General features: G+C 36.9%; 3 protein-coding genes across 4 annotated transcripts; 1 reads left to right on the top strand and 2 right to left on the bottom strand.

Annotated features, from left to right (window-relative positions):
- Window positions 1–18,175: 18,175 nt before the first annotated feature.
- On the bottom strand, window positions 18,176–31,536 carry LOC127431318 (merlin-like). Of its 2 annotated transcripts, XM_051681713.1 has the most exons (17): window positions 31,291–31,536; window positions 30,584–30,690; window positions 29,837–29,962; window positions 29,613–29,735; window positions 29,383–29,466; window positions 29,211–29,279; window positions 29,033–29,115; window positions 28,867–28,942; window positions 26,816–26,953; window positions 26,608–26,682; window positions 26,397–26,510; window positions 25,206–25,328; window positions 24,737–24,954; window positions 24,186–24,288; window positions 23,962–24,101; window positions 21,114–21,264; window positions 18,176–20,161 (listed from the first exon to the last, which is right to left on the bottom strand). In XM_051681713.1, the coding sequence occupies exons 2-17, from the start codon at window positions 30,671–30,673 to the stop codon at window positions 20,114–20,116; spliced, it is 1,761 nt and encodes a 586-aa protein (XP_051537673.1). In that variant the 5' UTR covers window positions 30,674–30,690; window positions 31,291–31,536; the 3' UTR covers window positions 18,176–20,113. The 2 variants fall into 2 exon arrangements, with proteins under 2 accessions (XP_051537673.1, XP_051537674.1); XM_051681714.1 differs by lacking the exons at window positions 29,837–29,962; window positions 30,584–30,690; window positions 31,291–31,536 and having other exon boundaries at window positions 29,383–29,489; window positions 29,613–29,720.
- On the top strand, window positions 30,704–36,201 carry LOC127431330 (methyltransferase-like protein 27). The gene is made up of 6 exons (XM_051681730.1): window positions 30,704–30,833; window positions 32,906–33,027; window positions 33,485–33,613; window positions 33,719–33,854; window positions 34,215–34,307; window positions 35,211–36,201. The coding sequence occupies exons 2-6, from the start codon at window positions 32,908–32,910 to the stop codon at window positions 35,426–35,428; spliced, it is 696 nt and encodes a 231-aa protein (XP_051537690.1). The 5' UTR covers window positions 30,704–30,833; window positions 32,906–32,907; the 3' UTR covers window positions 35,429–36,201.
- Window positions 36,202–41,674: 5,473 nt separating this feature from the next.
- LOC127430537 (claudin-4) lies at window positions 41,675–53,730 on the bottom strand. Its single transcript, XM_051680352.1, is given in 3 exon segments — window positions 41,675–41,770; window positions 50,236–50,853; window positions 53,706–53,730. Coding segments are annotated over 2 exon segments (543 nt in total). The 3' UTR covers window positions 41,675–41,770; window positions 50,236–50,335.
- Between the last annotated feature and the right edge of the window lie 5,607 nt (window positions 53,731–59,337).

Genomic DNA, 59,337 nt, shown 5'->3' with positions numbered 1-59,337 from the left:
GATTGGGCTGGCCATGACAGGGTCTTGATCTAGTGGTCCTCCATCCACACCTTGATTGACCTGGCTGTATGGCATGGAGCATTGTCCTGCTGGAAAAACTATACTCAGAGTTGGAGAACATTATCAGAGCAGAAGGAAGCAAGTTTTCTTCCAGGATAACCTTGTATGTGGCTTGATTCATGCATCCTTCACAATCTGCCTGATTCCAGCCTTGCTGAAGCACCCCCAGATCATCACCGACCCTCCACCTGGTCATCTAATGGTTAAACAGAGACCTGGAGAGGCCTTCAAGCCACAGTGTCTCGCACCCACTGTGAAATGTGGTGGAGGATGGGAGATGATGAAAATCAGGGTTATTCCACCAAATATTGATTTCTGAGCTCTTCCTAAGTAAAAACATTAGTAATGTGTTGTATAAAAATGTATATGAACTTGTTTTCTTTGCATTATTCGAGGTCTGAAAACACTGCATCTTTTTGGTTATTTTGACCAGTTGTCATTTTCTGCAAATAAATGCTCTAAAATATTTTTATTTGTAATTTAGGAGAAATGTTGTCAGTACTTTATAGAATAAAACAAAAATGTTCATTTTACTCAAACACACCTATAAATAGTAAATCCAGAGAAACTGATAATTTTGCAGTGGTCTCTTAATTTTTCCAGAGCTGTATATATATATATATATATATATATATATATATATATATATATATATATATATATATATATATATATATATATATATAGGTATCTGTTTAACCATTAGATGACCAGGTGGAGGGTCGGTGATGATCTGGGGGTGCTTCAGCAAGGCTGGAATCAGGCAGATTGTGAAGGATGCATGAATCAAGCCACATTACAATGTGCATACATTACAAATTACATTTTACAGCATGTATTCTGTAATCTGTAGTGGAATACATTTCAAAAGTAACCCTCCCAGCCCTGTATATATATATATATATATATATATATATATATATATATATATATATATATATATATATATATATATATATTAGTGTTGTCAGGGTACCAGAATTTCAGTAGTTGGTACCGATACCAGTGAAATTTCATGGTTCTTGATACCAATTTCAGTACCACGGCATAAATATGCTATGACAATGTGCTATTGAACAAACCCGTTTAGCCTATTTAAACATTTTCAATGTAAATAATAAATGAAAAGAAATGCATGTTTCCTTCAAATGTTTCTCAATCAAGGATGCATTGCTTAAGTGTTTAAGTAGCGCACTACTGAAATCTGTTTTATTATTTATCAAATCATGCTTTCCTTTTTGTTATTATTATTAGTAGTAGTATTTTCCAGAACTCCATGTTTTAGAGTTTCATTTAATTTAATCATCAAAATGGTGTCTAATCAATTAATTTTTTTTTTTTTTACAAGTGATAATAGAACTTCTCATTGTTATTGCATTATTTTATTATTATTATTTTTATTATTTTTTGCCAAATGTTTATTCAGCAGCAGTTTTGCTTGTGATATATTAATTATTATTATTATCATTACAGTGAATATTACATTTTACTATACAGTTGTAATATATGTCTGTCACAAGTTCTTCAATTTCAGGGCTCTAGCTTTTATTATGACGTGTGTTTTTTGCCTTAATCATCACTTTCCAGATAAAAAGTTTGCGACACTTTTAAGTCACGTCTGAAATCATATCTCTTTACACTGGACTTTGAGTTTGACAAATGAAATGTAAGACACAGTTTTGAAGTGTTTGTATTTTAGACTACTGGTGTTTGTGTATGTGGTCATTTTTAAATGTTGTTTTAAATTGTATTACTGTGAAGCACTTTGGTCAGCTGTTGTTTTAAATGCTATACAAATAAATATGAGTTTAATTTAAAGCACAAATGCTGTGATTTAATTGTATAAATATATAGTTTATATGTGCTGCATGGCTCACAGTATATTAGTGCTCTGCTCTGTCATCTGATACAGCATGTCATGAATGATTCTCACTATATTTGAGTGGTCGGATTTATACATTCATTCAAAGTATGCTGCTCTTCCACGCTAAGATTGCGGCCTTTAGGGGTTTAATAAATCACAATAGGACATGTCACATTTTTTATTTGATTAATTGTCCATTTCAGTGTAAGGAGTAACAGAGTAGGGGTTCAAAATGAGCCTGTGAGCATTTTATAGCAGTCTTGTGTCAGTCATATTGCGCGCTTTTACCGGACAGAGTCGGTGGCACTCGGTGCACGGTACTACCGGTACTGCAGAAACACTGGTATCATTACATCTTATTTATTTTAGTATCGACTTGGTACCGAAGTAGCGGTACTTTTGACAACACTAATATATATACATACATACATACATACATATATACAACATAATATATATATATATATATATATATATATATATATATATATATATATATATATATATATATATATATATATATAGACACACACACACACACACACACACACACACACATACACATACATATATATAGTCCAGTATAATTTTTCAAAAAACAAAAACAAATTTAGAAGCAAGGTTAGGTGAGAGAATGAGCTTATATATTTTAAAGCCTGGTCATTAATAAATGATTCACAGGTGTTCACATTACATTATGGTACACTTTTATAGCTTACTAACATTCATAACTCATTAATAAATGGTTCACAGGTGTTCACTTTACATTAAGGTACACTTTTATAGCTTACTAACATTCATAAATCATTAATTAATGGTTCATAGGTGTTCACTTTGCATTAAGGTACAATTCTATAGCTTATTTACATTCATAAATCATTAATAAATTGTTCACAGGTGTTCACATTACATTATGGTACACTTTTATAGCTTACTAACATTCATAACTCATTAATAAATGGTTCACAGGTGTTCACTTTACATTAAGGTGTACTTTTATAGCTTACTAACATTCATAAATCATTAATTAATGGTTCATAGGTGTTCACTTTGCATTATGGTACAATTCTATAGCTTATTTACATTCATAAATCATTAATAAATGGTTCATAGGTGTTCACTTTACATTAAGGTACACTTTTATAGCTTCTAACATTCATAACTCATTAATAAATGGTTCACAGGTGTTCGATGTACCTTAAGGTGCACTTTTATAGCTTACTAACATTCATAACTCATTAATAAATGGTTCACAGGTGTTCACTTTACATTAAGGTGTACTTTTATAGCTTACTAACATTCATAAATCATTAATTAATGGTTCATAGGTGTTCACTTTGCATTATGGTACAATTCTATAGCTTATTTACATTCATAAATCATTAATAAATGGTTCACAGGTGTTCACTTTACATTAAGGTACACTTTTATAGCTTACTAACATTCATAAATCATTAATTAATGGTTCATAGGTGTTCACTTTGCATTATGGTACAATTCTATAGCTTATTTACATTCATAAATCATTAATAAATGGTTCATAGGTGTTCACTTTACATTAAGGTACACTTTTATAGCTTCTAACATTCATAACTCATTAATAAATGGTTCACAGGTGTTCGATGTACCTTAAGGTGCACTTTTATAGCTTACCTACATTCATAAATCATTAATAAATGGTTCACAGGTGTTCGCTGTACATTAAGGTGCACTTCTATAGCTTACCTACATTCATAACTCATTAATAAATGGTTCACAGGTGTTCGCTGTACATTAAGGTGCACTTTTATAGCTTCTAACATTCATAACTCATTAATAAATGGTTCACAGGTGTTCGCTGTACATTAAGGTACACTTTTATAGCTTACCTACATTCATAAATCATTAATACATGGTTCACAGGTGTTCGCTGTACATTAAGGTGCACTTTTATAGTTTCTAACATTCATAACTCATTAATAAATGCTTCACAGGTGTTCACTTTACATTAAGGTACACTTTCATAGCTTATTAATGTTGGTAACTCAATAACTGATAAACAGGAGTCCACTTTAAGGTATATTTTCATAGGTTGGTAAGCATGAAGACCTGCAGAGGACTGGATAAGACATCACTCAGAGTAGTACCATTCTTTTTACATTAAAATTACCAGGAATAACACATCTCATCAACTGCCTGGTCTTGCAGATTCACGCTTTACAACATCAGGAAAATCAGACTTTTCCTGTCTGAATATGCTACACAGCTCCTGGTACAAGCTCTGGTCATTTCAAGACTGGACTACTGCAATGCTCTGTTGGCCTGCCTTCCAGCTTACACAATTAAGCAACAGCAGATGGTCCAGAATGCAGCAGCGCGTCTGGTCTTCAATCAGCCAAAAAGGGCTCATGTCATTCCTCTCTTGAGTTCACTCCACTGGCTACCTGTAGCTGCCCGCATCAAATTCAAGGCTTTGACTCTGGATTTCAGGACAGCTAATGGAACCGCACCCTCTTACTTCAATTCAGTTCTTCAGGTCTTTGCTCCAACTCGCTCTCTGCGGTCTATGAACGAGCGACGCCTGGTGGTCCCATCACAAAGAGACTCAAAGTCTATTTCATGATCATTCACTTTCTCTGCTCCTCTGTGGTGGAATGAACTTCCAACCTTCACACAATCTGCTGTTACCTTCTCAACATTCAAGAACCAGCTGAAAACACATATGTTCTGTGAGCACTTAACCAACCCACACTAACTACACTTACTATTGCACTTAACCTGCACTTAATGTACAAATAAATAAATAAAAATTATTGTCTGTCTCTCTTCTGTGCTAGCATCTTTACTACTCCAGCCACTGGGAGAATTTGGCAGTCCTATACTACAGATGTTGTTAAACGTTGTATGCCAAATTGCTTGCTATGTGTCTAATTTGTAAGTCGTTTTGTATAAAAGTGTCTGCTAAATGACTAAATGTAAATGTAGGTTTGAGATCCATTTTAGGTGAGATCTGTGACTTTGAAACTTGTTGAGTCTTTTTCCAAGGTAGCCCTTTTGAGAGAGATCTTGATTTGCATAAGAATGACAGATGTGTTGGTGCCAAAGTGCCTCTGGTTTATAGTGTCTTACGGGAACATCAGAACATTTGTCCAAGTATTTATTATCCGATGCAAATGCTTCCCCAGTACAGACCGATCATTTACTTTGTTGCCCCCAGTGACGTGCTCAAAATACAGACTTTACCAAATAATATGGGTGTTGTAAAAAAAAAAAAAACATTAAGCAAAGTCACATTGTGTTATGCCTTCCTCTATTTAAAAGGCATGAAAGTAAAGAAATGGGACTGTCTAATTTCATTGGCAAGACTAAGCAGCCAAAGGGCCTCTCTGAGTTCAGCAGGACTTATCAGCTCACAACAGTAGGGTAATACCATTCTTTCAGCTCCGCTAGCTCGTCCAGTGGCTCTTTCCTCTCCAGTGCAACAACATTGAGATGACATTGGGAGATTTCATCATGGTGTGGGAGGGGTGATGTTAGAGTTACATGAGGCTTGGTGTCTGCTAATGGACAGTGTAGATTTTTAAGCACAATAAAAGGGATAGTTCAACCAAAAATGAAAATTCATCTTACAGTATAATCACCTCATGTTGTTCACATATGACTTTCTTTCTCCGTGGTGGAACAAAAAATGTTTGGATTGTGAGATCTGACAGTCTCAGTCACCATTCACTGTCATTGGATGGGAAAAAAGAAAGTTTAAGCTAATTTAAGGGATAGTTCACCCAATAGGAAAATCCTGTTATCATTTACTATTAAATCATTTACTGTTATCACGTAAACTATTCCTTAAATTACAAATCTGCTCTTAAACATAAGACCAAGGTCACGGCATCTTTGTAGTAAAAACACTCTATAGCACTATAACTTGTCTGGATAACGATACCTGATCTGGATATCCAGAGATCTCTCTAAAGTAAAACAGTGGATGGGATTATGCATTAATTCCCACTGTGAGAATTTGTATTGTGAATGATTCAGTGACAGGGGTAATACTGTGTGGGTGTTTGTTAGAGTGATTCAGCAGACAGCCTTATTATAACCATTCAAAGAGCCTTGGAGCATGGAACATTGGAGCATGATGGTCATTCTGTGTTATTATAGTTTCTTGGTGTGACGGTGTACCACCTGGGAGTTGTAAACGTTTCTGGATTGGAAAGTATTTTTGATGCTGCAGTTCCTCCAGCAGGCTGCCAGGTGTGAATCATGTAAATTGACAGGCTTTATGAGATCTCAGATTATTCTGAATTTCCTTGTATATCAACAATTTGTTGAAACCCTCAGTTGTGTATATTATTTCTGTTTAAGAGAGGCTTCCTTTGGGAAATATTCATTTTTAAATTGGTCGTTTTCCTCCTACATTGATTCAATACCAAGCAATGTCCTTGCCTTGCACCTTGCCCAAACAACTATTAGCCATTATTATGTAGGCCAAAATTTCCTTCTCTGATTCCTTCTATTTTATTATCTGCTAATTATACTTTTTCCAGGGTCAGGACAATGGCTTTGCCTTTGAAACCATAGGAAATGCTGTTTCTTAAAATTAGCCGTAAACATAACCATAAAAATAGATAATATGCCTTTAATGTGATGAAAAATCCTTAGAAATAACCGCTTAAACCACTCTTAGCTGGTCTCCCAGCCTGGACAGTTGGATAGTTGTAGAGAGGCTTTGGGCACTTTTCAGCTAGTCAGACTAGCTGATCTCCAAGCTAAACCAACTGAAGACCAGTTTGTCTGGGAGACCATCTCCAGCTAAGACCATCTAAAACTAGTTAACACAAACCATCTTGGGCTGGGATATTTTTTTCCAGCAGGATTCAGCCTCATCATTAGCATGCAAACTAACCTTGTGTGCACGATTAACTATTTACAGTTCTCATCCTATCAACTTGACCCTTACCAACAGTAACTGATTTTGGGAAAGCAGGCAACATCATAATTGCCTATATTCAATTATAATCAGTGCTGGGTAGTAATTACATGTAATCTGGATTACTTAATCAAATTACAAAAATCAAGTACTTATAACTAGAGTAGAAACATTTTAAAATACTCGTAATCAGATTACAGTTACCTTTGTATGGATTATGTGATTACATGTTAATCAGAAAACTACAGTAAATAGTTTATAATTTCTTGATTCCCTTCTTGTTTTTGAATATTTCATTCTAAATCAGCCTACTGCTAATTTAATTTCGGTAAGTCTTTGAGTGTTTTCGGAAGAGAGGGGGAGTGTTGATGAATTTCACACACAGACCTGATACTAGCCACTTGCCAGGTAACTATGATTACACTAAAGATGGAGTGTTTCATTCAGCATTTGACCACTGTATTACAAAAATCATTCCAATTTTAAAGAGACACAGGAAAAAAAAACATTACTGTGCAATGTAAACTCTGCCTTCCCAAAGTTAATATCTTGTCCACTTCTGTGTCAGAATTAAAGGAGCATTTGAATGTGTGCTGGCATGTTTTCTCAGCATGTTTTACATTGCATTTCTAACCAACTCCTGACAAACACATTTGAATTATTAATTTAATTATCCTGTGTGTCACTATGAATTTGGAAAGGTTTAGTCCATTAAAATCTTCAAAATGCCCAAATACATGTAATTTCGTGTTCACAATCTAATCCACACATAAATGCTGAACCGACTGCATTAGCACAGTAAAGTTAGTTTTAGTTTCGCAAATTGCTTCTGTTTCAACATTGTACATTAATGTGCTTCTGCGATTAACATTTGAGGCAGTTATTTTGTGACATTGATTAAAAAATATAACTGGTCTGATCTGTTACCTCACATGGATGGCATTCGTAAAGGCAAAATTGCTGGAGTGAGACCACATTTGTTAAACATGTTCTGGATAACCTGTCCATAATTCTAGAAACTCTCCCATAAGAAATGCATGTTAATCTTCTTCTAAATATGTATGTTGGTGAATTATTCTCATAATTTAAAATGTGTTTTTGTATTTCATGACCCTTTCAGTACCTTTTTGTTTCACTCATTAACAGACAAATAGTGAAACACAAAATATCATATCAATTCTCATATTTTGACTCATTAAGTTTTCTTAAATGTATTTAAGCAACATTATGTGAAAATGGTACAAAATTATCCTACTCAAATGTATTTGACATGAAATAAACAAAAGTTAGGTCAGATCATCTCCTAACAATGTCAAGGTCTCGTTAGATTAGATGGTAAGCGAACAATCAGTTCTTGTGTCAATGTGTTGGATGCAGGAGAAATGGGCAGGAGTAAAGATCTGAGTGACTTTAACAAGGGCCAAATTGTTATGGCTAGATGACTGGGTCAGAGCATCTCTGAAACATCAAGGATTGTGGGGTGTTCCCAGTCAGCAGTGGTGAATACCTACTGACAGTGGTCCGAGGAGGGACAAACCACAAACCGTTGACAGGGTGTTGGGTGCCCAGAGCTCATCGATGCACGAGGGCAACAAAGGCTATCCCGTCTGGTCTGAACCGACAGAAGGTCTGCTGTGGCACAAATCACCTAAAATGTTAATGATGGTTACGTGAGGAATGTGTCAAAACACACAGTGCATCGCACCCTGCTGCGTATGGGGTTGCATAGCTGAAGACTGGTCAGAGTGCCAATGAGGACCACTGTCCACCATCAAAAGTAGAGTTCTGGCATCTCTGTGGGTTCCGAGAGCTAGCCAACACAAGACAGAGCACCCAAGCACCCTGTTGTCACATACACTTCACTCTGTCTCAGAGCACATAACCAAGACAGACACCATAAATGAGCAGTAATTACCAGATTGAAATCATTTGGATGAGACAGATGTTATGCTAATTACTATGAATAAATAAGCTACGGTTAATTAGATTTTGAACCTTAATTAAACATTTTCTCATTGTGTTCTGTATACAGCATTCTATATTCTAAGCTGTTTGGCTAAACATGTAATATGTGAGCAAGCTAAGTGAGCAAGTGGCTAACAGATAACAAGTCAAAGAACCTATCAGCTTGTGCCACATAGAGTTGCATGGCTGAACTTTGGTCATTTGTGCTGATATTGGCTGTGTCTGAAACCAAAGGTAGTCATCTTTTTGCCTTGCTGCCCTATCAGTCAACAGTCAGCATTTGCTTACGAAGGTACCTCCAGAAACTGGTTTTGGACAGGCTACTGAGACAGCATAACGAAACATCGTTGCTAGGATATCAGCAACTGATTATTGCCATCTGGTGTAATAAAGGTAACGCGTCTGCTTCATTGTGGTTCTTTTGGACTGAGTGGTCTAATTAATAATCTAGAGCAAAATCAAGAGAGTTTTGTTGATAATCAAGTATATATTTCATAACAACAATTCTACTTTCTCGCTAGAAATGGAATCAAAAGTTGGAAAAAGTGAATAAAAACGTACATTTATACACAAATTGGCTATCAGCTGCCTCTTCACCGCCTTTTCTCTCTTCGGCAGTGGAACAGCACACACAGGATTGTGGGATTTCATAGGCAGCGAAGGATACATTTATGCTGCCTTCATAAATCGATCAGATGAAGGTATCTCAGTAGACAGGATGTAACACGAACATTGGATCAGAATGTTCCTTCATCTTTTCCTACCTCTGTATACAGTCCCCGAAGGCAGCATTTTCGTGGTTTTGAACTCAGCTATTCAGTACAATAGTGCTCATGTGATGTTGCTTAATCATCATCTGTCCTGACAACATTCATTAATTAAAATCAATGAATAGCTTACATATTCAACACATTCCTGATATTTATTAGATAACATGAACTGCAACAATGATTACCACACTGACTGAAGACTTTTAGAACAAGGGGGCGAGAGAGGTTCAAAACAAGGTGATGAGTGGGAACATGACCTCAAGATGGGCTGCCTTTCTGCCTTTCAGTTAAACTCCAGAGACATAAACTGTGGTTGATGGGCAATAAAACAGGCAGTCTAAAGCATACCATTTTACTAATGTCTTTCACACTGCATTTCTTTTTCATGAGTACACACATTTACACACCTTGGAGGCACCACCTACTGTAATTTTTGAATAAAGCAATGTCTCACAAATGGATTAAGCGATTAGCCATAATATACACGTTTCACTCAAGAAGAGGAACATCAGTGACACTGAACAGGTGAAAATTACAAGATGTTTATTAACATATGTGGGCGACATCTGCCACCTTGCTTCTAAATACACCATTTAAAGAAACTTTAGTACTAAACAATCACTAAGAGGTTTTGGGTTTGGAGAGCTAATAGTGGGACACAATTACAAAGTCCCTTCTAAAGTTCAAACATTCAATCATTTGATGTCCTTATTGGTTGAATACATTTGAGATGGGAGCCAATTTCTTTATTTATGGGCTCTTTTTGTTATTATGGGACACAGCAGTTGGACAATATTTTGTGAGAGAATATGATTGGGAATTAATTCAGGACAGATTTGAACCTGCCTGATATGAAAATAGTGCATTTTACAGCCTCATTAATATAATTATTAATTATTATTATTTTATTTTTTTTCACAGTGCCCTTTAAGGTCTTGTTCTAGACATTTGATCACATGTTGTTAGCAGGAAAAGGAGGAAATATTGCAAAGTAAATACAGTTTAAATGAGCTGTGGAAAAAGCCATCCTGTTATTCAGCTGATTTATATGTGTCTGTTGAGTAGCCCATACGCTCACATAAAATCACATAAAAGTTGTTTTAGAACCACAAGGAAAGAAAAAAGTGTTCGATCTGAATGATGTGTGCTATGGCATTAGTAGATATGTGTTGTGAATATAACACATGTCTTCTTATTATCCGCATCTGCCTCAAGAGGAAACGTTGTGCTACCATTCAGCTTCCCAGAGTGCCTCTTAATGTCTATCTCTGCAAACAAACAAACAAACATTAAAAAATACCTGGAATGGCAAGTCTATTTAAAAAGGTTTTTTTTGTTCAGGAGAATGCTGCCAGAATCATTAATGGATGTGAAATACATCAGTGCTGAAGATGGAAAAGTAAAGGTCTGCATTCATTTTAAATCTGGTAAGCCATGAAGATGCTGAATGGGAAACCCTGTCTCTGCATCTGTGACGTCCTAGTGACTCATCTAAGGTATCAATGATTGCAACAATAATTACCACACTGACTGAAGACTTTTAGAACAAGGGGGCGAGAGAGTTTCAAAACAAGGAGATGAGTGGGAACATGACCTCAAGATGGGCTGCCTTTCTGCCATTCAGGAAAACTCCAGAGACTAAGGTATCCTGGAATAAAAGACCAGAAAAGACAGCCCCATCCCCCTCGCAAACATTAAAAAACAGGACCTTCACTGTTTGAGCCTTGGCTTGTGTCTCAAACAAGTACTCTCTAGTGAAAGACAGGTCACTGAATGCAGCATTCTATTACATTTTAAATCTTTTTTCTTAAATGCTTTCAGAGTTTCAAGAAATATTCAATACAAAATATGTTTCAAGACATAAATAACAGCTACCACTCTACTAAAATAAATCGCACTTCAAAACATTTATCAAGCATATTTATACTCCATAAAGCAGCCATTGTCATTGATGTATTTGTTGAGTCTCTTTATATAAAATTGAGCTGGTTTAACAAACCAAAATGAATGATTCTCTGAATAATACTCTACATATAAATTCACATTCTTTCCTTTATGTCTATTTTTGCCATGCCTCACAACAAACACTGGCTGCATCGTGCAAACTAAACTAAAAAGAGCACCTGATACAATTATTAAATAATAATAATAATAAAAAAATATTTGCAATGATTACCTCATTTTTATTACATATATTTAATTTATTTGATATGTTTTGCCTGTTCTGCACACATGTAATGAATGTGTTATATGAAAATCATTTTAAATAAAATTCTCAACACCAACTTGGATCATCTGAAGTTACACAAATTTTTGGTTTTTTGTAAATATTTGCCATCTGTAATGTATAATAATGCATGATAAAATAAACAACCTCGGACACATCCATATTTTACTGTACATGAAATATTTTCAGCTGGAACTTCATTATTGTTTTATCTACCAGAAAAACAAAAATGTAATGCTAAAATATCTTATATATCTCCTCATAACTGCTGTGTCTGAGGAGGGCAATTTCCTTGATTCATGAAACATTGTAGATGCAAGAGGAAATAAAATTATGCTAAACAATAAAAAAATAAAATAAATAATGCAATAAATAAAACACTGAAACAAGCTGATTATTCTGTTATCTACAGGCTGATAATGAAAAGTAGGAAGTGTGTAGAGTGCAAAACAACTTGTCTGCATTTTAAAATGAGCAGGGCAGCAGAGGGCTTTTAACTGCATTTACATGACCATAAAAAAATAACAAATATATCATAAAAAGGAATATGTTATCATGGGTCACAAATTTTCAATTAAAACTACTATTATTTTTTTTATCTTTCACATTATATTTATTCATTTGGCAGATGCCTTTATCTTACACAGCAATAAATGTATAGATTTTAATTAAACCCATGACCTTGCACTCCAGTTGAGTTCTGCTTGTGGATGTGTAGTTTACTTGCTAATAAGTGTTAAAAAGAAAAACAACTCTGAATATATTTCAAAGATTTGACATCACCAGCTTGGCAAACTTTGGTAAATCAAGTGACTATTTCATATTTTTTTTTTTTTTTTTTTATCAACCGTGTACTTTAAACACACCTTTGTTCCCAGACAGACTGACAAAATAAATTAATTAATCAATTAAAAAAAAAAGACAAAAAATAAATAAATTCAAATAAAATAAAATATATATATATAGATAGATAGATAGATAGATAGATATAGATATATACACAGTGGTGTGAAAAAGTGTTTGCCCCCTTCCTGATTTCTTATTTTTTTGCATGTTTGTCACACTTAAATGTTTCAGATCATCAAACAAGTTTAAATATTAGTCAAAGATAACACAAGTAAACACAAAATGCAGTTTTTAAATGAAGGTTGTTATTATTAAGGGAAAACAAAATCCAAACCTACATGGCCCTGTGTGAAAAAGTGATTGCCCCCTAAACCTAATAACTGGTTGGGCCACCCTTAGCAGCAACAACTGCAATCAAGCGTTTGCGATAACTTACAATGAGTCTTTTACAGCACTGTGGAGGAATTTTGGCCCACTCATCTTTGCAGAATTGTTGTAATTCAGCCACATTGGAGGGTTTTCGAGCATGAACTGCCTTTTTAAGGTCATGCCACAGCATCTCAATAGGATTCAGGTCAGGACTTTGACTAGGCCACTCCAAAGTCTTCATTTTGTTTTTCTTCAGCCATTCAGAGGTGGACTTGCTGGTGTGTTTTGGATCATTGTCCTGCTGCAGAGCACAAGTTCGCTTCAGCTTGAGGTCACGAACAGATGGCCGGATATTCTCCTTCAGGATTTTTTGGTAGACAGCAGAATTCATGGTTCCATTTACCACAGCAAGTCTTCCAGGTCCTGAAGCAGCAAAACAGCCCCAGACCATCACACTACCACCACCATATTTTACTATTGGTATGATGTTCTTTTTCTGAAATGCGGTGTTACTTTTACGCCAGATGTAATGGGAAACACGCCTTCCAAAAAGTTCAACTTTTGTCTCGTCAGTCCACAGAGTATTTTCCCAAAAGTCTTGGGGATCATCAAGATGTTTTCTGGCAAAAATGAGACGAGCCTTAATGTTCTTTTTGCTCAGCAGTGGTTTTCGTCTTGGAACTCTGCCATGCAGGCCATTTTTGCCCAGTCTCTTTCTTATGGTGGAGTCATGAACACTGACCTTAACTGAGGCAAGTGAGGCCTGCAGTTCTTTGGATGTTGTTGTGGGGTCTTTTGTGACCTCTTGGATGAGTCATCGCTGCGCTCTTGGGGTAATTTTTGTCGGCCAGCCACTCCTAGGAAGGTTCACCACTGTTCCATGTTTTCGCCATTTGTGGATAATGGCTCTCACTGTGGTTCTCTGGAGTCCCAAAGCTTTAGAAATGCCTTTATAACCTTTTCCAGACTGATAGATCTCAATTACTTTCTTTCTCATTTGTTCCTGAATTTCTTTGGATCTCGGCATGATGTCTAGCTTTTGAAGATCTTTTGGTCTACTTCACTTTGTCAGGCAGGTCCTATTTAAGTGATTTCTTGATTGAGAACAGGTGTGGCAGTAATCAGGCCTGGGTGTGGCTAGAGAAATTGAACTCAGGTGTGATAAACCACAGTTAAGTTATGTTTTAACAGGTGGGGCAAACACTTTTTCACACAGGGCCATGTAGGTTTGGATTTTGTTTTCCCTTAATAATAACAACCTTCATTTAAAAACTGCATTTTGTGTTTACTTGTGTTATCTTTGACTAATATTTAAACTTGTTTGATGATCTGAAACATTTAAGTGTGACAAACATGCAAAAAAATAAGAAATCAGGAAGGGGGCAAACACTTTTTCACACCACTGTATATATATATATATATTATAAAAATTAAATAATAATAATAATAATAAAAATGTGTTCTCTCACTCGCGGAAGTTACGTAAAGCCAGTCAGATCATAGCTTACAAAATTGAGAAAGCACTTTTCAGTTTTGTGATCAATAAGCATTAGATGGTCAGTCCTAGAAAGTCTAGGAAAGATGAAAAATAATTAATTGTTAAAAATGCCTTCTGATCTTCATGGATGGATCCAGGCATGATTCACATTAGGCAATGCTGCTTGTGTTTTTTCTACAGGGCAGCTCTCACTAACACCTACAGTCTCATTTCATTGATTGGACTCTGATTTCAGTTAACTTTAGAAGAAGTCACAGTTAACACAGTGAGTTCAATAAAGACACTGTTTATGTGTTATTTGTTTCAAGCAGACTTTGTTTTATGGTGACTGTCACGGATCCACCGGGCTCTCTCTCTCCCTCACTGCCGACACAGCGCTCACTCTCCCCTGAGTTCTCATCACACATCATCAGTGTCTAATTAATGACTGCATTTATACACCTCTCTCACACACTTTAATTGTCTGTTTTCGTCTATGTTTTCCCTGAGACTACGGACTCCCTAGTTTTGTCTAAACTTACCTGGTTAAATACTTACTTTGTTACTGTTTTCCTCATTAGCTTTTTGTGTTGTTTCATCCTCCGTTTATTCCCCAGCGTTTGGACTCTCCTATGTTGTTTAAATTTCCTGCAAGTATCAAAAGACTGTTGTGAGTTAACCTTTCATCTGTACATCGCAATATTTCCGTCTGGATATTACTCGCCTGTTGTTTGCATCACAACTGTTTCTGGATTGCCTCACCTGTTGTTTACATCACTGCTTCATTCACCTGTTTAATAAACCCCACGATTGAGTCCATCTCTCTGCCTCTGTGAGTTTCTCCATGACAGTGCCTTTGTTGAAGATCAGATCAAATCAAATTTATGCAGAAATCCAGGTAAATCCAATTACATATTTTTCATGAAACTGTAGATGCACACTCCCCAACAGATGACAGCAAAGCAGGCTTAAAGGAATAGTTCACCCAAAAATTAGTTCTCCCATTATTTACTCACCCTCATGTCATCCCAGATGTGTATGACTTTCTTTCATCTGCTGAACTCAAATTAAGGTTTTTAGAAGAATATTTCAGCTCTTTGGTCCATACAATGCAAGTGAATGGGTGCCAAAAATTTAAGCTCCAGAAATCACATAAGTCAGCATAAAAGTAATCCATACGACTCTGGTGGTTAAACCAACATCTTCAGAAGCAATATGATAGGTGTGGGTGAGAAACAGATACATATTTAAGTCTTTTTTTTTTTTTTAACTAAAAATTCTCCTCCCAGCTCAGTCATTTTCCACTTTAACTTTTACATTCTTCTTTGTGTAAAAACACTTCATGCATATCGCCCCCTACTGGGCAGGGAATTACGTAAATATTGATCTTTTTCTCACGCACACCTATCACATCACTTCTGAAAATATGGATTAAAAGATTGGAGTCATATGGATTACTTTTATGATGCCTTTATGTGCTTTTTGGAGCATCAAAATTTTGGCACCCATTCACTTGCATTGTATGGACCCTGACCTACAGAGCTGAAATATTCTTCTAAAAATCTTAACTTGTGTTTTGCAGGAGAAAGAAATTCATACACATCTGGGATGGCACGAGGGTGAGTAAATTATGAAAGAATTTTCATTTTTGGGTGAATTATCCTAATATACTACTATACTAATGAGTGGTAGAACATTTTGCTGCACACATTCAAAAACCTAAGCATTTTTGAATCTATAGTGTTGTCTTTCTCAGACACTTTCACATTTGGCCTAGGGCTCCTTTTCCCTCCAAAAATCTGCCACCAGCTCATTTGTCTTGCTGTTGTTCAGCTGCAGGGGATTCTCCACAAAATCAAAAGAGTCTTAGCAGAGGATGTTTCCAATCCACTGAGCTCTGGAAATATGGACCCTATACTTACTCCAAACCACTCTGCTTAAAACTGCAATGGGAACACACAATACCTAGAAGCCAGTGCCCTATCCAATTGGCCTCTGTGGCTAATGAAGCACATATATTTGTAAAAAAAATATATATATATATTTGATATAGAACAGAATCTCATTCAAGAGCCTTGTTGTATTCACAGGTTTGGTGAAACAAATTATAGGTAGAATTGATTGCAAGCAATATCATGAGTACATCATAAAGTGGTTTACCATGCCATCTTTTGGCAGTAAATATAACTTCACTCTTTCTGAGCTGTCTCATGAAAATTTTAATCAGTTTTTTTAAACCCTTTCTAGTTTGTACTATATGGTTCCCACTCTTTTAAAGGAATAATTTTCCAGGATATTTCCAGGACATCAAGAGGAAAGAGGCGATTACAACTGGTAATTAGAAACTTATTTTTTCAAAATTCCATATTTGACAGTTTAATTAAATTTCATTATCAAAATGGTGTCTAATCAAATGAATTTGTTGAAACTTTAATCAACTGAAAACCTAGCATTGCATTATTTGTATCAAATTAAGTGCTTTTTATTTTTTTATTTTTTACAAAATCCTCAAAGCACAATCCGAAACAACACTGGAGACATTTTTGTCAAATGTGCTGCCCCAAAAAAAAAACATCACAGATGTGAAATATTGCTTTGATATTATCAAAGACATTGACATTATTATTATTATTTAATTGCATTAAACATGATCTTTTTTCCCATTTCACGCATCAATAAAAATCAAGCTTTTATTTTGGCATTTCTTGGTGTTTTTGACAGTAGTTTCTCACCTCCGGATAAGCAGTTTGCTACATGGCCCAGTGTGATAATTAAACCCCAAAAAGCTATGATTTCATTCAAATAAATATATAGTCTGTATGCGAGCGCTCTGCTCACTGTAATCTAGAACACACATACACAGATGCTCATGATAAGGTGTTTTCAGCATATGAGGGGTCGGCTTCATACATTCATTTTGAAGCATGCAGCACATGCAGATTATATATTTATTTCATTAAATCAAAGTCTTTTACAGTTTAATAATCACAAAGATTTTAATTGTTTTTAAAACATAAATTTTCGTCCCAAAAATGTCAAATTCTGTGACATTCCGCATTTTATAGCTAATGCAATTTTTATGACTGGATTCAGTGATTCCATCCATTTTTTCCACATCACAGAAATCATAATGCCTATATGGTAGGGTAACGGCAGTATATGCAGACTCAAATCGTTTAATTATTGAAAATGAATTTACATATCGAGCCGTAAAGGCCATATTATCACCACACTACCAACTCAGGGTGTGAATTAATTTTCATTAAAAAAAAATCTGCAGTCCTTCATCATTGTCTAAAGTCAACTCAAATGTTTTTGTAGTTAACACTACAGCAGTGTTGGATCGGGAAAGAAAATTGCACTATATCATTACTTGTATGTGAGAAAAACCTTGTCAGTGACACAATCAAACAGTTTTATAATCCTCAAATATTTACATGACTTTTCCATGACTGGAAAACGGCATTGCAAAATTCCTGGTTTACCATGATTTCAAGGACGTGTGGGAAACCAATATAAGTAGGAGATAGTAAAGTAGTGAACATTCTGGAGATAAACATTAGGAAGTGGTGGAGAAAGCATAACCAGAAGTACTTGAGATAATACTGACTACACACAGAATGTGTTAAGTTTTTTTTTTTTTTACAGTACCTGCGGCAGAAGGCAAACACATAACAAAACTCAGAAATCCATATTTGCAGTTTATTTGTAATTCGGTTTACAATTTTCTGCACACACAAGAGTATTATAAGTCTACATCCATATTGGCCAACTTTATCTGATCTCTGTATCCAGGGCACAAATACTAAAAGGCAGTGATACTGTGATCCAATAGATACTTAACTCAAATAAAGAGTGAAAGCCATCCATGCTTAGTGGAATACACACTTCCCAAAAACAAGGCACTTTATGTGGTGCAGCTAGGACAAATTAGACAAATACCAAATAAAAAACAGTGTTTTTAAGGACAAACTGGGCAGAGACTAGCAGGTGGTTGTGGCATTCATTAAAACATGAACAGTTACCTTGTGTAGTCACTCTGTCTTAGACATTTTAAGCTAGTGTGCACATAGTCATGCTGCTGATAACACAAAAATGTATTCCACTACTCATTGTAAGACTTTGTAATAAATGTAGTGTATTTACAATATATATTTCCCCACAATGCATTTTTATGCATGTGAACACATTTATGATCTAATTTAAATTACTGGCTGGTTTCTAATTGATGCAAAATATAGCAAGCTGCTAAATAGATGACAAGCTGTAACATAATGGGAGGCATTACAGTCTAAAAACTCAACCAAAGTAGAAGTCATCCCTTTATATGAGAGCACAGGCATATTTTGTCTCTCATCAACAAAAATGTTCTCCATCTACTATCTTAAAGCATAAAGACATTCACAAAAAAGAGTGCAAAAAATATAAGAATCCTATGTACTTTGCATACATTTTGGAAAAAAAGGACAATTTTTCAGAAGATAATAACACCTTCAGCTTAAAGTGTTGAGATATCAAGAAAGGTTACATCTCTGAGTTATGCCTGTCATTTCTATTTTTGAGGGGTAAAAAAAAAAGGGTTTGAAATGTTCATTACTTGTGTAAAAGTATTAAGATTTTTGCTACACCATGTACAGTAGAATGCTGAAATGTCAACAAAGCTCATACCCTTAACACTAACTCCAATGCGTCATTTGATTTGGTAAAAAAACGGTAGGAAAAAAAATAAAATAAAAAAAATAAAACTGCCTTTGTATCACTATATCAAACACAAAAAAAAAAAAAAAAAATTCTCCAGCCAAAAGAATGAATGACCCGCACATTTATAAACAGAGTCTATCACTACATCTCTGTTCCTGCATAAGGCAGAACACAAACAGATGGCATGCTCGCCAACCAGCAAAACAAGATCCATAGTGTCAGGAGAAGTGTATAGGTAGAGAATAATTTTAGAGTATACAGGAGACTAACTGTTAAAAAAGCACCACATAAAATAGAAAAAATAAAACAATTCCAAAGTCCAAAACATGCAATACTTAAAATCATTTGACATTCACTATTACCGTAGTTAAAACTACAATGCATTTTTTGCCAGCCAGTGTGGTTGCATTTGTTAAAGGCACCGATTGTTAAGTTGATCTGGCACCCCGAAGTATAATAGGAGAATCCAAGGAAAATATTTTATAAACCAAAAGTGAATTTTGCTGTGTGTTTCTAGTGGCATAGCAACCTTATCATATTCACATAAAGCAAACAAGCTTGTGTTCACCATTCAAGGCACTTCTATTTGTATGAGAAAAGTCCCTTTTCTTTTTACTATATCTGCATTATTTTGCATTTACAGACCACATATTTTTGTTAAATGAACAGACAAAGATGAATCAGTTTCATTTCATGTGCCAAACCATTTGTGGTATTAGCAAAATGACTTGAAAGTGTACACAAAAAACAATTGCATTGCTGACACATAAATTGAAAAGAGGGAAATTCATACATTAATTTTAAAAACACAGTATATGAGGTTATGTCTGCATTTTTGGTGTGCATGCATGCTTCAGTGATAGCTGCAAACTGATGTGTTTCTCCAGACCTCTCATGCTGCTTAAACAATGGATGGATTTTTCTTTCACACTTCCTCATAGAAGGCCATCTGAGCCATGTAGGCAGAATTCCTCTGCAACCGACAGAGCAGAATAAGAACATTGTTACAGTCTCCTAGGGAATGTTATCCATTTCATGATGTGAATTGGAAAAAAAAAAGGAAATGTTTTACATTCTAAGATGAGAAATTCCAATAAATATTTGTGCAGTCTGACAGCAAGCATCCACTTTGCCATTCTGCAAACCTTCCCTGAGTGGCCTTGCACGCAAATGTATCTGTTTATATAACATATACAAACAGGTATCCACAATCAGGATGGCCTGGGACTACTGCAAGAGAGATTCAGGCCAGCTGACGAAACTGTCACTTGTCCTATAGGGCCAGAGCTGCGTTGTCACTGTCTTACATTTGTTGATCATGTATATTTGTTGAAATGTTTTGCAAACTTAAACATTTGGTTTTCCGAGATGCATCAGTTAGAATGGGTTGAAAATTATAAATACATCAGTAACATTTTGCACGAAGTGTTTTTATGAATAGTTACCATGGAGTTACATTAAAGCTGCTTATTACACGGTGCTCGGGAATATTCGATTCTGATTGGTCAATGGCGCCATCTAGCGGTCTGATATTTCTGAGTAACAACCGCACATTGAGGGATTAAGATGTATCAGACTGCTCGCTCGTCCGGGTATTGTGTCATCTTTCCTGCTACTCAGATCACTGTGTGATCTCTACAATGCATATCAACTCAAATCAATTATTTCTGTCCATTTACTTATTTATTTGGTTAGTAGCCGTGTAAAAAGCATGATAATGTACAGTCAGCCGTCTGTACTGTACATTAAACACAAAAATATGTTTATAAAAAAATGATATTTTGTGTAGTAGGGCAGTGAAAATATTGGCAGGGCAAGTAAAAATCTGAACCAATGAACAGGCCAGAAGAAAAAAATCCTTACTGTTGAGCCCTGCCAAAGATCTAGTGTAAACAGAAAGGTGTTGAGTACAGAGTGTTTCTTACATTGCTATGGGGAACATAAGGAGGCTCTGTGTAACTCCTGAGGCTGTAGATTCCAGCCTGGTGCTGCTCTTCCAACTTCAGGGATTCAATCTCAGATTTTAGCTCCTTTAGCTGGTCTTGAAGATGTTTGCTCTTTTCCATGTACTCCATCCTGAGACACAAACAATAAGGTAACAGAGTATTTAGATCTGTTCAGTTGTAGTTCTAAAATGAAGATGAAAAATAGCATTTTCTATCCTCGGGTTCCTTCTCCAAATTCTAATGGGTTTTAAGAATAGTAGTTTTTGATTTAGAAGTAAAATAAGGTCTGTGGTTAAAATCACCTTAAGAGACTTTCCTGTTTTGAACAGAAATTACACACCCTGTTTCCTCCTTTGTACTAAAGGGATAGTTCACCCAAAAATGAAAATTCTCTCATGATTTACTCACTCTTTTGCCATTGCAGATGTCTATGACTTTCTTTCTTCTTCAGAACACAAATGAAGATTTTTAAACAAATATTTCAGCTCTGTAGGTCCATACAATGCAAGTGAATGGGTGCCAAAATTTTGCAGCTTCAAAATCCACATGGGAGCATAAAAGTAATCCATATGACTCCAGTGATTAAATCCATGTGTTCAGACATTATATGATAGGTGTGGGTGAGAAACCTATCAATATTTAAGTCATTTTTTGTCATAAATTCTCCTTCCTGTCGAATAGGGGGCAATATGCACAAAGAATGTGAATGACCAAAAACAGAAGGAGAACATGGAAGAAGGAAAAAGGACTTATATATTGTTCTGTTTCTCACCCACACCTACTATATTGCTTCTGAAGATATGGATTTAACCACTGGATTACTTTTATCCTCCCTTTATGTGGATTTTGGAGCTTCAAAATTTTGGCACCCATTCCCTTACATTGTATGGACCAAAAGGGCAGAGACTTTCTTCTAAAAATCTTAAATTGAGCTCAGCAAATGCAAGAAAGTCATACACATCTGGGATGGCATGAGGGTGAGTAAATGATGAGAGAATTTTCCTTTTTGGGTGAACTAACCCTTTAAGACACATTTCAGCTGATCTGATCACAAGTGGTCAGTGCTAAATACAGGTGTAAACGGGGTCTAAAACTTTTTGTGATCAGATCACAAAAACACATGGTGGTATTCAAAATTGCTTGTGACCACATCACATCTGAGGTGTAAACACGAATCCTTTCCAGACAGCAGCGATGCTAAACCCACTTAACTGTCAATCAACTGCTCCGCTAAAACAACTGTTTTAAACTCTGCCAGTTACATGCTGTTTAAAAGGATGTAACCGTCCCAATCGGAAAATTAAAAAAAAGTGAATAAATAACTTCAAAGTCCTACTTCAGTGTGTCTGATATCAACATGCATGGACACAGATGACAAAAGCACACACATCTGAAGCTAACACAGGTACTCCACTAAAACGATGAATAATTCTGTTTGAAATGTTGCATTTGTGGTTAGACTACATTTCAACTGCATCTGGGAGAAACAGTGCACCACTGTTTTCACACTTTGTTTTTTCTGAATTTTGTGGTTTATTATCATGCAGTAACACACTGACATACTGACTGATGCATGTCGCTATGAAATCAGAGTCCCTCCCCTCAAAATCCGAACACAAGTGGTCACAGGAGATGCATCTGAGCAACCAGGTGTAAACAGTGATGTGTCTTAATTGACCACTTGTGATCAGATCCCCCGAGACGCAACTTAATACCAGGTGTAAACGGGGTCAGAGTCATACCTCAAATGTGAATTTTGAAACTGATGTGTGCTTTAAAAATATCTGAAAAAGTTGATAATTTGGTACTACAATTGTTATCTGCTTAATTGCCCATTAACTGTGAAGCACTTAAACAGTTTATATGCTTGGCAAATTATGTGTACTTCATCGGTCAACCACTGAAGTCCTTATGTAACGAGCCTTTGTGTAATTTCTGTTGTGGAACAAAACAGAAAATCTCCTCAAGTAATGTTAACCACAAACCTTACTTTGCTCATAAATCAAAAACCATTATTCAGGGTTCGTACAGGCACCGCTGAATGAAAATCAAGGACTTTCAAGTACTTTTTCAAGCACCAATTCTTCATTTTCAAGGATTTCACATAAGTAACAACCCGGAGCTTTCATATAATTCTGAGTTCCCAACTGACATGAACAATGTTTACAAGTCTTGCGATTAAAGTAATTCCGACATGGCATGAATGGACCATAACAAATATATAGGAGGTAATCGGCCAGGAAAAGTAGTGCACTATGTATAGTATGGGAAAATGTGTGTGTATATAGCACATTTAGAAGCTAAAACACATTTTAGCTTTTAAATTGTTTTATAAATTCTACATTTGATTAATTAACATGTCATGAAATTTCATATATTATTAATGATGAGCTGTCACTGATTGAAATACTTGTTTAACATTTGCTAATGTTTTACTTTGAGTTTACATTCATTTGCTTGACATACGCTAAAATGGTACTGTTTCTTTAAGAAATGTTTTACTTCAGAGCAAGCGTTTAACAGCCAGGTTTTTTTGGTTGCACATTAACGAGAGAAGAGTTGCATGGTTTCTTTATTGCATCCAATCTATGTCTGAATAGAATCAATGTTTCTTTTTACATTTTGGTGAACAACTGACTGTAAACAACAGAAAAGATATTAAGAAGAGACATTCAATGAAAATGGATTGCTTGGATCTCGTTCTCATCTTTGATGGGCACGCACTGGCCGGAGCACTGTCACATTACACTAGTCTTTAGAGGCATATGCGTTAATAAAGATTTTCACAACTTCCTTCTGACAACCCATGACATCAACAAGTACATACCGTTCTCTCTCAATCTCCATTGAAAGTCTCTTCATATCCGAGTCTTTGAAGTCCATTCGGTTGGAGCTGCCCATTTCCACAGCCATATCTGAACTGTCAGGCCCAACGGGTGGAGGAGGGTTGGAGTATGCTGCAATCAGCTGAGCAACAAAATTTATAAGTTTTAAAGCCTAATAAGTACAGTACAAAGCAGAATATTTTTATATGAATTGTAGCAACGTTACAGGATATGTTGTTTTGGTGATTTCCAGAAGTTTTTGCTTGGCTCTTCTTTCTGCATCTTTAGCCTCATTAAGGTCCTGTTTCAGATGGTCTGCCTCCTTCAGTCTGGGGGCCACAAAAACAAGTAACAATTAAACTTCTCTTGTTGCATTAGCACCTCTCACATTCTGAATCCACGTAAATTGGTATCAATGGGAATGTCAATATTAACTGTACTTTAGTCGATCCTTAAGTAAAAACAAAATGCAATGATACTAGTCTTTCAAAAGTATTGGTAGTACCAAGTATTCTTTTAACTTGGTACCCGAGGGCTGACAGATACTCACTAAATGATCATCTGTATTTCTTTGTCAAGATTCCTGTCTTACTAAGCAAGGTTGGTTATATCTTGAGTGAAAGTGAACTCACACAAGCAGAATAATAAATTAAAAAAAAAAACAATATTCTGTGTAAAAAAACCCAGAATATTAGCTTTTTGCATTGCTATCGGAATCAGTATTGAGAATCATGAAAATTCACTGGTATTGGTCTCGTCACAACCCTAATGGCCCACCTCCTTTCTGACTGCTCAACAAGTTTAACCGCCAGTTGTTCTGCTTCTCTCATCTTCTGCTCCATCAGTCTCTTCTCCTCTTTTGTCTTGAGGGCTGTGACCTCCAACCTTTGCCTCTCCTGCTCTGCCTCAGCTGCTTTGTGGGCGAGTAGTTTGGCCTCCTCCTCGGCGATCTGTGCTTTCTCTGCCAGAAGGTCGGCCGTCTCCTCGGAACGCAGCTGCAGAGAGGGAGACAGATAAGAACGGCTTACAGGATCAAGCTCAGGGACTCGCAGACCATGAATAGAATTCTAATAGGAGTACGGGACAATGGTTTGGACCAAATTCAAATTTACAGCCAGATTTATGGGACAACTCCAGCCACATACTTTATACTGCTGTGGCTTGGAGGAAATATATCACACGCTGGCAGAGAAAAGGGAGTCAAATATTTGGAATCATGCAATTTAAAGCAAGTCAAAACCCTCACTAGAGCTTCATTGGCCATTCGGGCCTCATCCTGTAGCTGGAACAGACGACGCTCCATTTCTTCCTTTGCTCGCTCGGCTTCCTCCCTCATCTGCTTCTCCCGCGCAAGAATCTGACGCTCAACCTAAACACACACACACACACACACACACACACACACACACACACATACATTAAGCCAGTGGCAGAGATACAATGCAAGATAATACGATATCAGAAAAAGTTTCATTTTTTAAACATAAAAATCCAATGTAATATACATATAAAAATTTTCCAATGAAAATACCACACATTAATAAAACAAATTATCTAAGATCTGATTCCATTCAATTGCTGTTCTTTCTTCTATACTTTATACCAATTGAGGCTAAACATGTACTGCACATATCAGTACGTTTAGGTGGTTTTCATAATGAACATGTTTGCTGCGGCCCGAATCCGAATGAGATGGTTCCTGGCACCCTGTGTAGCGTTGGTCTGGTTTCAGACTCCTTCAGATACTTTACAATATGGTTTCATTTGTTAACATTAATTAACAACATTAGTTAACATGAACTAACAATGAACAATACTTTTACAGCATTTTAATGTCAGTTTCAACCTATACCAATACATTTTAAAATCATAAGTTGTATTTGTTAACATTAATGCACTATGCACTAACATGAATTAACAATGAACAATTGTATTTTTATTAACTAACATTAACAGAGATTAACAAATGCTGTGTTTTGGACCAAAGCGCAAGTGTGAAAGCCCCCTTAGCCTCAGTGTTAGATTAATGTTTCATTAGTGTAATATTCATCATCTTCAATAAATTTTAATTAAACATAATGAACATCAAAGGAATGTTTCAGGATTAATAATAGTTAAACTCTTGTACGTGTCTTATGTAATTATATTCTTTCAGTCCAAATAAAAATGACATTATACCATGAATACTGTTGATAGAGCATAGCTTGTTTTGAATATTTCTTTAAATAAATAAATGTTTTATAAGAAATATAAAATTACACAGACCCGTATTTAATGATTATAATGATTGAAGGTTAATGATAATAAATATTAAACTATTACACAGAATGTTTCATTCGAAGTAAAATCACACAGAACTATGCTTAATGAACGAGGTTAATGATAATGAAATTCAACTAGTGATGGAATTTTTAATTAGATGTAAAATCACACAGACCTTTTTCCTGGCCTTCTCCTCTTTGGCCTGGGCCTTCATCTGTTGCACCTCTATGGAATCCACCTTCCTCCTCCTCATAAACAGGTCGTGGTTCCCAATACACAGCTGTAAGATCTAATATGCACAAATTATATTAGGACTGAACAGTGAACTAATTTAAAAACGCTTTGAGTTACAACAGCAATACTATGTAATCATAAAAAAAACTCACCAGTTTGTTAACTCTCAGCTGAGAAGAGTAGAATTTAAAAACGTCCTTTTTCTTGTCCAATGGCTTGATGGTAAACTGATAATAAGAAAAAGACTTAAGATGTTTTTGCATCACTCGTTCTGAAAGGTCCCAAAATGCACATTTGAACTGTTTAACATCCAGATGTTAATTAAAATTTTTGACCAAGAACTTTTTGGTTTCTCCCAACCTCTTTCTCACTGTAAGAGATGTTTCGGATTCCGCTCCAGGGGAAGGATTTGTTGGGGGTGAGCTTATTGTTGGGGCTGTAGATGTGAAGACCCTGGGCATCAACTCCAAGCAGCAGCTCTGTGTCCCTCTTGTTTTGCTAAGAAACACGACAGTAGCAAAGATGTACTGTAACTGTACACCATTTCAAACTTAGCGGTTACAACACACAATATCCAATACTAATATCAGGAGGAGATTCATTTTGCCAAGCAAATCCAAACTCTGGTTTAGGCTACGTTTAGACCCATCAGGTTTCTGTAATCTCACCAGGACCAAAACACATAAAATCAGATTTTTACAAGCCTGATCCAAACCACCTTTGTAGGATTTTTGTTAATGCGTCTCCGTCTAAACGGTTACATCGGATTTCAAGTGGGGGAAAACAATAATAATGGCCATGCTGTAGGATCATTTCAAGAGAATTACTTAAAAAAAAGTGTGTTCAGAATGACCATTTTATTGCACCTTTTAGCCCTTCGACAATGAAAGATAAAATGGGGGATGATCACTGCTTAGTGGAACACACCCATATGTCATGTATATGTTACAGGGCAGACAAAGCAGTACAAAACTCTTTTAAAATAATTCAGACATTGGCTTTACCTAACCAAAAAGGAAAGGTGTTTAGGTGCGGTGCGAGCCACCAGCCCACCACAACACAATAAGGTAATGAATGTCTCACACGAATATGGGACGCTTGAGCATTTTGAATGCTTCAATACAGGACAGGGGTGCTCTTCAAGAGTCTCACTGTCTGCAACGTTTATGCTTCAATTCAGGACAGAAAGCCTTCATTATGGGACCTTTTGCTGCCTGCTAGAATTCAGGACATTAGGCATTCCGCATTGGACATCATAATTTCTGCCAAAACATGGGACGTCCCGGCTAAAACGGGACAGTTGTAAACCCTAGCAGTAACTGACATTGCATACGTATGCCATCTCTTCCATTTTGAAGCCGTTGTCTGTGATGAATGTGTTCATATTTGGATACTGCCCTCATGAAAAACATAATCAATGGCAAAACATCCACTGCTAAACAATTATGCATGGTGAACATACGCAAGTTTGTATAATTACTATGAAAACTAATGTGGACGTGTTAGCAAAAGCGAAATTGCATTTGAGAAAAAGATCAGATTTTTCCTCCAGTGTGAACAAAGCCTTAGTGATTTCCCCCAAGCTGTTTTACATAAAAAATTGGGACATCTTTAAACCCTTGTGTGCTGTTTGGGTCATTTTGGACCCATTTTGATTTATTTTCTTTATATGAGTGGTACAAGGCTTGGTGACTTTTCCTCCACTAGCTATCTCAACACACACAAAAAATCTGGACTTGATTCGATAAGTTTAAGGGGTCGTAAAAAAAAAAAAAAAAAGCAACACTTGTGATGTTCCGGGTCATGTTTGACCCGCCATAGGAAATGAATGGGAAATACTAAAATAAAGAGTTTTTTTTATTTTCTTTTTTTTATAAAAATCAATAAAACATCCACAATGCAGAAAACACACCCACACACATACAGGCTTGTTTGACTATAGTATCTAGTGCATAACTTGATAATATCTAGAAATTAAGTTTGTTAGAACATGAGCTTAAAGAGATCAGCCAATGCATGGAGCACTTAAGTCATCTACTGGCCACAGTTGTTTTTTCATGTAAATATATATATATTTTTATTCCAGATGATATCACTAAAGACCCCCAATGCATGACAAATTGTGAAGTTTTGACACTTTCAATTTACTGAAATTAAGTTTTTTTTATTGAAGTGAAGATAACTATTTAGTAATTTACAGCTAAATAAGGTCTAAATACCATAACATTCCCCCCAAAAATGCACAACTTTAGTGTTTTATGTTAGTAAAATGAGTATTACTACATCATTAATATTACTACAAGGAAAATATTACACATGCATGTTCGGGTCATTTTTGACCCGCGAATATCACAAGTGTGACTCGCAAACGAACAGTGCACAAGGGTTAATAAAGAAAACAGAAGACTTACTGTAATAGAAAAGTAGCTAACGCCATACATCTCCAGATCCTGTGCTATTTTTAGATATTCCATCTCAGCCTCATCCCTACAAACACAACACAAATAAGAGTGCATTGGTCATGGTGTCAGTGTGAGAGGTGGTTTAAACAGACAAATAGGACATGCACAGTCTTACCTTGTGATGTTTCTGTGTTCAGCATACCAAGCTGTTATCTTCTCTTCCCACATGTCTGGTGTCATCTGATACTGCATCAGCACCTGGAAAACATAAAACAAAAATCAATACACAATCAATGTAAAACCACGGTGATGGATACTTTAACTCGTTCTCAACAAGTACAACCATTACTCACTCTTTTGGGCAAGAGTTCATCTTGAGCTAAGAAGCCTGGCTTGTGAAAGTTCGGATCATAGTCACCGTACTGTAGAAACATTCAAAACAGAAAATAGTTAATAAACAGTACTGTATATATGCACTACTATACAATTAAATGCATACACACAAATGTTGATATGGAGACCAACCTTGGCTTGAACAGCATATGACGCCAAAAGAACAGAGGCTTCTGGAGAACAAAATATCTCTTCATCTAATATCTGTTTTTTAACCTGGGTGAGAAGACAGACAGACCCTTCATTTCAACAGTGAGAGCCACACAGAAAAGAAAATCACTGCACATTAGAGGTTTTGGCATAGCAGAAAGACCATCATGAATAGAAATCATGCCAGATTCAACAGAACATCTCCCACATACTTGTAAGAAGAATAGATGCTGAGTAATTTCCTGAACAAGCTCATCCTCAACTTTCTCAGGGAAGAATTTGGCAAGAAAATGAAAAGTTATCGGAGAATCCTTTGGAACTTCTTGATCCAAAACCTACATGAATGTGAACATAAATAGATCTCTCAGTTAATCCATGTGTACCTCCACATGATCGACAGTCTCAGAAATGTAATCTAAACTGCAGTCTCACTCACCCGTTTATCAGGCTTCAGCCATGCATAGGTGTCTTTCACTGTATATCTAAGGCCAAAGAACCATGTTTCCCTCAGCCCAATGGTCCGGCACACAAGGTCAAACAGATCTTTTCCTTTCCACTTCACCTAGAAGATAAACATGAAAGCCTGTCAATACAGGACACAGAAACAAAGATACATACAGTACTGTGCAAAAGTCTTAGGCACATAAGATGTTTCACAAAAGTATTTGTCTTAAGATGGTTATTTATATCTTCAGCTTTAGTGTTTCAATAGGAAATATAAATGTTAGAATCCCAAACATTACTTTTGCAAATAGAAGAACAGGGAGCCCTGCAACAGATGTCATGGCCCCCACTGAACATCGTGTCAGTCTGAGATTACATAAAGAGACAGAAGCAATTGAGACAGCCTAAATAGATAGAAGAACTGTGGTGAATTCTCCAAGAAGCTTGGAACATCCTATCTGCCAACAACCAAGAAAAACTGTGTCCAGGAGTACCTAGGGAATTGGTGCTGTTTTAAAGGCAAAGGTGGTCACACCGAATATTGATTTAGCCATTTTTTTTTAAAAAAAATTTATGTTTACTGGACTTTGTATGACATTAAGTGATAAATGAAAACCATTTATGTAATTATTTATTTATTTTATTTTTTTTTTTTGAAGACATCCTCACTATGCAAAATGTTTCACAAGTGCCTAAAACTTTTGCACAGTACTGTACATGCATGTGTTCATATGTTTACCTCACAACTGAACTCCATTTCAGCATCCATAGTGATGACTTTGACTTTAAAAGTCTTTGGCTGCTTCTTTTTTAGACCCAATATCGACATTTTCACTTCGTAAACACCTGAAAGCATAAAAACGATTGTAAATCGATTTTATAATGACTTGAGCTGCTGAATACATCATAAGTGCAGCATCTGTCTCTTCACTATGCTGCTTGCACACGACAGCTGCTTCCTTAAACTGCGTGGCGTCAGACGACCACAGGTAGGTCTCGTGCATGCTAAAGAGTAGTTAAAATCCAATTATTTAAATAAACCATCTCTGTTCCTGTTCACAGACAACATTATTAATCTTCTAGATCAATAACTTAGTCAGCAAACCAAGAGTTTAAACAGTCCGCCGAGTTATTCACACCGAATTAGCAGAATTCAAGTCCAAATAGATTATTTTAGCGAAAAAATCTGACAAAAGTCCAAATCAAGCTGGTGTTTTTTTGTTGTTTGTTTGTTTCGTTTTCAGCTGCATTTTGTCCTTAAGTCAAATTAAGCCTTTTACTTTTGACAAATTCATAATAGCAGCGCTACGGGTCTGTGGCACAGTGCTACATCTACTCGGAGTAGTCGATCTCTCGTCGAAATTAAGTCGTAAAGACTTAAAACAGACATTTTTAATCATTATAAAATATATAGGAATACAACCAGCAAGAATATTAGTCGGTTACCTTGTGTAGTGTTAAAACAGGCCCGATCCACGGGTAGGAGTTTACGGTCTCTCCGCAAAAACCACAACAATGGAAACTCGGCTCTTATTCGTTCCCTTCATCGAAATCACTGTTGAGTCGGCAAGTACACAGAACTCTAAATAACTATCTCATTTTCTTATTAAATCATAATCTGCACGGTTGTAGTGCATAAATCTTGATTTGCTGGATAGGGAGTTTTAGGAACACTTTGTTGTTGTTTCTCGTTGCTGCCCTCTATTGAAAGGAAGGAGAATAGTTTATGGGACGTGACTAGTGTTATTTACAGAACTCTATCAAGTGCAGTTATTGTATTATAATATTATAACATCATAATAAACATTTTAAATAAAAATATATAAACATATAAAATATATTCATTTTTTTACTGTGTTGAATGAATTGAAACGTTATTGATCCCCCTGAGGGGAAACGTTACACATTACAGCAGCACACATTTAAAGGAATAGTTCACCCAAAAATAAAAAATAAAAAAACTCTCTCAAATGAATCATTTACTCACCCTCGTGCAATCCCAGATGTGTATGACGTTCTTCCTTTTGCAGAACACAAACAAAGATTTTTTAAAACAATATTTCAGCCCAAGTGATGCAATTGAATTGTGGACAAAATTTTGAAGCTCCAAAAAGCACATCAAGGCAGCATAAAAGTAATCCATTTTACTCTACTGGTTAAATGCATATCTTTAGAAGCTATATGATAAGTGTGGGTGAGAATCAGATCAATATTTAAGTCCTGTTTTACTATAAATCTCCACTTTCACATTCTTCTTCTTTTGTTTTCGGCTATTCGCATTCTTTGTGCATATCATCACCTACTGGGTAGGGAGGAGAATTTATACTAAAAAAGTTTCTCACCCACACCTATCATATCGCTTATGAAGATATGGATTAAACCACTGGAGTCGTATGGATTGCTTTTATGCCAACTTGTGTGATTTTTGGACCTTCAATATTTTGGTACCCATTCACTTGCATTGAGAGGACCTACAGAGCTGAGATAGTCTTCTAAAAATCTTCGTTTGTGTTCAGCAGAAGAAAGATAGTCATTCACATCTGGGATGTAAATGATAAGAGAATTTTCATTTTTGGTACTATCCCTTTAAAAAATAGAGAAAAAGAGCATTTGAGAATATGAAAAACAATATAACAGATAGAAAATCTGTATAAAGAAACAAAATATGTCATGAGTAACAGCAGACAGCAATGCACCAATTTAGTATTGCACCACTTAGATATTGCACATTGTCATTATAAATAGATAAATATATATATATTGCACATTAGGAGTTAAAACAGTCCAGCAATCATGTATGATGTCTTGTGGCAGATGGGAGAAAAGACTTTCGATAACACTTTTATTAAACTGGATTGATTTTCAGCCTGTATTGGATTTATTATGTGTAGAATGTAACAAGCATTTAAAAAAAAAAAAAAAAAAACACATTTTGTGAAACATTTGCAAATGAGAAGAGGTTTAAATGGTTGATATACAGGTTATAAGGTCACAAAACAATTAGAAATTACTATGATTTTTTTTTAAATCTTTGCAAAATTGGCTTCATTTTTTCCTATAGGAATGGCAAACCCAAGTCGAACCTTTTCTAATGTGAAGAATGTGATCCTGTCAGCCCATAAAAACACAGGGGCCCAAGATAAGGTCGGCTTCTATGATACCTGGGCTGAGAACTATGAGCAGGTAAACTATAGAAAGCAGCAGCACTTTTCAAACAATGCTCTTTCCCAGGAACAATTTAATCTGTAATTTTCAAATCAAATCAAATCCCTTTATTGTCACTCAACCATATACACAAGTGCAACAGTGGGTGAAAGTCTTGGGTGCAGTTCCAAGCAACATAGCAGTATGACAATAACAATAAACATCTGATTTACACATAACACAATTTACACATCTTGTTACACAACACAATATACAATATACACCTAATAATATACAGTATACACAAAATAAGAAGACCGTATACAATAAAAATGATATACAATATACAGTATACACAAAATAAGAAGACTATTCAATAAAAATACACTGTAACACCCCCTCCCATGTAATCAGTGGAAATAAATATGAAGTGTTGTGTTGACATTCAGCTGTTAGTTGATAGTCAATTGCCAGTGTGTTATTTTTTGTTTCATAGGATGTAGAGCTACTAGATTACCAGGCCCCATTTTTAGCAGCTGAATGTGTCAACTCATTTTTTAGAGGTGACAGGGAGAAAGCCACCGTCCTGGATGTGGCCTGCGGAACAGGGCTGGTCTCTTCACATGTAAGCTTTGCTTTATTTGAATTCTGATGGACACAGAAAATGTTGTAGACCTGCTAATGCGAAGAGTGATGGTAACTTTCCTCAATCCCATTCTGTTGAGGAAAGTTGAAGAAAATGGGGTTTCATCACTTTGTGGGAGTGGATGGAAGTATGAGGATGCTGGAGCTGGCCAAAAAAACAGGACTCTATCAGCAGCTTACTCAATGCCTGCTTGGTCAGGATCCCATTCCTGTTGAAGTTGGTAATGTTGCTTACAGCTTAATTAATGTTTTGGGCTTGAAATTGTCCAAATGTAACAGAACACTATGTATATTTCTTTATCAGAAATGTCTGGATGGGCATCAAATAGTAAAACACCAGAATAAGTTTTAATGAATCAGCTCAATGTATTGCAGGTTAAATTTCCTGATGAAAGCCTTAATTTACAAGGCATTGAAATAAAGAATACATATTGCTCAAAAAAAAAAAAAAAAAAAAAAGAACAGTATTAAATGTTTAAAGAAATGGCCTGAGTCATTTAAACATGCTTATTGGTTGATTTTTAAGTCTATGTATTTATTAACACCGTTGAATTGTTGATATTGTCTCTGCTCTGTCTCAGCTTCATATGACATTGTTATAATTGTTGGAGCTCTGAGCATTGGGCAGGTGCCATTGACAGTCATCAGTGAGCTCTGGGAAACTACAAAACCAGGTGACTTGAATATTTCACATAAAGAATTATTGAAACGCATACATGAAGGTTAATCTGACAAGTTAAAGGTGCGCTGGCCATCGTCTTCGATTTGCAGCAGTGTACAAGACTTTATCATTAATCGAAAGTACTATTTATTTCTTTAGGTGTTATTTTTAAGGGAAAAAAATACTGAGATTTATGACTAAGAAATTTAATTGAAATATTTTATGTTTTTATTATTGAAACTTTTATTTAATTAGTGTAATATCATAGTTGTACTTCTTGTACATTGTAAAAAATCTGTGAGTTTACGGAAAAATACCGGCAGCTATGGTTGTTAGAAATTTACCATAAAAAATGTGGTGACCACGTTTCAGGCTTTACGGTATGTAATTCTGATGCCTGTATATTTGACATTTCACTACCGTTTATATTATTAGAAATAAACTTCTAAGAAGAAGAAGAAATGCAACTATTCTCATAAAATGTAATAAAATGTGATGGGGCAAGCAGGGACTTCTGGGAATGCCGGTTATTGTTTTTCACCATAATGTTAACTATAGATCACTGTAAAAAGTATTCTCTTTTTTAAAATAATAAAAAAATTTTTTTACAGTTAATTATATGGTAAAATCATACTTTTAACATCTAAAAACAAACACATTTTTCTTTCTCCATATTTTACCGTAAAATTACATGTATTATCTTGTTAAATAAATCATAATATTTTTACCATACATGTTGAGGTAACTACAGGTTAACCAATTCAATTTTTTTTTTACTGTAACATTTTTTTTTTTTTTTACTGTAGCAGTTTTACATCCTTTTACCGTTTAAATTACAGTTATTTTATACAGTGTATGCAAATGGAACATTTCAATTTCAGACATGCTTCTTAATCCCCATCCTCCTGTACAACAGGTGGCTATGTGTGCATGACTACAAGAGGTAACGCAGATAACCGGGAGTACAAGGCTGAACTGGAACAAATAAATAAAGCACTTGAGGAGGAGGAGAAATGGAGCCGTGTTACTGTAGTTGAGGTTGAGGAGTGGGAGAGGGCGGTTTCAGAACAGGACAGCGGGTACATTCCAGGTGCCATTTATCTGTATCAGAAAAGTTTTAAACATTCTCATTGATTTTAGCGGCACACAAGGTCAACCCGGCACTGGTTTTGCCGAAGTGCTGGAGGAGCCCAAGTCAGAGACAGACTAGCTGTGAAAGGACCAAATTAAATGTATACACCATTTTATACTAATACACTCAAATCTCAGTAGCCTAATCCATATTAGTAATTCTACTGATTGGAATCTGTGTTGTATTGCGAGGGGAGTCCACCAGCAGGTGGTGGTAGTATTTCAGAAATTACAATCACTTCTCGTGAAAATCCTTTTGTTCCCTAGAGAAGCTCTTGACAAATATGATGCAATCCACTTGTTTTGGCAATGTATGGGTACACCTGGCGCTGGCAAACAATGCAGTCATTTTAAACACCATGAAGGTGTACAAAACATGAACCCAAAGGCTTTTGAGGGAAATGTCTGTGGTGTGTGCTTACAAATCTACCATCCCCCAGTTACTGTACATCTGACCTTTTAGTTTGCCACTCCTCGATACTACAGGCCACTTGTAGAAAATGTCACTTCTGCAGGTGTTGTGTGACCCAAATAAAACACAATTTGTGGTTTCAATCTGTTGATTAGAACATTATATTTTGGACGAAATTTTCTCTTTGTTCAAAAAAGTCCAATGTCAGGATATTTTTAGTGTTAATATTATAATGTTAAATAACTTTGTATCTGTATCCATAAACAATAAATGCCCAACAGAGATAATTAAAATCTTTTGACTTGGTGTAAAGATAAATATACATTGCATGTGTATGTGCATGTAAATAAACAAATTCCAAAAGTCCACAGTTTAGATTTCTTTTTTTTTAATTAGCTTGCTTCACTTTAGACAAGTTCAAAACAGGCAGAATCACGTTTTGTGGTTTGACTAAAGAGACATTTTAAGAGCGTACTTGTATAGACTGCATTAAGGAAACGTTGAATTTACAGTGGTGTGAAAAAGTGTTTGCCCCCTTCCTGATTTCTTATTTTTTTGCATGTTTGTCACACTTAAATGTTTCAGATCATCAAACAAGTTTAAGTATTAGTCAAAGATAACACAAGTAAACACAAAATGCAGTTTTTAAATGAAGGTTGTTATTATTAAGGGAAAACAAAATCCAAACCTACATGGCCCTATGTGAAAAAGTGTTTGCCCCACCTGTTAAAATATAACTTAACTGTGGTTTATCACACCTGAGTTCAATTTCTCTAGCCACACCCAGGCCTGATTACTGCCACACCTGTTCTCAATCAAAAAATCACTTAAATAGGACCTGCCTGACAAAGTGAAGTAGACCAAAAGATCTTCAAAAGCTAGACATCATGCCGAGATCCAAAGAAATTCAGGAACAAATGAGAAAGAAAGTAATTGAGATCTATCAGTCTGGAAAAGGTTATAAAGCCATTTCTAAAGCTTTGGGACTCCAGAGAACCACAGTGAGAGCCATTATCCACAAATGGCGAAAACATGGAACAGTGGTGAACCTTCCCAGGAGTGGCTGGCCGACCAAAATTACCCCAAGAGCGCAGCGACGACTCATCCAAGAGGTCACAAAAGACCCCACAACAACATCCAAAGAACTGCAGGCCTCACTTGCCTCAGTTAAGGTCAGTGTTCATGACTCCACCATAAGAAAGAGACTGGGCAAAAATGGCCTGCATGGCAGAGTTCCAAGACGAAAACCACTGCTGAGCAAAAAGAACATTAAGGCTCGTCTCATTTTTGCCAGAAAACATCTTGATGATCCCCAAGACTTTTGGGAAAATACTCTGTGGACTGACGAGACAAAAGTTGAACTTTTTGGAAGGCGTGTGTCCCATTACATCTGGCGTAAAAGTAACACCGCATTTCAGAAAAAGAACATCATACCAACAGTAAAATATGGTGGTGGTAGTGTGATGGTCTGGGGCTGTTTTGCTGCTTCAGGACCTGGAAGACTTGCTGTGATAAATGGAACCATGAATTCTGCTGTCTACCAAAAAATCCTGAAGGAGAATGTCCGGCCATCTGTTCGTGACCTCAAGCTGAAGCGAACTTGGGTTCTGCAGCAGGACAATGATCCAAAACACACCAGCAAGTCCACCTCTGAATGGCTGAAGAAAAACAAAATGAAGACTTTGGAGTGGCCTAGTCAAAGTCCTGACCTGAATCCTATTGAGATGCTGTGGCATGACCTTAAAAAGGCAGTTCATGCTCGAAAACCCTCCAATGTGGCTGAATTACAACAATTCTGCAAAGATGAGTGGGCCAAAATTCCTCCACAGCGCTGTAAATGACTCATTGCAAGTTATCGCAAACGCTTGATTGCAGTTGTTGCTGCTAAGGGTGGCCCAACCAGTTATTAGGTTTAGGGGGCAATCACTTTTTCACACAGGGCCATGTAGGTTTGGATTTTGTTTTCCCTTAATAATAACAACCTTCATTTAAAAACTGCATTTTGTGTTTACTTGTGATATCTTTGACTAATATTTAAACTTGTTTGATGATCTGAAACATTTAAGTGTGACAAACATGCAAAAAAATAAGAAATCAGGAAGGGGGCAAACACTTTTTCACACCACTGTATACTTAATAGAAATCTTAACAACATCTAGTTCAGGTTAAGTTTTAAGACAAATGGACAGATTCTGAGAATTCAGACACAAAGAACTCATGAGTGTGTGTCTCAGTCTTTATGGTAAACTCTCCTTGCACACACTGAAACTCCATTTAGTCCTTTCAAGTGCTGTATATCCTGACAAAATGCAAAGCACTTTCATGAGATGATACTCTCTGTTAAACCGGTTTGGCCTGGCTCTATCATTCCACTCCGGGCTCACATGCAAGACAGGCTAACATTGAAGAAAGTGTTCTTTACTCTCCCTTGCAAAATCTGAACCAGACCATTGTCCATTAAATCTTTAAAGGTCCATGTATGTGGCCAAGGTCATAACAGTGCTTATAGATGGCTGTTTCAAGCAGAAATCTGTCCAGATCAGTTTCCTGGCAGAAAAAGAACACCAAATTTGAATGAAACTGACATGTGTCTATATGGTTGTTGAAGAGGCATCCTTACAAATGAGATCAAACTATGCTAATGACTGACAGCCTTAGTACTCAGTGCATCATAAAAATAAAGTGAGGTGGAAAAAAGTTTTTTTACCCCATACAATCAGGAATCTACATCATTTAGGGTACATAAACACGCATTAAAGACGAATGGGTGGAAAAAATGGGTGGAAATAAATTCATATGAAAAGTACTACTAACTAGGGATGTCATAAGGGATAGTTATCCCAAAATAAAAGTAATCTATCATTATTTATTCACACTCATGTTGTTATAAACCCATGTGACTTTCTTTCTTCCGAAAAAAAACCAAAAGGAGATGTTTGGCAGAATGTTAGCCTCAGTCACCATTCACTTCGATTGCATCTTTTTGCCCTACAATGAAACTGAATGGAGACTAAATGCTAATTTATACTTACTGGGTGAACAGGCTTTGCTTAGTTCACCTACAAATGATGACGAAATGCAGTGAAGTTTTTGTTCTGCCAAGGTGTTCATTTGATGAGACTTCTCCTGTTCGCGCACATCTCTGAAATTCTTGACTCAAGAGAACTCGGCTGGCCGAATAGCGTTGATGATTGGTTAAACTATTTGTGGTTGTGGTTTGGATGTGACACTTTTTATTTACAATCACGCATGCCAGCTGAGGAGTTGTTACCTATGTTACTGTCGATAAAATGGATAACTTTGAAGCTTGTCTCTCAGAGATTGTGTGGAAGTATACTTTTTTACATGATTTGCAACACAAACTCTACAAAGATAGCACGGCCACGACAAATGCATGGAGAGAAATTTGAGTTTTTAAAAGTGAAAGGGGCCATGACAAGTTTAATAAAGCAAAGAAACGACAGCGCTAAAAGCGGCGGTCCACGGAGAGAAAAACCTGCATTATTGGCTTTACTTGTGGCTGGAACAGAACGTTAAACACCGTGACATCACCCTAAACGAACTAATTTTAAAACGATGTTGCACAGCGGCTTCGTTCGCCTAGGGTGCTTTAGTTTGTCCAGGAGTTCGTCTTCTTCCAAAGTATAAACCAGGCTTAAGGCTGTCATTCTGCCTAAAATTTATTTTGGGGTTTGGAACAATATGAAGGGAAGTAAATAATGACAGAATTTTCATTTTGGGGTGAACTAACCCTTTAACAATATTGACTGCTGCTGTCTAAGATCAGTTTACAGTACCAATCTTCATCTACATCTCCCTTTTCTACAATTTATAGTGCCATCCTTCAATTCTCTAAAAAAAAATCTAAATGTGCTCACAATAAAAGAACCAACAGAGATTGTTATGAATTGTACATAATAATAACAACCTACAGCCATTAAAATATTCTTCATGTTCAGTAATGTGTAATTCACAGTGCTAATGCAGATACTTCATTGTTCAAATGCATGCAAGGCTTGCACTGGATTTGGCCTGTGCTCTGAGTGATGCAGCTCATCCAAATGCCCTCCCACATGGACTCTGAGATCACAATGGTGTTTCCCACAAAACCTGTGACATGCTACATAGGCATGATGCAGGACAGGAGGGCTCCAACCCAACCCAGGAGGGCCAAGGCACTGGCCAGCATGTGCATGCCCAAGGAGGCCATGTCTTATTTGATATCAAGTTAAATTATAGATGTCTACACGGGTTGGTTGGTCTTTGTGCAGGCTTTGCTTTGGTTCTCCACACCTAAAGTTCAGTATTATCCATTTTTTGTCTTTATCTTATGTTGTCTTGAGTGAGGCCTTCTCCTTCTTCTCATTTGAAGTTACATCCTTTTTGTAGGCCTTGTTGTTTTCTTCTCCACTCATACACACTCTCTCTCTCATCATTCCTGCTTTTGCTGTGGTGACAGTGTTGAGGTGATAATATGCTAAAAAGAGGGAGAGTGACAAAAGGGGCGTGTGCAGTGAAAGAGCCATGCCTCCATTAGCCTAAAGGTTACCAGCCAAACCAGATTCCTTTTTATAGTCATGGAAAATATGGGCAGGTCATGTCAAAAGAGGAAAATAGGATACTGCTTAGTTTGTTGGAATACTGAAAAGAGCTCTGGTGTTTGCACGTCACCTGTGTTCAGGTATCAAAATGCAGTTTTGATCTTAGGCTTTTGTATTTTTATTTTGCTGGTTATGTTGGAGGTGTGTGGGGTCTGTTTCATGATCAGACCACTGAGGCAGCCCCTATAACCCTTGAAATAATCACTACTTACAAAACAGAGTTGACCTTTTTATGTGCCGAAGAATGGTTCCATGTCCAATTGTGCTACTGTGCTGCCATTCTTTTCTGATGCACATAATATTGATGTTAGAGGCAAGTGCTGTATATTATATAAAGGACTAAGTTGCATTTTAAATGTTTTTTTAAATGCGAGTACAGTTGTGATCATAAGTTTACATACTTCTTGCAGAATCTGTAAGAAGTTAACCATTTAAAAAAATGAAAAATCATCAAAATTGTCTTTGATTTTAATTTAGTTCTGCCCTGAAGCTTCATAACCAATATTTAAGTATATTCCACCAAACAAAATAAGAAATGAAATTACCCATATTATCCTTTTCAAAAGTTAAAACATCCTTGGAAAATAACTGCTTGCAGTATTTGTGAATATATATATATATATATATATATAATTTTGATAGTTTATGTTGATAATTATGATAATTTGGCGATGTATTGTGATGTGTAAAAATCACTGTCAAATAGCTTTATCTGGGCAGTACTACAATAAAAAAACAAAATAAATTTTTTAGGATTTTCTTGTTTATAAAATATTTTTCACATCAAATATACACTCTAGAAAAAATTAAGAAACTACTGCAAAATTATCAGTTTCTCTGGATTTACTATTTATAGGTATGTGTTTGAGTAAAATGAACATTTCTGTTTATTCTATAAACTACTGACAACATTTCTTCCAAATTCCAAATAAAAATATTGTCATTTTGAGCATTTATTTGCAGAAAATGACAACTGTTTTTATACCTTGAATAATGCAAAGAAAACAAGTTCATATTCATTTTTAAACAACACAATACTAGGAAGACTTCCGAAATCAATATTTGGTGAAATAACCCTGATTTTCAATCACAGCTTTCATGTGTCTTGGCATGCTCTCTACCAGTCTTTCACATTGCTGTTGGTTGACTTTATGCCACTCTTGGCGCAAACATTCAAGCAGCTCGGCTTTGTTTGATGGCTTGTGGTCATCCATTCCAGAGATTTTCAATGGGGTTCATGTCTGGAGTTTGGGCTGGCCATGACAAGGTCTTGATCCGTTGGTCCTACATCCACACCTTGATTGACCTGGCTTTGTAGCATGGAGCATTGTTCTGCTGGAAAAAGCAATCCTCAGAGTTGGGGAACATTGTCAGAGCAGAAGAAGCAAGTTTTCTTCCAGGATAACCTTGAATGTGGATTGATTCATGCGTCCTTCACAAAGACGAATCTGCCCGATTCCAGCCTTGCTGAAGCACCCCCAGATCATCACAGATCCCCCACCAAATTTCGCAGTGGGTGCGAGACACTGTGGCTTGAAGGCCTCTCCAGGTCTCCGTCTAACCATTAGATGACCAGGTGGAGTACTGGTGATGATCTGGGTGTGCTTTTGGTCCTTTTGGACAATCACAATGTTTAGAGATATTTTTAGACCTCTTTTAATGACTGTACAGTTGATATTAGAAAACATTTGTCACATTAGTTACAAAGCATGATATCAATAGTTGGTTTACAGTCTTTTTTTTATGAACAAAAGACAATAACTATTTTGTATGAAAGCCAAAAAAAAAAAAAAAGGATACATTAAGTACTCGTAGTTACACACACACACACACACACACACACACACAAAAGATTTCTAGGTTAATTGCCATTTGGCAGATGCTTTTTACTGGTGCACTAACAGGCAAAATACCACTGGGGAAATGTAGGGCCTGGCGTAAGGGCACAACAGTGATAAACAATCAGAATCAGAATGAACTTTATTGCCAAGTACGCTTACGCATAGGAGGAATTTGTCTTGGTGACAGAAGCTTCCGGTGCACAAACAATACCCAAAACAAATCCCTTTATTGTCACTCAGCCATATACAGAAGTGCAACAGTGGGTGAAAGTCTTGGGTGCGGTTCCAAGCAACATAGCAGTATGACAATTACAATAAACATCTGATTTACACATAACACAATACAACAACAAGACAGAGATAATAAAAATATAGAATAAAACTAAAAGTGAGTAGAAATTAAAATAAAAATGGAAATACACTATATATATATATATATATATATATATATATATATATATATATATATATATATATATATATATATATATATATTGTCCTATTGTGTATTTCCATTTATATTTTATTTTATTTTCTATTCACTTTTATTTTTATTCTGTATTCTATATATATTTACATATGTACAATATACAAATACAAATCTGTTATATAAAGAAGCAAGGGAATGTAATTGCAAAAGAGGTGTGGTATGTTGGATAAATATAAATAGATTAAACTGTGTATTGTACATTAATTATTGCTCAATGGGGCAGTTTTAACTGTTCATGAGATGGATATCCTGAGGGAAAAAACTGTTCCTGTGCCTGACGGTTCTGGTGCTCAGTGCTTTGTAGCGCCTGCCAGAAGGCAACAGTTCAAAAAGGTAGTGGGTTGGGTGAGTGGGGTCCAGAGTGATTTTTCCAGCACTTTTCCTCACTCTGGAAGTGTACAGTTCTTGAAGGGAGGGCAGGGGGCAACCAATAATCTCTCAGCAGTCCAAACTGTCCTTTGTAGTCTTCTGATATCCGATTTTATAGCTGCACTAAACCAGACAGTTACTGAAGTGCAGAGGACAGACTCAATGACTGCTAAGTAGAACTGTATCAGCAGCGCCTGTGGCAGGTTGAACTTCCTCAACTGGTGAAGGAAGTACAACCTCTGCTTGGCCTTATTCACAATGGAGTCAATGTGGGTCTCCCACTTCAGGTCCTGTGAGACGGTAGTGCCCAGGAACCTGAATTACTCTACTGCTGCCACAGTGCTGTTTAGAATGGTGAGGAGGTTCAGTGTTGGGGTGTTCCTCCTAAAGTCCACAATCATCTCCACCGTTTTGAGCGTGTTCAGCTCCAGGTTGTTTTGACAACACCAGTGAGCCAGCCGTTCATCCTCCCTTCTGTATACAGACTCATCATCATCTTGGATGAGGCCAATGACAGTAGTTTCGTCTGCAAACATCAGGAGCTTGACAGAGGGGTCCTTGGCAGTGCAGTCATTTGTATACAGGGAGAAGAGTAGCGGGGAGAGCACACAGTACATGTGCTGGAAGTGTGTGGCATGGGGGGGGGGGCGTGGCCATGTGATTACTCTTAATGCATGACTTTCATTATAGTGATGGTGGAGGGAGACCTGATAAGGTACGCTAGAGCATCAGTGTGGAAGAGAAACAGCAGAGAGACAGAGTGTACAGCAATGGCATGTTCATCAGAGTGTTAAATCTAATGAGTGTTTCAAGCCTTTGATGTTTATGTTGAAAGTTAATTATTGCCTGAGTGAGAAATTAACAGACTGTGGCGACATTGTACACTAAAGAGTGAAAGAAAATAAAAGACTCATGCTGACTGTTCACTGCCTCCTGACTTCTCCATTGCCCACAAACTTGAACATATCACAAAGTGAATTTCCACTGTCTCACTAGCTGCTGCCTGTCCATCAGAAAGCTGGTGATCCACTGACAGATAGACATGGGAACAGAGAGTTGGTGTAATTTTGTCTGGAGAATAGCTGGGATGTTGGTGTTGAAAACTGAACTGAAGTCCACAAAAAGGATCCTTGCATAAGTCCCTGGTCTGTCCAGATGTTGCAGGATATGATGCAATCTCATGTTGACTGCATCATCCACAGTCCTGTTTGCTCAAAAAGCAAATCGAAGGGGATCTAGATAGGGTCCAGTGATGTCCTTCAGGTGGGCCAACACCAGTATCTCAAATGATTTCATGACCACAGACATCAGAGCAATGGGTCTGTAATCATTAATTCCTGTGATTTTGGGTTTCTTTGGGACAGGAATGATGATTGAGCATTTGAAGCAGCATGACACTTCACACTGCTCCAGTGATCTATTGATGATCAGTGTGAAGATGGGGGCCAGCTGGTTAGCACAGGATGTTTGTCAAGTGGGTGAGACACCGTCTGGGCCCTGTGCTTTCCTTGTCTTTTGTTTTTGGAAGACATGGCACACCTCCTCTTCACAGATCTTAAGTGCAGGTTGAGTAGCAGGAGGGGGGAGGAGGGGGGTTACAGGAGGTGTTGATGTTTGTGTGAAGTGAAAGTCAGAGCGGGTGTGGGGTGTGAGATTGGGCCTTTCAAATCTACAGTAGAACACATTCAGGTTGTCAGCCAGTTGTTGGTCCACTGGGTAGGAGTCCTGTAGTTAGTAAGTTGTTTCAGGCCACTCCACACTGATTCAGGGTCATTAGCTGAAAACATGTTTTTCAGCTTATCAGAATAGCTTCTTTTAGCCACTCTGATATCCTTATTGAGTGTGTTCCTGGTCTGATCATACAGGACTTTATCCCCACCTCTGTAAGCATCCTCTTTTGCCTGACGAAGCTACCTGAGCTCTGCTGTAAACCACGGTTTGTCATTGTTGTATGTTAAATAAGTCCTAGTAGGAATGCACATATCCTCACAGAAACTGGTATATGATGTCACAGTATCTGTGAGCTCGTCCAGATTGGTGTCTGCAGCCTCAAATACACTCCAATCAGTGCAGTCAAAGCAGGTTTATAGTTCCAGATCTGCTTCATTGGTCCATCCCTTTACAGTTTTTACTACAGGTTTAGCTGATTTTATTTTCTGTCTGTAGGTTGGAAGAATATGAACCAGACAGTAAACAGAGAGTCCCAGAGCTGCTCGAGGGAAAGAGCGATATGCATCCTTTATTGTTGTGTAGCAATGATCCAGTATATTTCTGTCCCTGGTGGGGCATGTTATGTGCTGTCTGTATTTGGGCAGTTCTCGGGTGAGGTTGGCTTTATTAAAATCTCCCAGAATAATAATAACTGAGTCTGGATATTGTTGTTCCGTGTCTGTGATATGATCAGCCAGGTGTTGCAGCGCTGCATTCACGCACACGGGTGGTGGGATATAAACACTCACCAGAATAATCGAGGAAAACTCCTGCATGAGTAGAAAGGCTAACAGTTAATAAAGAGCACTTCCAAATTAGGACAGCGCATCTTCTTTAACATTGTTACATCTGTACACCAACTTTCATTGATGTAAAAGCATGTTCCTCTGCCTCTCGTTTTCCCCGTTAAGTCCACGATGTGATCTGCTCTGAACAGCTGAAAGCCCGGCAGATGTAATGCGCTGACCGGAATGGCTTCACTCAGCCAGGTTTCTGTGAAGCACAAGGCAGCAGAGGTTGAAAAGTCCTTGTTTGTATGGGTGAGGAGATGTAGTTCATCCGTTTTGTTAGGAAGAGAGTGGAGATTCGCTAGATGAATACTTGGCAGCGCTGTTCGAAAGCCACGTTGACGAAGCCTGACCAGCACGCCAGCTCGTTTCGCTTGCATGCGTCTCTTAAACAACACAACTGCGCCTCTGACTAAAATGTCCAGCAAAGCATCCGAATAGTCAAAAACCGGAAAAAGATTATCAGCCTGCAGATCTTGTGGAAGGGCAAGCAGAGAATCATAGACCTTACACTGCATCTGCCCCATGCTTTGAACCACACAGTTCATCCATAGACCTTCCCAAATTATCTGCGAGGTCACAGTGTTGGCTCCAATGAAAGCCAACACCTTCCAATTGGGCAAGTCACAGATCACAATGCTTCCCAAAAAGCCAATGATAGCTAGGCAGATTCCCAAGATCTGACGTCCTGTGGACACCATATCTCTTAATCTCTTGCTTAGAAGGAATTAATACAGGAAGAAAAAGTTGCTGTTGTCGCCAGCGACCATTTGCAATGTCTTTGTATTGTTAAATGTATGCCTCACTTATAGGACAAGAAAAGAAAACAAAGCTGGAGGAGGGTTGGAATATGGGAAATCAGTTTTTAGATGTTTCCTCCTTGTACTGGTCATGGCAAAATGTTTAGACCAGTTTCCTTCAATTGGACGATCACCAGAAGCTTTAGGGTTTCTTAAAAAGCATTTTCTTCCTTCTGAAACATACATTGAAGTCTGCATGGTGTATGATATCAGGCCTATGGAAGAATGCATGGAAGAAATATCTTTTCAAATATGTTTTAAATATCAAACCTCTTTGATTGAAAATAGCAAACATAATCTAATTATGCAAAAATATGTTTCCATAGAGCTTATTTTGATTTAATAGAGCTTCACTGCATAACACGTAATCTCTATGAAAAATCAAAAATCAAAAATATATCCTCTCCCACTGTGTTGTGCATCCTTTTATACGGTTTATAACATTATTAAGGCGTAATTTAGAGAAAGTGCCCTGAGAACTAGACCTCCTCATAAATAAAAAGAGTCAGCTTTTTTCAAGTTTATTATTTTATATATACAGGTGCATCTCAATAAATTAGAATGTCGTGGAAAAGTTCATTTATTTCAGTAATTCAACTCAAATTGTGAAACTCGTGTATTAAATAAATTCAGTGCACACAGACTGAAGTAGTTTAAGTCTTTGGTTCTTTTAATTGTGATGATTTTGGCTCACATTTAACAAAAACCCACCAATTCACTATCTCAAAAAATTAGAATATAGTGACATGCCAATCAGTTAATCAAATCAAAACACCTGCAAAGGTTTCCTGAGCCTTCAAAATGGTCTCTCAGTTTGGTTCACTAGGCTACACAATCATGGTGAAGACTGCTGATCTGACAGTTGTCCAGAAGACAATCATTGACACCCTTCACAAGGAGGGTAAGCCACAAACATTCATTGCCAAAGAAGCTGGCTGTTCACAGAGTGCTGTATCCAAGCATGTTAACAGAAAGTTGAGTGGAAGGAAAAAGTGTGGAAGAAAAAGATGCACAACCAACCGAGAGAACCGCAGCCTTATGAGGATTGTCAAGCAAAATCGATTCAAGAATTTGGGTGAACTTCACAAGGAATGGACTGAGGCTGGGGTCAAGGCATCAAGAGCCACCACACACAGACATGTCAAGGAATTTGGCTACAGTTGTCGTATTCCTCTTGTTAAGCCACTCCTGAACCACAGACAACGTCAGAGGTGTCTTACCTGGGCTAAGGAGAAGAAGAACTGGACTGTTGCCCAGTGGTCCAAAGTCCTCTTTTCAGATGAGAGCAAGTTTTGTATTTCATTTGGAAACCAAGGTCCTAGAGTCTGGAGGAAGGGTGGAGAAGCTCATAGCCCAAGTTGCTTGAAGTCCAGTGTTAAGTTTCCACAGTCTGTGATGATTTGGGGTGCAATGTCATCTGCTGGTGTTGGTCCATTGTGTTTTTTGAAAACCAAAGTCACTGCACCCATTTACCAAGAAATTTTGGAGCACTTCATGCTTCCTTCTGCTGAACAGCTTTTTAAAGATGCTGATTTCATTTTCCAGCAGGATTTGGCACTTGCCCACACTGCCAAAAGCACCAAAAGTTGGTTAAATGACCATGGTGTTGGTGTGCTTGACTGGCCAGCAAACTCACCAGACCTGAACCCCATAGAGAATCTATGGGGTATTGTCAAGAGGAAAATGAGAAACAAGAGACCAAAAAATGGAGATGAGCTGAAGGCCACTGTCAAAGAAACCTGGGCTTCCATACCACCTCAGCAGTGCCACAAACTGATCACCTCCATGCCACGCCGAATTGAGGCAGTAATTAAAGCAAAAGGAAGTATTGTGTACATATACAGTAAATGAACATACTTTCCAGAAGGCCAACAATTCACTAAAAATGTTTTTTTTATTGGTCTTATGATGTATTCTAATTTTTTGAGATAGTGAATTGGTGGGTTTTTGTTAAATGTGAGCCAAAATCATCACAATTAAAAGAACCAAAGACTTAAACTACTTCAGTCTGTGTGCACTGAATTTATTTAATATACGAGTTTCACAATTTGAGTTGAATTACTGAAATAAATGAACTTTTCCACGACATTCTAATTTATTGAGATGCACCTGTATATATTTTTATACATGATTTCAGTAATCATTAGAAAACCATATCCTCCCCCTTTTTGTTGTGTATCCCTTTGATGTTTTTTTAAAAATAGAAAATAAATAAATAAATAAAAATATCCGAGGGGGGTGGGGGATATAAAAAACATATAATTAATTAATTTGTAATTAAATTGATATATTTTGTTGACATTTTTTCTGATATTGAAATAATGCATTACATAAAATACTACCTTGCCATGTTTATATATTATATTCTTTTGAGCCGTTGAACTTGACTGAAATGATCTTTAATTTGTTTCTGCCCTGACAAAATGAGTATCTTACACACCACCACATGGTTAAGTAAATTGTTTAAATATAGGTTACATAAGTGCTTTTTCATATATATACAGCACCTCAAAAAAAAAAAAAAAACATATTTGGCAACATGATCATTTGGAAGTCGGAAGGTTCCGGCCCCAGTATCCCGAGTAACTGACAAGCACCATCTCCCATCATTAAGTGTGCTGTTTCTGTGAATCCACCTTCCTGTTTACTTTTCCTGAGTTTACTTTCAACTCTAATCAAACTCACCTGTCTGTAAACACAAAGACATGTTTAGGTGTGTTAGATTAGTTTTCCATAAACCATAAAAGATTTGGACAAAGTTGCTTAAACATTTGGATATGAGGCAAGGAAAGAAGATTTTCTAAAAACGTGGGTCTGCTCATACTGTTTGTATCACACAAAGTATCAATACTTCTGTAAATTAGCAGTATAGGAGACTTAAATGGTTCAAAAATATACAGTATTTTTTCATGAATTTTTCATTAATAAACCATTTTTACACATTTCAAACCAGACGTACATGAATATCTTAATAACATAATACATTATTTAGCTGTTTATTTTACACATTTACTTTTTGGTTACATTTATATGAAAATTAGAACTAAAAATTAGAAAAATATAAAGTCTATTAAAGCAACACTTAGTGTTGAAAACTAAACATACATAGACAGACATAAACTGATTTACATCAGATATGGGGTCTAAAATCTGAGGTCACATTGAAAATATGGCATTTAAACCTGAAACTATACAAAGTTTTAGGATTTTGAACATTTTAAAACAAAAAAAGAAAATTTTTTGTAATATATATAATTATTTTTGTTTTTTATATTTTATTGATTCTGAACTATAGGTCAATAATCGATTGTAAGCAGATTTGTGACATGGACCATGTTAACTCCATTGTAGAATCACTTTTAGACCCCAAGGTATAGAAATCACAAGTTCAGTTTTAGCTTTTTACACCATAAATTACAGATTTTACTTGTTGATGTCAAATAGTAAGAATTTTTCTGCAAATGTGCTCAGAAATGGAACATATTGCGGAGATCTTAGTATAGCTATGTATGTGAAATGACCATGTTGCTTTGAACATGTTGCTGCATGCTCCACGTTCATTTGTAAAAAAAAAAAAAAGGATCAGAATCCATCTAATCGGATAAATAATTATCAGTCAACTTAGCTGATGCTGTGCCTTGTGCAATTAGTTTCATTCCTTCAACAGTATATTTTTTTTGTCAGAGGCTGAAAAAAACAAAAGTTGATTCATGATGTACATATAAATTCTTGGCTACTTTGAATAGATGCAATAAAGGCAGTAAGGCCTTTCATCTCCATGCAAGAAGAAGACACTCACATTTTTTGGACACAGTCGAACAAGGATCTTCAGACAAATTCAAAGTAACTCATTTACCCATATCACTATGAGTCACTTGATGTTTAACCCACAGATGTGATCAACATCGGTTGGAGTACGTGCTGATGAGCAAGCCACCACCTACAACTAGCAGAACACCAGCCACCCATCCTACATAGACTGAAGCTCCCAGCTCTCCTTTTCTCTCCTCAATTGCTTGAGGATTAAAAAAGCCCACAATGATGACATATGCTGACCAGCTAACAGCAATGAGGGACAGTAGACCTGCAACTATGTAGATTGCCCCAACTGTTATTCCAGTTTTGGCCTTTTTAAACTACTCCTCTCTGTAGAAGTTGGTGCGCTCAGCCCCAACAACTGTCAATCCAGTGGCAACAACGCTGACATCAGTAGAAGTACAGATCAGCGCTCAAGCCGCTTGCAGATCTTGAGTCAGAGCCAAGATGGAGTCATATGCTTTGCACTGCATGTGACCAATGCTTTGCAGAACAAAGTTCATCCACAAGCCTTCCCAGAAAACCTGTGCTGTCACGATATTTGCTCTCATGAAGGCTTTCACTTTCCACATGGGCAGGGCACATCCAAAACTACTTAAGACTTAAGGCAATTTGTTCCCATAAGATTACTAAATGAGGATGCTGTACAGGGGACACCACAATTTTCTTTATTTGTTGAACATATCTGGTGGAACAAACATTAGGTTAACCCAACTAGGTGCAAATTAAATCTTGAGTTATTGGCTTAAAGCAATATCAAACCTTTTGTTCAAATAACAAATTTAACTCAATTAATAGTTCAACCAAAAATGAAAATTCTCTCATTATTTACTCACCCTCATGCAATACTAGATGTATATGACTTTCTTTCTTCTGCAGAACACAAAGATTTTAGAAGAAAATTTCAGCCCTGTATGTCCATACATTGCAAGTGAAGGCACATAAAGGCAGCAAAAAGGACTCCAGTGGAGTCACTTCCAGACTCATATTCTGTTTTTTGGCAATTCACATTCTTTGTGTATATAACCATCTACTGGCTGGGGCTGGTCAAAGGTGGAGATTTGTATAAAAAAACAAGGACTTAAATATAGATCTGTTTCTCACCCACACCCATGATATCGCTTCTGAAGACATGGATTTAACCACTGGAGTTTTATGGATTACGTTTATGCTGGCCTTGTGATTTTGGAGCTACAAACCCTAGCCACCCATTCTCTTGAATTATATGGACCTACAGAGCTGAAATATTGTTCTAAAATATTTGTTCAGCAAAAGTCATACACATCTGGGATGGCATGAGGGTGAGGAAATGAGAGAATTTTTATTTTTGGGTGAACTATACCTTTAATGTCTTACTATATAGATGTACTGTATGTCATGATCCAGTTCCCTTGTTGTCATGCTTCAATAAAAAATAAATAAAAAGATTCTTTAATAAATTGTAATAAAATATATAAAAAATAATATAAGGGATATTTACAGCTAGTTACTGTACAATATATATTTTAACTCAGCTACCAATTACAGTAATCAGTAAATTACTGAACACAATTGCAGTATCTTACCCTTATCAGGTTTTTACAGAAACTAGCTGGCAGCAGTGTTGCCAGTATGTTACTGTAGAAAAACCACAGTATGGTCTAACAGTGCAGTTCGGTAATAGTTTGATTTGTTTAGTGTAGCCCAATTAGTTTGGGTTAAAAAAAAAAAAAAAACATTATATATATATATATATATTGTTTATATTAAGTGTCATGCAAATTCATGTCAGCAAGTAAAAATTCAAATAAAAAGCTCTCCCGTTCTCAAACAGGTGAATGAAATGTTAATGTTTAGTAAGTCCGGGATTCACGGTTCATACATTTGCTCCGCCCCTGGCAGCAGATCTTGGAGCGGAGTACCACGACCGTCACTTTTCGGGCACTGGCAACAGAGAAGTGCACCGCCGATGAGCAGAAGACCGGAGGCTCCCCATCCGATGAACAGTGATTCTCCTAGCTCCCGCTTTAGTGCTTCAATCGGAATGAGATTGTAGAAGTCTCAGATGACTGTGTGTGCACACCAGCACACCGGGATCAAGCAGAGCACACCAGCCACCAGAAAAAACACACCGGCAGCGATGCACACTTTGGCCTTTGCGTCCCTATCGTTTTTTTTATTTTATTATTATTTATTTTTTTTAATACTATTTAGTTGCCTTTCAATGCAATGGCATAAGTTTGGTTTGAAAGTTGGTAGGGACATGTTGCAAAGTTAATATTCAAAATGTTGGTTTTAAGAAAATGTGAGGAGGTCAGTCTGGTAATATTGGCAAAATAACATATTACCTCATATAACAAGTCTCATTTCTTATTTCTCTGCCACACCATATTAAATATGAGCCTTTAAAAAATAAAAAAAATAAAATAAAAAAAGAATTTCTAAAGAATAAACAAATTAATAAATGACCACTAGGGCTGCACAGTTAGGAGGAAAAATTTTATATGCGATAAACTTGGATAATGTGGCAGCGATATGTGATGCGATAAACCTAAGATTAATCAAACTTTACCTTCTTCAAGAAGATTTACCCCAGAGAAAATGATCTACAAGGGAAATTAAGTGACATTCTGTAAAAGTATCCAGCATCAAACAGATGGAAATCTAAAAAAGGGGTAAATTAACAATTTACATTAGCAAAATGAAATCACAAGACCAAAAAATTGGGGAGAATGGAGCATTGACATTTTTCCCAACTTTCTGCTTCACAACTCCACTGACTGCCACGTAATGTTTTCTCATATTGCTTATGTACTTTCATTTGTATCTGAAAAAGAAGAAACAAAGTACAGGCTTTAGGCTTAGCTTACAAATATGACTTTATTGATCACAAATGGCTTACTTTATTGACAACATTATTTTCCAATCTTTCCCGATGCTCTTCTATAATGTGCAAAATAAAAAATTATCGAGAGTTATACTGGCATCCAAGGTGTAGATTCCAGGGGGGATGGAATAATTTGATGAATGATCAAATCAAGCAAGCACAAACTCCCCCTCCAATATTTATACCATGATCAGTGGAAGCATGTAAATGCTTCACGCTGCAACCCCACCAATGTTCAAGCCAAATCTATGCCATTGCTGGCATCTTAAATTCCTGCACCTCTGACACAATCTTTCAAATTTTAAGGTGTCTTTCTCAAGAGTGCGCTTCATCATGTCCCATAATCATCATCATGTCCCGTAACCCCCCAGGAGAGGTCGTTGGGGCACTACAGACGATCTGTTGACCTGCTCGCTCCATTTCACTCTGTCCTCTGCAGCTCTCATCCCTTGGCTGAGCTTCAGTTTAGTCCACTCTGGGATGTTATCTTCCCATATCTCTTCTTCTGTCTCCCTTGCTTCCTGTTTCCCCGTACAGTGCCTTGGAGGATGGTCTTTGCTAGGCCTGACGCTTTTTCACACGCTTACCGGCCGAAAAAGCAGAATCCTCCATTGGGCTACATGCAAAACTCATATTTTTTTACTTAGACAGGAAACATTTGTACAAGTAAGGTATGCTTGTTTAAATCTATTCATTTCAAGCATTGGACGTAAAACACCAATGGGATCATTGGACGTAAGATACCAATCTTACAAACAACTGTGATTGGTCTATCCTGAGAAGCACTGATAAAAATAAGAGGTGCCATGTGACACTGTTTTTGCACTGCTTTAGAAGCGGTAGGATAATAATTTACACATGAATAATTATAGTAAGGACCTTTAACAGTGGTTAAAATTAAAATAAAAACATAGTATAAAGCTAACGTTTGTGGTAAAATTGCCCAAATGTTGGGACATTTCAGATTTTCTGAAAGTTGGTAGGGACATATCCTTGTTATCCCTACCTAAATCTACGCCTATGTCTCAATGTTATATCCATGTTAATGTTAGATATTGTCCTTTTTCTAACACCCACAAATTCAACTCAGTCTCTCTCAACACAACCTTCCCCTCTACACACATAAACACATTTATTGTAGGCCTAATACCATAACCAATTTCTTTCTATGTGATGTTATTAATTAAACTATTAAAAAATGTAAATAAATTAAAAGAGCACTTTTTTTCCCCCACAATGATGTTTTTGCTGTATACCGATTCACTACCCCATTTTAGCTTAGCTCAGTGGGGTTTTTTTTTATAATATATTTTCAACACAAAATAATAGAGGAGACTTAAATTAACAAAGAGCAGTCTGGAAAATGGACAGGAATATTTTAATGTTGATCTGGGGTGCTTAACCACCATAGTAGCCTATAATGCATCATTAGAGAAACTAACTAGCTAGCCATGACTGTTTCCCGAAACCCTAGTAACTATGTCGCACATCCATCATTCGAACCACGTTGGTTCAACAATGTAGAGCTGTCGTTAATGACGTTACTCAGGGAGTGGAGTAATAACTTCTGCAGAGATCGAATGGATATCAAATTATAACAGCTCATTTACATGGACAGAAAGCCGTTTATTATGAAAAAAATGCATAAGACAAGAAATAGACATTTACGTTTATATGCACTTTGGTAAGTGGCGTACTCTTTACTACAGTAGCCTATACAATCGGTTCGGTCAGTAAGCAGCTCCACAGCAACGTTATTTCCCTGTGACGCTGCTGTAAATACCAAACATGGCATCTGAGGACTACTTCTGTTATTTTCTGTTCTCCATTGTTTCGCTTTATTTTCACATTTCCTCTGTTGCTGGTGTGTTTGTTTTCATCGCGACCTCTCGCAGCATTGAGCTGCAATAGTGGAGTTTCCCTCTTACTGTATATACTGTAAGTGTGATTAAGAATCCTATGTATGGAACGAAATACAAACCTTTATTGTTTTGCAGTGGTGATGACACACCATCACATACACTACAACAGCCAAGTAACTAAAGCTGGCTATGTAAAGATTTTCTAAATACACAAGATAACAGCCATGATAATATAAGCCAAACATGACACAAAACACATCCTTTATTTAAATCCTCAGACAATTCTAAAGAGAGGCCTTCTCATTTTTCCCAAGCCACAGCATGATAACTATGAAAAAAAAAAAAAAATGAAAAAAAAAAAAAACAGCATGAAAGCAGCCTATTTTAAAACCAAAAACCCATTAACAGATGAACACAATAATTTGATAATCAAATTAAGCTGTGCCCTATTACTGTCACAAATCATTGATGAAACACTCACATTTATGTAGCTAATTAATTCAGATGATTATTAGCCACCAAGGTGATTCTATCCATTCCTCAGGTGCACCAGTAGCAGGTGTATTAATGACTCTCCTTACAAATACTATATCTATGTGTGTATCAAATGCTCAATGGCGGCTTTACAAAGAATCCTACAGTTTGAGCACAGAAGGTGATGCAGAATATCTTTCCCCCTTGACTCTCTATCTGATGACGACATCATAAGAAAATTCTGGATTCCAAGGACCAAGATCCTTGAATTGCTGCAGGTTGTGAAACCACACCTTCAGAGGGCCACAAGAAGAAACTATGCCTTAAGTCCAGCAGTGCAGTTCTTAGCTGCACTGCATTATTGTGTTGTGGGAAGTTTTATGGCGGTGGTTGGTGATGGCCTGTGGCTCAGCAAGTCTTAGGTCAGCAAGGCTGTGAAAGCAGTAACACCTTTGCTGTTACAGCTTATGAACACCACGCTGACTGTAACACTTCTCAGTGAAAGGAGGAGGCGAGAAGCAGATTTCCTGGTTCAGGTAAGCGTTTTATTCTCCTCACTGCAACAAATACACTCTTTCAGGGCTTTCACGGTGTTCAATAATTCACTCTAAAAATAAACTATTTCACAAAAATAAACTCTAAGCTTTGTAATAATAAACTCTTGGCTTCACAATAGGGTCTCTGGTGCCCAGGCTCTCTCTCTCGTCTACCTGCGGTGTGGCTCTATTTATGCCGCTCTTCCCCATGCTCACTGAAATTAGAGACAGGTGTTAGACATAATTTAACTCAGGTGTAAGCGCCCTTACCGCTTTCTCTCTCTCCGGAGAGATGCTTGACCACGCCCCCGCTGCCACACTGACTTCACCCAAAACTCCTCAAATCCAGTCACAACATTGCAGCCACGGAAATGTCATGCTTGTGCTGCTGATGATGATGATGATGCTGCTGCTACTGAAGATGATGATCCACTGAACCCACATCAAGTCAGAGAACATTTAATTCAGTAAATGTCTGATTACTTTTTTCATTTTTAAATACAGTTTGGTTACTATATTTTCTATTTCATCTGACTGACATAACTTGTGTAAATATTTTGTGTAATTTCCTACCGTGGTCTATGTTTTTCCCCCTGCAAACATTAATTGAAAAACTAAGGAACTGAAAAACAAGAAGTATACATTTGTTTTCTATAACAAAGCCTATTGAGAATATTCCATATTCTGCTTCTGTGAACACCTATAACGATGCTGGCAGTGACAGGCAGACGATGACGTTGAAGTGAAGAACCCAGGTGCAGTTTATTTACATGAAGCGTGAAAAACAAACAACAAACGTGAAACAAAACCTTGACTTGACTTGACTTGACTTGACTAATCCAACAATGTTACACTTACAATACCTGACACTGATACAGTGGAAACATGATTCTTAAATACATGGACATGGGAAACATAAACCAATGAACAAACAGAACTCTAAACAAGATAACAAGACAATAAGCATAAACCAATGACATTACAGAACCAATAACAAGACTATGAACCAATGGGAAACAGACACAATGAACATGAGGGGAACAGGATATCACATGACCAGGAAACAAGAACAAACATGGCATGGAAACAGGAAATAACATGACATGAAACCACATGACCTAAACAGGAACAGAAACTAAACTTTAAAATAAAAGACATGAACACAAAACATGAACAAAAACACATCTAGACGTGACAACACCTCACAATAAACACAAAACCACTTACACACACGTTATCCCAAACAGAAATCAGATATATGGCCATACATGTATATTACTACAATTACTGTTCATTTATTTGGGCATATTGGCTATATAAAATTACACTGTGATTTGGGAAATTATGTTTTACCTATATGAAATTGTAGTATTTTGAAATATGTAAAAAAAAAAAAAAAACAATTTCACTTACATAGCGCTTTTCTGACACTATACTCAAAGCAATGCAGATATGTTGCATATACTGTGTGTACAGTACAGATAAATTTTATATAAGTGAAAACCATTAACATGCATATTGTGTTTTACATATATAGCCATATGTGAAATTTCTCTTTGGAAAATGTTGTACCAAAGATATTTGCTTGTAAATAATAAAATAACTCACCTTTTCTACACGAAAACAAAGCCAATCCTGTGTTCCAAACATCATAAATAATGCCTCTGGAGGGCACTTCGAAGGGAGAACAGTTGTGACAGTCCCGCTGAAAGATCATTTCAAACTGTATTTCCAATAAAAATAGCTTTGAGCACTACAACTTGCTCAATTCCAAGAGCTGTAGTTCCAAATATACAACAGTTAGTTCCAGTCCTCAAATCTGATTGGACGAGCACCGTTCCATGAGTACTGATGGTCTCACACCATCAGCAATCAGACGCTTCACTGTGTCTATCACTCCGCTTGTGTTCGAGCCATTCTAAACTAAAGTGTAAGAGCAGTGCAGATGTGTTAAGAGCTATCTGTCTCTTTACATTCAATATTGTGACATTACATATTTTAGCCAGCAGGTGGAGGCAAAAGACCATTTTTGTGTGTAATATGAGCCAGTTGGTGACGTGAAGTGAGTCAGCGTCACTCAGTGTTTTATATTCAACAACACTACGTGATCGCTCATATTACTACTGTGTAATACACTACTAAAGATAGGAAATAGCTTTAAACTAACAACTTTAGCATTGAGGCTCATTACAGCTGAGAGACACAACAGACTGATTAATTACACAAACTCAAAGCGCTTACCTCTTACCAGACTTTCCACATTGGAGAGGACAAAATGGCGGAGGAGATTGCGGTTTCTATAGTGAGAGACTCTTGCACACTGGCTACTGCGGAATAGGGAGGAAAACCCCCGCTTGAATGGCTATTTTTCCACTGAGAAAATAGGATGAATTTCACCAAAATTACATTATTTTCAGAAAGCTGACTAATGGCACTTTTCCACTGCACGTTACAGTTAGACACGACTCGACTCTGCTCGCTTTACTTTTCTGAGCTTGCTTTTCCACTGCAGTTTAGTGCCGCCTCAACGTGGGTGGGATTATAGGCTGATCATCATAGTTGCGCCGCCTCTACTGCCGTGACATCATCTTAAACGCGACACAAACATTACTGACCATAAACAATAACATGACCGCTAGCTGTTAGCTCATTGTGCTGCATAAAGCAGTTGTTGCATGGTGATTTTACACAAGTGTAACAGTTAAATTGGCATGGTTGTTTTAGAAGCAGTTTTCAAAAACTGTTTTTAAGTTTTCAAGCAGAATATAGAGTTAACGTAACAAAACGTACCATCCTCCATTGTAGACTCCAACAACGCCGAGTCCAGGGCACTCTCCCTCCCATTGCTCGCACATTGCCATAGATAGCATCCATTTGGTCGAATCACTTCCACTTTTGAGTTTGAACCACTCCGGCTGTTGTGTTCCTTGATGATTCTGTAGTCACTTTTAAGTTTTTTTAACTTTTCCCTACACTGTTGGTAGGTCCGGTGGTAGCCGTATGCGGCCAACAGCTGAGACACTTCCTGAAAGACTTTTTCGTTTTGCGTCATTTTGCGTCGTTTCGCGTCGTTTCGTTCGTCGCTAAGGAGAGGAACGTCTGCACCTCGTTTATTGACCATGGCGTGGTTTTGCGCACAGCCATTTCTTTTTACAGTTCGAAAGTCGCATGAACATATGATATTGCTTTCGCTGTTGCTAACTTTAAAACTTGCGGGTTGATGTCCTGTGTCACAAATCCAGTGACGCTGGTAGTGACGATTCTCTCTGACCAATCAGTGATCTGCAGGGTTTTGACGTCACATGTAGTATCGGCTCGGCTCACTTGGAACCTCAACTGAGGTGGTA

The sequence above is a fragment of the Myxocyprinus asiaticus genome, chromosome 40 (assembly GCF_019703515.2).
Source record: "Myxocyprinus asiaticus isolate MX2 ecotype Aquarium Trade chromosome 40, UBuf_Myxa_2, whole genome shotgun sequence".
In the NCBI taxonomy this organism is placed as follows: domain Eukaryota; kingdom Metazoa; phylum Chordata; class Actinopteri; order Cypriniformes; family Catostomidae; genus Myxocyprinus; species Myxocyprinus asiaticus.
Note: the sequence above shows the minus strand (reverse complement) of the source record. Positions and strands in the feature narration are given on the sequence as shown.

Coding starts and splice junctions, on each gene's coding strand:
- LOC127431318 (XM_051681713.1), bottom strand. CDS start 30,673: ATGTCGATATTGGGTCTAAAAAAGAAGCAGCCAAAGACTTTTAAAGTC. Junction 29,116..29,210: donor ATGAACTCTTGCCCAAAAGA/GTGAGTAATGGT, acceptor TATGTTTTCCAG/GTGCTGATGCAGTATCAGAT. Junction 24,102..24,185: donor TCACCAAAACAACATATCCT/GTAACGTTGCTA, acceptor TTTGTTGCTCAG/CTGATTGCAGCATACTCCAA.
- LOC127431330 (XM_051681730.1), top strand. CDS start 32,908: ATGGCAAACCCAAGTCGAACCTTTTCTAATGTGAAGAATGTGATCCTG. Junction 33,614..33,718: donor CAGGGCTGGTCTCTTCACAT/GTAAGCTTTGCT, acceptor TGTTGAGGAAAG/TTGAAGAAAATGGGGTTTCA. Junction 33,855..34,214: donor TCCCATTCCTGTTGAAGTTG/GTAATGTTGCTT, acceptor GCTCTGTCTCAG/CTTCATATGACATTGTTATA.